Below are 72,089 nucleotides of genomic sequence, written 5' to 3'. Positions count from 1 at the left end.
TACTTTTGCGTGTGTAATATGTGACGTCATGTTCGCCGTATTGTCTAAGTTTTAAATAGGGGCATCCTACATTTTTACGATATCATGGGTGAAAGCTGACGTGTGCCACCGCAATTTTCGGTTTTCCTGAAGTTTTGTATAAACAAATAAAGATAAATATTTCCACTTTAACAGTGGTGCTGTAACTAAACATTTCTGACAACCTGTCTCATTTACTTCTAAATTAGTTGCAGAGCCTATGAGAGTCCCCAGCTCATTGAAGAAACAAAACAGACTGAGGTACCTTAACACTGATTTATATATCTCATCTGCAAAATCCCCGACTTATAACTGTTTTCCAGTTTCCTTTTCTCTCTTCTGTCAATGTTTTCCATACATTCCTTTTCCCGCCGATTCTCTGGAGAACCTCCACATTCCTTACCTTATCAGTCAACTTAATTTTTAACATTCTTCTGTAGCATCACATCTCAAGTGCTTCAATTTTCTTCTTTTCCTGTTTTCCCATAGTCCATGTTTCACTACCATAGAATTCTGTGCTCCAAACGCACTTTCTCAGAAATTTCTTCCTCAAATTAAGGCCTATGTTTGATGCTAGTAGACATCTCTTGGCCAACAATGCCTTTTTTGCCAGTGCTAGAGTGCTTTTTATGTCCTCCTTGTTCTTTCCGTCATGGGTTATTTTCCTGCATAGGTAGCAAAATTCCTTAAATTCATCTGTTCGTGATCAACAGTCCTCGCTGTTCTCATTTCTGCCACTTCTCATTACTTTCGTCTTTCTTAGATTTACTCTCAGTCCATATTCTGTGCTCAACACTCGGTTCATTCCATTCCTACATCTCTGTCTTACACCCTTTATAATCCGAGCAGTTCGTTCTTGGTGTTCCAGTCTTATTTACCCCTGTTGGCTTTTGTAAATATTGTATATCACCCGCCGTTTCCTATAGCTTACCCCCATCTTTCTCAGAATTTCGAATATCTTGCACCACTGGATATTGTCGAATGCTTTTTCCAGGTCGACAAATCCTATTAACGTGTATTGATTTTTGTTCAGTCTTGCTTTCAATATCAACGGCAACGTCACAACGGCCTTTCTATCGCCTTTCCTAAAGCCAAACTGATCATCTAACACAATCTCAATTTTCTTTTTCATTCTTCTGCATACTATTCTTTTCAGTAACTTGGATGGATGAGCTGCTAAGCTGAATGTGCGATAATGCTCGCACTTGTCAGCTCTTGCAATCTTCAGAATTGTGTGGACGATATTTTCCCGAAAGTCAAATGGTATATCGCTAGACTCGTACATTCTACATACTAAAGTGAATAGTCGTTTTGTTGCCACTTCCCCCAATAATTTTAGAAATTCTAGTGGAATCTTATCTATACCTTCTGCCCTATTAGATCTTAAGTCTTCCAAAACTCTGTTAAATTCTGTTTCTAATTATGGATCCTGTATAGACTTCAGTTTCTTCTTCTATCACGTCATCAGACAAGTAATTCCCCCCATGAAGGCCTTCATTGTACTCTTTCCGCCTATCCGCTCTCTCTGCATTCAACAGTAGAATTTCCATTGCACTCTTAATGTTGCCACCCTTGCTTTTAATTTCACTGAAGGTTGTTTTGACTTTTCTATATGCTGAATCAGTCCTTCCTACCATTATTTTTTTCGATTTTTTCACATTTTTCATGCAGCTTCCCTGTACATCCAATTTCTTTCATTCCTAAGTGACTTGTATTTCTGTATTTCTGAATTTCCCTGAATGTTTTTGTACTTCCTTCTTCCAACGCTCACACAAGTAATTCTTCTGTTACCCACGGTTTCTTCACAGATATCTTCTTTGTACCTATGTTTTTCTTTCCTACTTCTGTGACTGCCTTTTTTAGAGATGTCCATTCATCTCCAGCTGAATTGCATACTGAGCTATTCCTTGTCACAGATCTACAGCCTCAGAGAACTTCAAGCTTATCTCTTCATTCCTTAGTACTTCTGTGTCCCACTTCTTTGCGCACTGATTCTTCCTTACTTATCTTTCAAATTTCAGTGTACTCTTCACCAATACTAAATTGTGATCTAAGTTTGTATCTGCTCCTGGGTACATACTGGTAATTAAAAAATCATTACAGACTGTTAACTGTGAAGAGCTAAGAAAAGTAACGAAACCTATTCGATATGGTGCTGGAAATAGCTAGCATACGTTCACTCAGTACTGTCCTATGCCATAATCTTACATGGCAGTGTAGCAAAGAAGTAGGTCCAATTTGTTCTAAAGAAGAGTGCAATCACGCTATTGTGTTAGGCTGATTATGGAAGATCTTGGAACAGCATCTTCAGGGACATAGTTATCATTACACTCTTGTTTTACGTCTTAATATAATATGTGATTCATAACAGGAGTGATTTAAAAGTGGACTGTAGAATTCACTACCAGAATACAAGTAGTAAAACCTTCCAGATACTGGCAGGCCTATACTATAAATCCTTGTCTAGAGTTTAGTATTCTGGTGCAAATGTTGCTGGTGAACTTCAGGCACAAAATAGAAAATATCGAATCAGAAACAAACTATACTAAAGCTCACTGGCCACATGTATAATTTCTAAAAATATACTCTTTTCCAACACGTCTAAAACTGTAAAAAGGTTATCTGTGACTTGTTAGAATTTAGTTACAGTACTTCACTTGGCTTCATGAAATCATCCTTCAGTACAGCGTAAATAGCTTCGAAAGTGTTGGATATGATTTCACTCAATACTTATTTTGAAATTGCAATAGCAAATTCTATAGCTACAGCCTCCCTTGCCAGGAATCTTAATTTCACAGTAAGCTGTTAATATGGAGAAATTGCTCTCCTCATACATTACATAGCAGAGGATAAAATGTTTATTTATAAAATTCAATTTTTCAGGGGTTGAATCTCTTTAATTGGTGGGAAAAGCTCACATTAAGCAATTACATATCCTAATTACGTTAACCTTGATGTGCAGGGATTGACTGAACTAGTGTGCAGTGCCACCATCAGATGACATCCCACCCCTCCACCCCTTGCCCCCTCCCTCCCAGAAAAAAATGATGTGATAAAGACTCAGTCTGTGCTGGTGAGGAAGGATCTCATGACATGAAATTCAAATCAGTTTCAATAATATACTGATGCATATACTTTATTTAATCAGTTTGCGACAGATAGGGTATAGCTCATGTCTTCACCCCCACTTCCCATGACGTAATAACTGTAAGCACCGAGGAATGGAATGAAACGCAGTATAGTAGTCACCGTTTGGTGTCGCCCGCGCATGTGTCTTCATACAGGCAACGCAACAGAGGTCAAAAATCGCCAAATGTCTTAATTACAGATCATGATACTACATACCACCTACCACGGACCAGATGTTGGCCTCCTTTGATCTCACAGAACCGAACAAAGCATCAGGTGGTGGCTTTGTGTTGACCAAGATACGCCAGACTTGCTTCCTGTCTCTGTCTGTCTCAAGTGGCTACTTCCTGTTTGTGTGTGAACTGACATCTCCAAACACACAGACGGAGATTGCCATCTCTCCGCAGAACATTGTGTTCCTATTGGCTAATGCTGGGGACAAATGGAGGGCTGACGCAATTTCGATATCAAAATAGTGGGAAATAGTTCATTTGCACTACCCTATCAAATTAGTTGTTTAACAACTTGCAGGAGTCAAACAGATTGCTTAAAACACTCACCACCAACTTACGATGATTCTTCTTCATAATAAAACATATTTTCAACATTTAGAATCACGCGAAAACATTTTGCAAATCAAGTAATTAAATTTCACTACAAATAGACCGAAGCACTAAATATTACATTACATTACATTTATAGTTTTCCATGGATCCCTTGGAGAGGAGTCTCTGGGATGTGGAAAGAGTCAGTTTTTTTCTTTTTTTTTACTCAGATACACGGATATTGTACAATTCTAATGCAGACGGAGTTATGAGATATAATCCTTGTGAAGACATTCATCGATGGGGTAGAAGGAGTTGGCCAACAGGAAGTTCTTTAATTCACCCTGAAACCTATCTTTATCACTTACAAGACCTTTGATATGCTCTGGTAAGTTATTGAATATATGAGTACCCATGTATTTGACTCCTTTTTGTACTAATGTTAAGCTTTTATAGTCCTTATACAGATTGTTTTCGGTTCTGGTATTATAATCAAGTTTTTCACTATTTTGTGTAAAAAGAGACACATTGGAAATGACAAAGGACATCAACGAGTATATGTACTGAGAAGTAGTAGTTAAAATACCAAGTTTCTTAACGAAGTCTCTGCATGATGATCTAGGACTGACACCAGATATTATTCTAATGACTCGTTTCTGAATTTTGAAAATGTTTCCTTTGTGAGAGGAGTTTCCCCAAAAGATGATTCCATAACTCATTAGTGAATGTAAGTAGGGCGAATAAACTAACTTCTTCATTTTTAAATCACCTATTTTTGCTATCATGCATACTGCAAATGTAGCGGAACTAAGGTGTTTCATTAAGTCTAGAGTGTGAGTTTTCCAATTTGACACTGTCTACAGCTTTAATTTCATTGTTTGAACACATTATACTTATAGGGTTAGGTATTCTTTGTGAGGTACTAAACTGTATGTACTGGGTCTTCTCAAAATTCAGTGACAATCTATTTGCTGTGAACCACCCATTGATACTTAACAAATATTTCATTAGCTGATTGCTCAGTGAGATCACGAGTACTTTTTTTTATACTAATACTTCTATCATCTGCAAATAAGACAAACTTTTCATTTTGTGGCACTGCATATGGAAGATCATTTATATATAATAGGAACAACAAGGAACCTAAAATAGAGCCCTGGGGCACCCCCTGTCTGATGGTTTCATAGTTTGAATGACTATTGTTATGTGATAAGCCTGATACAGACACACAGTTTTCTATTAAAAAGATAGGATGACAACCATGAACCTGCTACTCCTGTTATCCCATAATATTTTAACTGTTGTATAAGGATATCATGCTTAACACAATCAAAAGCTTTAGCAAGATCACAGAATATTCCAAGTGATAATAAATTTTGATTTATTGATTCTAATATATCATCTGCAAAAGTGAATATAGCTTGATCAGTTGACAATCCTTTCTGAAATCCAAACTGATTGCGAATGAGAATATTTTTCTGTACTAAGTGTTTATAAAGTCTATTGTACATAACACTTTCAAACACTTTTGAAAATATTGCCAATAATGAAATGGGATGGAAGTTTTCCACTGATGATTTGTCCCCTTTTTTGTGTAATGGTTTGACAATAGCATATTTAAGCCTATCTGGAAAAGTACCACTGTGGAGGGATTCATTACATAAGTAACTCAGTATGTCACGATGTTGTGAGGAGCAACATTTAATTATGGTAGTGCTGATTTCATCATAACCACTGGAACATTTGTTTTTAAGAGAGCTAGTAATATTAGAAATCTCTTTTGGTGAGGTAGGATATAGTTGAATTTTGTCAAACTTCTGCAGAAATGCATTTTTTAAGTATTTTAAGCTGTCTTCTGAGCGACTATGCAAACCTAAGTTGTCTGCTACTGAAAGGAAAAAGTTGTGACCTATGAGTATATTAGAGTAACAGTTATATTCTTCATTTATCCAAGGTGAATTATATACATCTTTCCAGTCTGTATTCCTCAAACAGTTTTTTATACCTTCACTTCCTGTTTCATTTATTATTTGCATAGTTTCCCATTTCCTGTTATTAGTTGAATCAGACCCCACTATATTAAATGCAAGCAACTAGGCATCATAATCTGAAAGGCCATTAAATATTGGATTTATACTATGATTTGCTACTGTGGTAGTATCCATGAAAATGTTATCGATAGCAGTCCTGCTGGTACCCATATCCCCGGTTGGAATTTGTAGTAAAGGAATGAGATTATAAGAAGTGGTAAGAGACTCTAGTATGGATCTTGAATGACTAGCCTCCATAAAATTTAAATCAAAATCTCCACTTAGTATGAGTTGGTTCAAATGGCTCTGAGCACTATGGGACTCAACATCTTAGGTCATAAGTCCTCTAGAACTTAGAACTACTTAAACCTAACTAACCTAAGGACATCACACACACACCCATGCCCGAGGCAGGATTCGAACCTGCGACCGTAGCAGTCTCGCGGTTCCGGACTGCAGCGCCAGAACCGCACGGCCACCGCGGCCGGCTAGTATGAGTTCATTATTTTTAGAAGTTCAGAAATTTAATACTGCATCAAGCTGTTTAGTGAATAGCAGGAAATTACCAGTTGGAGCCCTGTATATTGTGACTACAATTATTGTTCTTTTGTGTGTTTCTACTTGTGTGGCACATGCTTCAAAATGCTGATCACTACAGTATTTAAGAATGTCAATGATTTTATAATTGTGACCCGTTCTAATGTAAGAGGCAACTCCTTTCTCCATCTCTTTTCTACAATACTTTGAAGCTAATGTATACCGTTCCATATTAAGCATTTCAATTTCACTACCTAACTGATGTTCATAAATACAAATAATATCAACAGGATTTGTAGACTGTAGCTCATCTAAACAGATCTGAAAGTCATTAATTTTGTTTTTTAAACCTCTGATATTTTGATATAGTAAATTTACTGTTACTTTTTTTTTCTTCACAAGTATCATGGTGTCTGAGGTATTGTGCAAACTGGCGTTTGACAGCATCAGTACGCTGCTCCACCACGACGACATGGCAGCATCATTGCCAAACAACCCCTCCATTTCTTTATGAGTACCCTATAATAGATTACGAATGTAGATAGATGACTGTACAGTACGTCCAATCCTTGTTAATTCCCAGACATATATGTAGCAATGTATGCCTCTCAGCGTCCTATACCAATGCAGTTAGGTTATCTACATATTTCTAGCACTTCGATCATAGAGTGTAATTTACCATTACGGTTGCCCATCTTTCCGTATATGCACGGGAGTTACAGAGCATTCTCACATTCTTAGGATAAAGTCAGATATTAAAAGATCTCATCGCATTATCTTTGGCCAACCCTCCCTGTGACACTGTCACTGATTTAATTTGCAGCTGACCGGAAGTAGACCACTACATTACATGTCTCGTGAAGGAGCAGAACAAGCCGAGTCTGTAACTGCAGTTCAGCAAAGACTGTTCCTCACCAATGTTACTCATAGCACCCATCCAAGTGCACAAAATCACTCCAGATGCTCGCATGTCAAGGAGGTTATCACTTCTTATCGGTGTAGAGTAGATATGAAAGTATTGTGATGATACAACAGATATTAAGAAGAAACGTGTTGTTTATGCGAGACGGAGCTCCAAATTTATCTGCCATATTATTTGTATACTTAAGATATGTATATGAAAATCACAGACTAGAATGGTATTAGAAATCTGTTTGTGTATGACAGACTCTGCACAAGGGGACCTGGCACTGGTGGCAGTAGTATCATGTTTCTCTCCAAACATGCTTCCCACTTGTATCCTGCTTCTTTTGTTATAGTGATCACTATAACAAAAATCTACTAATACCAGTATAGCTAGCTCCTGTTTTGATCACAAGTGAGGTAAATTCTTCCTACATGTTGGTGAGGTGCCTATTGGCGTAGTAAAATGCTGAGACTGATTGACAAATAAAATACGGTTTGAAGTTTGATTGCTGAAAGGTGTTTATTTGACGTCCTCAAAGTTCAAAAGAGTCACCACCAGATTCCAAAACAGGGATATCTTCCCACTGCCCTTCCTCTCTGGAATAATCACAAGCAGACATAATACTGCAACAATTGCAACAAAAAAGGTAATGTTGCAATGACTTCACGAGCACAAGCCAGCAGCAATACACTGCAACAAAAAGTGAAACTGCAAAGAATGCTAACAAGTGACAGTGGAAGGAACAAAAATGATTATAATCTGGATGCTGGTGCTAACTAGCAGCAGTGGAAGGAACTACAACATTTATAATCAGGCTGCTGGTGCAGGGATGCACAAAATTTGGAGGCCCTCGTTATGTCAGGATCATATTTATCAGCAAAACAGTTTAACCCGAGATATCTCGGGATAATCAGTTAGGAGGTTAACAAATAATACTGCACAAATCATCAAATATCAATTCTAATAATGCCAGGGAATCAAAGACAAATGAAACCTGTGGACCAAGTCCACAATAATGGAAATCAGGTGCAGCCAAAATGAACCCCTATAGGCAGAATACTAGCACCTGAACAAAGTTCTACAATGTTGTCTTTCTTGCGGAATACAGATATCAAGTTATCCTCGGCTGGTATTTCTTACAGGAACTATGGGCCATAATAAACTGTAGAAGGCATTATTAACACCACCATCAACACGAATTCTAATCAACAACATAGACACACAGTTATATATGCCCTGTTTGACACTGAAAATCTTGCACACAGTTTGAACAGAAATTTAAATGTAAGAATGATCATAACAGTCTCAAGTTAAGAGCACTGTGTCACCAACTACAAACCACAGCCACAACACAGCCCTACAGCTGGTGTGTTTGTTTATTGGTACCAAGGTGGACAACAACCTGGTCTAAATGCACTTGTGTTAACGTTTATTGACAACTACATCTGTATTGCTGCTACTGCTCTTGCCATGAATGACAACATAAAAACAGGTGGCTGTTGTGCTTTATATACAATCTATTTTGCAATATGATACATGGTTGGTGATCTGTATTATAGTTGTTCTGTTCCTCCAGATACATAGGCTACCTCTACTCCACACAACATGAGTCAATAAATTAACACACGGTGATGGAGATGATAACACTGTTCTTTGTTCCTGGGCTGCTTTGCAAAATTTTCTGCGCAGTCTGTGGTCTTTACCACAACACAATGCATCCAAATTCCTGGCACTTGAAGTGCTTTAACCCTTTGAGTGTTGCACCAGCGTGTGCAGCTGGCCGTGTCAAACCTGCTCTTGGGGCCGCCTAATCCGTGTGCCTGCGCTGGCAGCCACTTCCGCGGACTATTGTGTGTGCCTGAGCACTCCGCTCGGTTGTCCTCGCCCTGGCCCAAGTATTTCTGGAACAATGGGGGTCGTGACAGACTCGCAGTTAGCGTGATCGCAGACGTTACATATAAATGCAGGGTATCTGGATACTTATTCCATAGCTTTGAATCTGGAGATGAATTGCTCGACAGACCTAATGTACACTTACGATGCTAAAATGTAACTCCTCACGAAGGCTTTCTTCCATTGGCAATTAGTTCTTGAGAATCGTCATAAGGTCTCAGTACACATCTGTGTTTTATTTGGCATACTGATACTTCATTATCAGATTTCTGTATGCAACTTATGATGTAAACACTGTATAATCCGTAATGACCAAACGTTGACGTTCTTCTGTACTAGTGCAATAATTTGCCCCAAACAACCATTGAGGGAAGTGTCTGGATGCCAAGACACACTTTTGAAGCTAATCACTATATTTTGAGAGCCTTGACCAAATAAATTATCCCCAAGGAAACTTCAAAATCAAAAATTCAACATTTCTGAATTCTTTTTATATGGGATGCAATTGTTATTGTACAGTAGAAATAAACAATTATTTATAGCTTTTGTTTAAGAATTAGATAAGGAAATACTCAAGTTTCTAAACTACCTAATTAAATGTCGCCTTTAATTCCTAATGACCTTTAGTGCTTCAGAAATGGACGAGTATGTGCAACTGACCAACATGTGCCGAGATGCCCTTTCCAAGTGTAGGCCTAGAATTTTTTCACAAATCCAGTGTCCTGCAAAAATAGGACAGCAATCCGTTACTGAATATTAATAGAAAATTGTAGCCCGGGTTGCAGTAAAAGATATTTATTTAAGCGGTGACTAGTTTCGGGTGAAGCCCATTTTCAAACAACCATGTCAAAAAGGAATGTGACAAACACATTATAGCTGTTAATAAAACCATGGTTAATAAAACCATGGTTTTATTAACAGCTATAATGTCTTTGTTTTACATGGTGGTTTGAAAATGGGCGGCCCCCGAAACTAGCCGCTGCTTAAATAAATATCTTTTACCACAACCCAGACTACAGTTTTGTAGTAATAATAATGCTAGAATTTTGTGTTTAATTAATGATATTTGCACTAAGTTTAAGGTTTAACTTCTATGGAAGAATCCATAAATTTGTACTAAGTTTTTATTCATTCACCTTCTGTAAGAACACTTGAAGCATCCCGTCTGTGTTTGTCAGCACAGACTGGATGTTTCACATGTTCATACATAAGGTGTTTGTCAGCAAAGTAATTCATCTGGTGAGGCTAAAGAGCTCAGATAATTCGGTGTTTTTTTTTTCCTTCCCCACAGTTATTTTTCCCATCCTTCCTTGTCATCCGGGCTTTGAACTGGCAATGGTGAAGTTAAAATTCTTTTTTTTAAATTTTGTAATTATTTTTATTTTTTAATTTATAAGTAATTTTTTCAGAAGTAAGGGCTTCATTTCATCTTCCAGCTTTAGCAACTTGGCTAAAAGTTCTTCTTTGTGTGGTATGTTTCAAAACATGGGCCAATGCACAAAGGTACATTGCATGTCTTGCATTCATATTTCGTTTCTCGATGCACATTCTGTTTCGAGCAGGCTGCAGATCTAAGCCATAGTCCGCGTTTCTTGGACTGGTCACTTAGAATGACATGTGGAAAGTGCCTCCCAGTGAAGCAAAGAGGATTCTTGTCATCAGAGCGTCTTCCTTTCCTATCTCTTCTCCATTCTGTAGCAAATTTTTCCACAAGGTCTCGTACCAGACATAAATGAAAAGTTGATAATGATATTTTGCTCCTTTGCCATGGTGAAAGTGAAAAATCTTTTCGTTTCAAGAGCTATAAATTTCAACAGATCTTCTGACAGAAATAGCAGGAAAAAGAATAGAACACTTGCACCAAGCGTTAGTTGGCAATTATGTCCTGAAGATGAGTCATCAAATGCATGAAGTGCTGGACTGAAATCATGTTTTTGCCAATCAAATTTCTCATTCTCATTATGGCGTGGCCTTTTACAGATTGATTCATCTTCACTTTCAGAATCTGAAGAAGAACTGTCCTGGCAAGCTCTACTAGGTGAAGTACGTGGAGGTGCATTACTAAGACATTCTTTTGATGAATCTCCATCATCACTGTATTCATTGTAGATGCCACACTCACTGTCAGTGTCACTCCTTGTCAGTATCTCTTTGTCAGTGCAACGACGCCGATGTGCCATTTGTCTGTGGAGCTCAAAAGAGACAGCACTCTAAAAATCCTGATGAAACGGCAGATAGCTAAACGACACCACAGAAGCAGAATATCACATGAACCAGCTAGCACAAATGTCGAAAAGCAACTGCGAAATCCATAGCAGTGTGTTTCCCATGTAGCAGGGACAGCGGCACAGAACAATAAATAAGGTACATCCATCCCAGGGAGTGTATATGACAAAAGAACTTGCGATGGGCCGGCATGCAGCCCTATTGTTATTGACGTCCGCAGGCCAACAGGCAGAGAACCAGCTGCGGTATAAGCTGTCATTAGGACTCAAGTACCGGTCAGGCCGCGCAGCGAATGCCATCTGGAGGGCCCACGGAAAAACCCACTTCAGCGGCAAACAACGTCCGCAGGCCCTGCAGCAAGGTGCAGTGTCGCGGCATATCACATATGCAGTACTCAAAGGGTTAAAGGAATAGGTATGTAATGTCATACTTTCAAGCAAACTGATTCTGCTCTGACAGTCTCTAGAAGCTCAGGCATGTTGAATGCATGTACAGAAGCAGACCTTTTCACATCTCTCCATTAATTGCCTTTATGATATTGTTAATGTCTGTACATCCCCTTTCTTCAATAATATATCCGCCCAGCATAAGCTCTTTGCTGTAATTTAAAAGAGATGTATAGCTCAGTCACAATCACATACTCCCCAAGGTGATAAGTATTCAAAAGCAGCTGCATGGTGTGCGGTGGCAGTCAATTTCTGAGGATTTTCACCAATTTCAATATTACAGCAATACCAGACAAAACCCTTTTACAACACAAAGGTGAAAGTTTTACAAAATTTCCCTCTTGTCCTTTCAGAATTATAAAAAGAACTGTGTTCTAGTACTAGTCCATGATTTTTTCTGGGCACAGGGCACGTGTCTGCATTGAATGCAATAAACATTGTGATCATTACCACCACATTCTGCTCAGGAGTTTACCTCAGTAATGTTGTTCACTGTTTGTATTGGCCAATCAAGGTTGACGCAACAATAGTGTCACACACTGAGATATAAAATGTTTACTCCCCCAGTCCTGTACTAAGTCCCCACAGCCAAGCATTGTCTTAGCACAGGGAGGTATCAATACAAGCCAGCCACAACATGTAAACATCTTGACACAGTTAGTTGGTCACCAAGAGAGCAACACTGACAATTCTGTGTGAGAGAATAAGCTTAACAGAAAACTGTAAGACAAGAGTACACCAAACTGCCTTCGCTGCTCTTGTAAAATTAAGATGCACTAGATAGGATGCAACGACGCATATTGGGGACCTGACAGAGCTGTTACAGTCCTGCAACAACTCCATTAAGCAAATGTAGCAGAACTGGAGACCACTGACCACTCATAATAAGCTGGAGCGATTTGGTCATTACAAATACTGTTGCACAGCAAAGTGTCTCCTCAGTTCAAGAAATACCCCGGCAAGCTGGCCTAGGGGTAGTCAATCAGTATGATCAATCTCGTTCACACTTGATTTTCTATTTACTATATTGTAACATCTTGTTTAAGATTGTTCCAGTGTTGTCACACTGTGCCAGTCACACTCTTGCTACTTGGCATAATGATAGCAGTTCTGCAACACTGGATAACTGATGCTGGAGTCCAGGACTGAAGCTGCCACCAATAGGTAATCCATGGGTCCACCATCACTGTTCCAGTTCAGGTCATGAGATGCTCTGATACTTCGGCATCATATGGACCAGAGGGCCCACTGAACTGATTAAACAGGATCAGCATACATCAGACATCATGGGACCCAACACAATGGACCTTTGGGTTCTTTGGGGGGAAGAGACCAAACAGCAAATCGGTCTCATTGGATTAGGGAAGGATGGGGAAGGAAGTCGGCCGTGCCCTTTCAAAGGAACCATCCCAGCATTTTCCTGGAGCGATTTAAGGAAATCACGGAAAACCTAAATCAGGATGGGCGGACGCGGGATTGAACCGTCGTCCTCCCGAATGCGAGTCCAGTGTGCTAACCACTGCGCCACCTTGCTCGGTCCAACACAATGGACCATCTGACAGGACAACACGAGCAGTGACGAGAGGGGGACAGAGCACTCTCAGGGCGGCGTGTAAATCAATCACACAAGCACCACAGTCATCCCTCCTTCTCAGCAGATCTCCTGCAAGGGAAGCACGTATGGATCAGCGTGCAGCCACAATATACCAGACTGTAAGTTGCCAGCCTAAGCTATGGGTTGACACAGTGACCTCTAGGAAGCCTCCGCCACTGATGACAGCAGATTTCATTACAGCCTACGGAGAAATTGGTCATGGCTGAGGCCACAGCTATGAGATGCATATTAGACTATACAATGATTAATAACTAATTTTGTTTTATTTGCATCAAATGCGCCCCCCCCCCCCCCCCCCCCCCCCCGTCCATAGGTCGTCAGGCCAAATATCCTGACAAAAAAACAGTGGTAGTTTCCAGCCCAGGAGTGGGCAACACCTACATTAGTAAAGCATAGCACGAATAAAAACAAACAATTTATGTAGAAGGGTATCCAATTCCAGAAACCTATTTTCAGTTTCTGATAACTTTCTAGGTTCAAAGTTTGTGTACTGCACAAATACAGAGTCCCGACTGACTGTCACTAATTCACTACAGAACCAAAAACCATCAACCAGAGCCACTTTCTGACATAAATGGTCGAAGGAGCTTAAACTGGTTTGTGTATGATAATACAGTCATAACAGATTGCAACCACAGTGAATTGTTGCATGCCACTTCAAAAATAGGACTGCATTTAAAGATCATGCTTTCCACATATTGGGACTAATAAAGCTTTTCATCCCAATAGTGTTCAACAGGATGAATGAAGCAAACACACACTGCTGTAGTTTGAGGAAGTACAGTAAAACAGAAACAAAGACTGGCAAATCTTGAATCATTTCATCACAGTAACACTGGATCTCATATGACAATGAAAACGTGGAAGAAATGCTCAAACTTGATAATCTGATTTTTGTAAGTAATTTTAATTTTATTTCTGTTAATGGTAACAATATCAAATAAAATACTGAAGGAAGTTTGGCTTTCAGCCATTTGAGAGGCCTGCACTGTTACAAATCTTCAACACACTTTTCCTTTCTTTCTTTCTTCCTTTTTTTCTTCTTTTTCTTTTTCTCTTCTAATGTGCCACAGTCATTTTCTGTACATTTTTCAACAGTTTTTGTGGAATACTTGTCTGCACATTGATTTTCACTACTTTTAGAGGTTTCACAATCAGATGATAATTTTATCTTCTTCAAGTTCTGACTTCCTGATAATTGTTTAAGCAATTTCTTGTCTTGATCTTCAATTCGAGCAAGTTTGCCACTGAGTCCCAAGCCATGTCGAGCACCTCTGTTTAAAATAAATAAATGGAGAAAGGTTAGTATATTTTCAGATGTAAGAAAAATAGGTTACAAATATTAATTTATTGCGATAGTAAAACAATACAAAGCAAAATAGCACAGACTAGGTAACAAGGTATAATAACAAAACATAAATAATTACTGCATACTGCCCACAACTCAGAACCAGGATTAAAATGGTGGTTAAATATGGGAGCAAATATAGATGAGAAAATCAGTAAGTCAATAAAATGGGAAAACAGATATTGTACTGGGAATATTCAGGTTAGAAACAGGTAGGAGCAATATCACCAGGACCATGCCGACAAACTTTGACAAATGACGGGTCACACATAGAGGGCAAATTTTTGTATAAATTATATTATTTTCAACTCATTGCTTATTAGTTGCATATGAAATGACTCTAATGCTCTGATAATGAATAGTTACAACTTCCTTTCTTTTGTGTGGTAGATCATGCCATAATGCAAAATGAAACAACTTTTCAATACTACTGCAAGTGGTCTTCATAATGGTGTATAATACTACACAACCAGTCCCAAATGGTTCAAGTTACACAGATCTAGGAGTATTAAATATCCTGATGAAAGCCACTTGCAACAGAGGCAGATTTTTTTTTTTATCAATATGACAATTTACAATTCAAAATAATTTTATGAAAAATTGATGCCAACTACAAAAGACTACACATATACAATAACAATTTTACACACATTACATTGACTGAAGACATTTTTGAATAAATTTGCTCTGTGCCTGATACATGCTGCTGCCTTAACAGCAATGACCATTGTATTGTGTTAAGCATGGCAGGATTCTGTTTTATATCACAAAACTCATCACTTTTGTGGTAAAACAGCTCAATTTGGATGGCAATTTCAGTATTGTACACTACGCTTTCGACATTTATCCAAATAAACGGAAAATTAAAGTGGCATTACCTCAAGCAAATGTGTTGGTTACACAATTTCTGTTCAATCTATCCAAAATTTCCCAAAGCCTAAAGCCAGCAGTGATTGAACATTAACACTGAAATGTGCTCAGAGTTCTGTAAGGCTGGTATGCAGAAATTAATCATCAGATGCTTCTGTTAAGGAGCCATTCCAGCCCAAACATTAATGGTCACTGTTTGCTGGTGTGTGTGTGTGTGTGTGTGTGTGTGTGTGTGTGTGTGTGTGTGTGATTTTGATGAAATAAGTCACCTGGTCCTAGAAGTTAGACAACATACCAACTGTACTGCTGCTGTATCCTCCAGATGGTTACATAAACTATACCTATAGTACCTGCCACACCAGGTATTCTGGTTGAAAATGCATAACCAAATCTCTCCATCTTGCTGTCATCAAAATTCAGTGTGTTTATGCCATGCTTCCCATCACAAACATGTTTCCTGAAGAGGTTATGAAGGGCAGCGAAAGAACTGTGATGTTTATATCTCCTGTTAAGAAACAAACGCTCAAAGATATAACAAGTGATCGGTTCCTGCCTCCCATAAAACAACCCTGTAACAATTTTTAGTCCATGCTCGATCTAGAGCATTACATGAGGGAGAGGGAGGGGGGGGGGGAGGGGGGAGGGAGGGAGGGAGGGAGGGAGGGAGGGAGGGAGGGAGAGGGAGAGGGAGAGGGAGAGGGAGAGGGAGAGGGAGAGGGAGAGGGAGAGGGAGAGAGAGAGAGAGAGAGAGAGAGAGAGAGAGCACATGGAGGTATTGGGGGGGGGGGGCAGGAAGAGGGATAGAGGGGGTAACAGAGTTGGCTTCAGCACTACATACAATAACCAATGTGCCTCCCAAGTCTGAAACTTAAAAATGACTTGTTAAAATCAATTTACCTCTCAAATAATCTGTGTGTTTCCTATTGTCACTTACAGCTTGTTATTTATGGCTTGGAATACCCAGGAGAAATCTGTTTTCACCAGTGTTTTAATAATCCATCAATTGTGTTATGACACAGCACGAACATTTTGTCAAGTGTGGGAGGCAGTCTACTACTGCTATGCTCACACGAGACTCCATGCACTCTTCCTGAGTGATTTACAAAATGTAAAAGTGATGTTTTGGCATATAAAGCACCAGGCTTATATGACTGCTGGGAGATTAGATTTTAACATTTAATATGCTTATACGAATTGAGAATCAAAGGACAGGAGGTGGAATTTGGGATGGTATCTTTCTGATAATGAGGCTCAAGCAAAGTGCATTGCTAGTTATTTTCCAAAGGGCTACTGCAGGGTGACTGGTGCCTACAAATACTAGATAGTTTGTCCTGTAGTTGAGACGAGGAGGAACAGTCCCAACAGCTGTTATAAATCTTTCAGAGATAGTATCACCTTCAATGCCCAGAATTAAAGCTCCAATGTCTGCCCTGGTATCTTTTGCGCATTATTGGATATACTGACAGCGAACTCTCATCTTCCTAAATTGGGCAGTAATTCTTTAGTTGTCTGTAGTCTAAGATCACGAGGAAAAATCATCCCTGTCACAGTTACACCTCATAAAGGCCACACTGTGGTGCATGGCATAAAACCAAATTTGTTACTTTGCGATCACTACCCACCTGACCATGATAAACAGGAGATAATTTGTTGATTGATCTACTTCTCATATCATCTAGTGAGGCAACTTCACCACATGTCTCATTTCTTCTCGTAAGAAAAGTGGTTGTATATTCAGGAAAGATTCGTCATCTGATGCAGATCCTGTACTGTGGTGCATATTATTCTTCATGTTTCTTAATATTTTTTCCTCCCATGGTGTAACTACAGAAATATCTTGGGACTGTACCTTTCTACATTATATAAATCTGATGAATCAATCGAGACTGCTGTGGTTGTATGGCCACCAGCTTGAAAAGTTTGAGTCTCCTTCTTCTGTGTTGTTACCTCGGTGGCCCAGAAGGTGGGAAAAGGGGGCTGGAAGACTGCAACAGGGGTAAGAAGCAGTGCCCAAACGGTTCGAGGTCCCATGCTTGTCATACACATGCTCATGAAAGAAACAAAACCTCCTGGAAGGGGTGGTGGGAGGGGCAGTGGGGACGAGGTTGGGAAAAATAGTACCTTGGCAGTACTTCAGCATTAGTTTAAAAAAATTACAAGGCAAATCTCGAGATGTGTGAACTGCAGAGACAAAATAATCAACATGGGAATTTCCAAGAAGCAACATATGAAACATTTCACATTGATGTTTAATGTTTAGGATGAAATTACTTGAGACTCAAAATAAAACAATGCTGTTTATTTAAACTCCAAGCTGAATATTTAGGACATAGCTTAGACAAATACATTATACAGGGTGCAGCAGAACTGACTAAGCAGTTTCTATCCATTACCGCTAGGACTGCGGTGGGAGCAGGCAGTTGCACATTGTCTGCCTTTGTTCAGTCGTTGAACCCATTTCAGTAGCCAACGTGGTCTAGACCGGTGCACATCGTGGTTTTGCCGTTCGTACTTATTATGAAAACAATAGATATGTGAGTGCTACACAACAAGCTTTTCGGCGACAGTCCAACATTCCACGCAACAATGGCGTTCCTAATGCAAACAAAATTCGGTCCTGGGTTCGGCAGTTGGAGCAAACTGGTAGCACACTAAGAATAGATACACATGGACAATGCAGATCCATCAGAATGTCAGAAAATGTGCAGCGGTGAGTACAGCAGTTCAACAATCGCCGCAACGTTCTGCTTGATGACATGCTGTTGCATTGGGGATTTCAGACTGCAGTTTGATGAAGGATTCTGCAATGTGATTTGAAGTTCCATCCTTTCAAAATAATGATTGCTCAAGAATTACGCCCTGCTCAGATCCCTCCTAATGCAGCTTTCTTCAGTAGTGACGAGGCATATTTTCATCTCGGTAGGTGCGTGAATAAGCAAATTTTCACTGCTGCGCTGAAACTAGCCCCTGAATTACTCATGAAAGACCACAACATTCTCCTAAAGTGACAGTGTGGTGTGCCATATCACAATCTGGCGTGGTAGGCCCTTACTTTTTTGAGAAGGAAGGAGTGACCATGACAGTGAATTCCACACATTATGTTTCAATGTTGAAAATTTTCTGCAACCCAGAATGGACGAGATTGTTGAAAAACATGGACTGGGGGACTTGTGGTTCCAACACGATGGAGATACTGCACACACAGCTCGAATTTCACTTGATGTTTTGAGAGAAATGTTTCCAGGATGCCTCTTCTCTCTGAGGGGTGATGTTGAGTGGCCTGCACGGTCACCATATTTGAGCATTTGTGCCTACTTTCTTTGGGTATATCTGAAGGAAAAGGTTTTCAAATGCCGCCCTCACACCCCGAGTGGATTATTGACAAAGTGAATGCCATACCCTGGCAATACGTGTGCAAGAGTTGCTCGAAACTTCAAGGATCGTCCACAACAATGTATTGATGCTAATGACCGCCATCTTGAGTACATTATTTTCAAAACTAAATAAATGTAAAATGGTATATTGTACTAATTTAGAAAATAGAAACATTTTTTCTCTATACATCCAGATTTACTTTTTAGTGCTCCTCAAAACTGCTTAGTCGGTTCTGCTGCACCCTGTACAACATACAGATATATAGACAGATGATAAAAATTCTTACAAATCCTTGTGAGCTGAAATAATTGAAATCTTTTCTTGGTACAAGGAACTACTATTTCAAGTTCATAAAGAATGTAGCAATGATAGTCACACCTCCACATCGGTTCTGTTGAAAATGGGTGCTGTTTATATGGTGCTGGAACATGAAACATACAAGGAAGTAGAACAACAAATACTGCAACTGCAACGCCTCTACCATTAGGAAACCTCTACCTTTAGGAAACCCGCAATTATCACTGTGAATGCATTACAGGAAAAGATTTTTTATTTTTATTTATTTTTTGTGGTAGGCATTACTCTTTGACTTCAAAGCATACAGTTTGGTGTTTCTAAAGCTTTGTTCAATTATTTACAGACTACCAAAACTTCTTCACAAATTTTGTGCAAAGAATAGGATTAAGCCTTTTTTTATAGCTGCTTTCCACACTGAATCTAAGGCAAGACAGAAAGAATGGTCAGAACATTAAAGCAACAGTTGCAAACAGCTATAAGCAATCAAAACAAGGAAGCTTGTACCACACTTCCAAGGTGAATGAGAAAGACTCGGCAAAACTGCTTCATAGTAAACAGCCTTTCATACAGCTGAAGTTAATGCTACCATCAGATTCAAACCACTATCACCCAGGTATAACTAGATTCAGAGTGAATGGGATCGTATTCTTCAGGCCACCCAGGAAACACTACCTGTGGAATCCACAGACAATTGGAAAGTGTTCGGAATTAACAGCATCACAAGATATCAAAACCAAGCACATCCCAAGTGTAACACATCCACCTCCACACCATTAAAGCACCTTTCCTAGTGCCACTAGTTGACATATGAAAGTTCCAATCAGGCTTCAAAGGCTGCATGCTAACAAGTAGCACCAAGCAACGTCCTCACATGATAGGAAGTGCAATATCACAGACCTCTCTGGATAAGGATGCTGACAGGGAAGAAGAACCAAAGATCTTGTCACCAATTGTTCCTTCATTCTGGCCCCTATAAAAGATGGAAGTTTCAATCAAACAGTAATTTATTTTTAAGTTACAGACTTCCAAGAGCGACACTACAGTTATGGAAAGAACACTTTTTCCATTAGCACACATCCACAAGTTGTTGTTGACCTCATCTGTGCTGTCCTCAGACACCTCAGTGTTTACTTCATCATCTAAGCAACCTTGCTTATCTATGTATTTGTTGACAACTAGTCAGCACTCTGACCAGTACAATCTTACTGGACCTGGAGTTGATGTCATTGACATCACCTGGATGGTGCTTCACTCTACTAATTACAAGCACAGCCCTCACACTCTCTCTCGTCATTCCTATCTGCTACTTCAGGCCAGTTTAATAGTTACTGTCTCTTCCATCTTCCACATGCCAACCGGGAAGCTTATAGCTCCTTTCTAAGTTGACCACACTTCTTTTTTTTTATTCCTGTGGGTGAAGATCTGTTCTTTTTGGGTTTCATCATGTCCCTTTCGTGATCCACATACTTTTTACTTCATCTGTAACTTTATATATGTGTGGGGTTCAATATACTTGTTGATTGCTGAAGACTTTGAGATAACAGTCACAAATGTAATGTACACAATAATATTAATTTATTTGAGTGTGGAAGTACAAGAAACACCAATCTGGTGAATAACACAATTAATGACCACATTAATTCTGTGGTTCTATCAATTATAATTAGTAAAAGTTAACTTCACGAAGTGCAATGAGTGTGTGTATAGCTACTGAACAACGTTGGAAATATATTTTATATGCCATAATTCAGAAAAAGTAATGAGCTTAAAAACTTCCATTCTGGTTAGTGGGTGATACGGTCTGGCAATGTAAGCTATACTTCTGACAAAGCACATGACATCTGAAGACCTATTCTGATTTTCCAGTGCAAAAAAATTAAGAGTAAAAGTAATTTCCATAACCATGGGAGTGGAGATGAAACTGAAATGAAATATATTGGTTCAGTTAATCATATAATCCTTGGAGCTTCATGAAAAAGTACTGACTTGGGAAGGACCAAATGGATAAATATTAGATGAAATAAAGGCTTTGTGAATTGTTTGTCAGTCTTCAACCTGCACAGAATCCTAGGGAGCACAGGTTAGTGATATGCAGAATAAAACTAAAGACTAAGTTAGAAGAATCTTTACTAATTGGGCACATAACTGTTACATGTTTCAGATAACTTCAGTGTGTGTGTGTGTGTGTGTGTGTGTGTGTGGGGGGGGGGGGGGGGTGTTTGTATGGCTCAGAAACAGACAGACAAGTTTGTTTGCAAGGATGCTATGGGGGAGGTTGTGCTGAGAAATAATTATTAAGAAATTAATTCCCAGTTATTTAGCACTGAAGTTAGTCAATCAGGTCACTGTACGTACAAATTCAAACACTTGTATGCACAAAAAAGTGGTAATGCATAGGGATCTGTGGTTCTGCAAGTTACTACTTGTTGAAATGCCCATTACCGGTTAAAAAGATAGTTAAGCAAAAGCTATGTTAGTTCAGTTTGAGGAAACCAAATGAAGAACACATTTGGTGACATAGCCCCTGACAGGCTGCTTGAACTTGAATGCACGACAACCTGATTGGCTAACTTCAATGGTAGATAACTTGAATATGGTGCAATGTGCTAAACTTTTTCCTTAACAACAATTTCTGAGCACCACCACCCCTGCAACATCCTTACAAGCTTTTCAGGCTGTTTATGACCAATATATGAGATAAGACAATATAACCAACATTCTTTTGGAAGTCACTTATCATAGGTACCACAAACATCAAATTAAATGATATTTTAGATGAATATAACAGTCTAAAAGGATAATGTGTTAAAAAGTACACATTAGCAAAAGTGCAATATTACCGGAAGTGTGCTGCATGCAGTGTGGTGTAGCAGTTAGCACTGCTCACTGGTGTGCTGTGGGTGGCCGGTTCAAACCCAACCATCAGCAATTATATGTTATTTAGTATTTATAATTTCTGGGAAGTTCTTATGTTTGTAAATTCTGGAATACCCAAAGTTTGTATAAATAGCAGCCCTTCCCACCAGTTCTCCTCTGCTCTGGCTGTGCACTGTTGTCAGTAATAAATGTGCTTTCAGTACTAAGTGTTGTACTTCACTGATGACACTACTTTCAGGTTTGGACTTGTTTCTGGTTATGATGTGACACTACTGTGAAGACAGCAGGTACTTCAAAACATTACAACATTATGATTCCAATCACACAATTTAAAAGCCGTCATATACATGGACAGGAACTGCAATACAAGCAATATATCATTCCCAAGGTCTGCATATTCAAGAGTCCAATAGATTCCAAATCAACAGTGTCAGCTGCACATCAGACCTCTCAAACAGTGTTTTCTAGAGATGCTGGTCAGAACCTAAGGAAATGGCTGGAAGCATTCAATAGTTGCCAAACATAACAAATAGGATAATACAATGTGTTTAGCAAGTGTTGTACTTTTACTTGGGGGGGCACGGCCAGCATTGGTTCGAGAACAACAAAGAGAAGCCCAACAGTTGGGACGAATTACAGGCCGAACTGAAGAAAATGTTTGGTGACAATCAGTGACAAGTCCACTTAGCAGAGGAACAATTGAAGAACAGAGCCCAACATCCAGGGAAACAATGCAGTTTTACATACACAATATTTTGGCCCTATGCCATGCTGCGAATCTGAATATGACAGAAGCTGGCAGAATATCCCACTTGATGGAAGGTGTCACAGAACACACAAACTAAGCTCTTTTTGTAAAGGATGTTATTATGACACCACAAGAACTCATCAGATTATGCCAGCAATTGTAGAAATGGAACGAAAAGATTTGGAAGAAAGAGGTATGAGCAACTTTTCAATTTAGTTCTTATGGCAGTTATGGAAGACCATCATGATCTCGCCTCTCTCACATGCCAGTCAATAAAAGAAGAGATATAGAATTTTATGGCAGCCAGAAATGTTGGACTGAATAAACAAGAGATAATGGCCATTAATGTAGAACCCCCTATGTCACGTGTTAATAGACAATGTTGGAGAAGAGGTGTATCGACCTGCAAGTACCAATCTCCACCACCAATTGAATGTGCCAGGAAGAACGGACTTGGCGAACTTGCACTTATGCCACAACTGTCAAATGACAACCCTGCACCCGAACAAAGAAGGTACAACCAACGTGGAGTTGGTGTAAATATAATACTCCACAGAAAAACACATTTGGAGGATACAAGGTAACATGTTGGTAAGTAACCACTATGAATACCCTGAACGAGTTGTATGGTACTGCAGAGAAAGAAGGTGAGTACACTGATGACAACTACACTGCCAGATGTCAAACATCGCAATAGTTCTATTCACACCAGTCAACTGCAGGCAATTACAGTCGACCTGTGGGACAAAGTCCAACGTCATATCCCGTATGAAGTTGTTCCCCAACATGCTGTAGTCATTCCCTGTCACAGTACAGAGGTACCTGCTGCTCATCTAGCAGTCAGATCCATGAAAACTAAGCAAGGCAACTATCTATGGGGGTGAGGCCACCCCAAATGGAATTCCTTCATGGACAATAGTCACCAAATGCCAGAAATCTCATTGTTATCTGTTATAACGTCAAGTTGAATACATATATTTCAAAACGACACAACACATATATTTCACTGAGCAAGCTGACAAAGCAAGACATGTGAACACTGTGACATTCAAATGAGCACTGAGTACAAGTCTAGCGGCCGCTGGCTGGCCGCTTAGGTGGCGCAGCTGCTGCATGGCTGGCAGACAGCGCTGCATGTAGAGGACGTGCGTAATTGCGCGGCGGCACTTTGAATGATCGGCGAGTCACAACACTTTTCTCCCCTTTCAAATGTTTTCACTGGTCTTGATGGAGGTGGCCTGTAGATTGCTGATGTCCATAGGTGTTGTGTGACTGGCCGTAAAGTCTCGAGGAGGAGGCTTCCCGTACGGACGGAAGTGTCCCCGATGATAACGAGTCGAGATGACAGGAGACGTAGGAGTCGAATCTGCTAGGGCCCCGTGCGCCAATCTGCCCGTTGCGGCAAGTCCAGTTGATATAACAGGAGACATGGGCGATGTGTCGGCGTCCGTAGGAGAAGGAGGTAAGTAGATTGGCTCCAATAGATGATGATCATCCGGTTCCTGCATGGGGATGTCTCCTGGTGGCGTCCGTTCTTGTACTGGCACCGAGATGACGGTGAAAGGGCTGCGTTGTGAGTAACGAGAGACGCCAAGATCCCGAGCACTCGGTAGAGCTGAAGGTGGTGTAGCGGCATTCGGAACAGGCATTGCCAGCACACGAGGCCGAAGCTGGTCCAAATGATGCACTGCAACACCCGTGTCTGTCTGGATTTCATACAGGCGTCGGCCACGGTGTCGTAAGATGCGGACCGGACTCCATTTTGGCCGCCTGCCATATCCCCGTACCCAGACAAGGTCGTCGGCGGTGAACCGGCCAAGCAAAGACACCCACGGCCGTGAGGTGGAAGGCCGCAGAAGATGAAGTAGCGTGCGGGGCTGTCGGCCATGTAAGAACTCAACCGGGCTTTGGTCGCCCATGGGGGTGAAACGGTAAGAAGCCAGAAACTGGGGAACCACATCATCAGCAGCAGAAGAAGTCAGGAGTTTCCGCCACAGTGACAAAGATGACTTCGGGGCGGCGGCCTGTGACGCACAAGGGCCACAGGCAGCGATCACGTGTGCTATTTCAGAGTCGATGCCAGGCCAGTACACATGACGGCACGCCAGAGATTCTGTGCGACACACACCCCAGTGCCCTTCGTGAAAGAGGCGCAAAACCGAAACACACAAATACGCAGGTACCAAAACACACAGCGAAGCATTGTCGGTAGAAAGGAGGATAACACCATCCCTAGCCGTGAGGCGGTAGCGCAAAGCGTAGTAGTTCCGCAATGGGTCAGAAGTCTTAGCGGACGGACGATCTGGTCAACCCTTCTGAATACAGCGTAAAACCTGGGAGAGGGTAGGATCAGAACCCGTAGCCGCCACCAGCCGGTCCCCTGTGATGGGGAATCCGTCCACAACCCGCTGCTCGGCAACATCCAGATGGAAACACGAAAGTTCGTCCTTATCGAATGCCAGATGAGGACCCATGGGAAGGTGAGACAGTGCATCAGCATTCGCATGTTGAGCCATCGGCCGGAAATGAATCTCATAATTGAAACAAGACAAGTAAAGAGCCCAACGCTGGAGGTGATGTGCAGCCTTGTCGGGAAGTGACGTTGATGGATGAAACAAGGAAACAAGTGGTTTGTGATCTGTAACAAGATGAAATTTGGATCCATAGAGAAAAACACCAAACTTATGAAGAGCATAAATAATGGCCAAAGCTTCTTTTTCAATTTGAGAATACTTTTGTTGGGTGTCCGTGAGCGTTTTGGAGGCATAAGCAATGGGTTGTTCAGAGCCGACTGAAAAATGGTGCACAAGGACTGCGCCGACCCCGTATTGAGCAAGAACAAGATGTTGGCCAGGTGGATAAGTAGCCAGGCACGGGGCCTGTTTCAGCATGGTCTTCAATTTCTGGAAAGCCGCATCACATGATGCGGATCAGTGAAAAGGCACGTTTTTATGCAACAGGCGATGCAACGGCTGAGCCACCGAAGCAGCAGACAGTAAGAACTTGTGATAGTACGCTATTTTCCCCAGGAAGGCCTGCAGTTCCTTAACAGATGTAGGGCGAGGAAGGGCATCGATCGCAGCGACAGTTTGCTGAAGCGGACGAATACCACCCCGAGAGAGTTGAAACCCCAAGTACGTGATAGATGCCTGAAAAAATTGTGATTTCTGAAGATTACACTTAATACCGGCAGTCTGTAAGACATGAAAAAGTGTGCGGAGGTTCTGAAGATGTTCTTTAGTGGTGGAGCCAGTGACAACAATGTCGTCCATGTAATTTATACACCCAGGGACAGGGAGCAATAATTGTTCTAAGAATCGCTGAAAGAGAGCAGGGGCGCTGGCAACCCCGAATGGCAATCGTTGGTATTGATAGAGGCCGAAAGGCGTGTTAAGGACCAGAAACTGCCGGGAAGCAGCGTCGAGAGGAAGTTGATGATAAGCTTCTGACAGGTCAATTTTAGAAAAATACTGGCCTCCCGCAAGTTTAGTGAACAATTCTTCAGGTTGGGGCATAGGGTAAGCGTAGATGAGGCATTGCGCATTTACAGTGACTTTAAAATCGCGACAGAGACGAATGTCACCATTGGGCTTAGCAACAACAGGAGAGGACCACTCACTGGAAGTGACAGGAAGCAAGACCTCTGAAGTAGTGAGACGATCCAGCTCCCGTTTTACCCTATCATGAAGGGCCACAGGAATGGGCCGAGCCCGAAAAAACTTAGGCCGAGCAGTGGGTTTGAGCGTGATATGAGCTTCAAAGTCGTTTGCATGGCCTAACCCAGGAGAAAAAAGGGACAAAAATGTTGTCGACAAGGAATCCGGTTGAGCATAAGGAATAGCATCAGAGACGATATTGACAGAGTCATCTATGGAGAACCCAAACACGCGAAAGGCATCAAAACCAAAAAGATTCTCTGCGTTACTCTGGTCGACCACAGATATGGGAACAGTGCGAACGACGGATTTGTAAGATACCTCAGCAGTAAATTGTTCCAAGAGAGAAATCTTCTGTTTATTGTACGTCCGTAATTGCCGAGTGACAGGTGACAGGAGGGGAGAACCCAACTGAAGATACGTCAGAAAATTAATTATAGTGGCAGCAGAACCGGTATCCACCTGCATGCGAACATCCCGACCAAGGATTTGGACAGTGAGGAATAACTTCCCTGAAAGGGAAGAAGTGCAATTGACAGACAACACAGAATCGGGATCAGCGTCATGTTCATGAACATCATGTATGCGGTCGGATTTGCAAACGGAAGACACATGACCTTTCCTTTTGCAATTGTGACACACAGCCCAACGTTGGGGACAATCCTCACGTGAATGTTTCGTAAAACACCGCGCACATGAAGGAAGTTGCCAGAGGTTTTGCTGCAGTTTCTTAGAGGTTTGTTTACGGTTAGGCTGAGGCTGCGCGTGGGAGCGTACTGCGGCCACGTCGGGCGGCAGGGACGCACCGCACGCGTCGACAACAGCGCACAGAGGTTGTATTTCCCCGACGTCACCCCACGCCTCTATTTGCGCCCCAGCGGCGCAAAAAATTTCAAAAGACTGCGCAATGGATAGGACTTCATCTAGAGTCAGATTTGCCAACTGAAGGACACGTTGCCGAACTTCTTTGTCGGGCACAGACTGGATAATAGCATCACGTACCATGGAATCCGTGTAGGATTCTTCGTGAACATCAGTAACAAATTGACACTTTCGACTGAGGCCATGGAGCTCAGCAGCCCAAGTGCGATAGGATTGATGCGGTTGTTTTTGACAACAATAGAAGGCAACACAAGAGGCTACCACATGCGTTTGCTTTTGAAAATAGACAGAAGGAAGTGAGCACGTTTCAGCAAAGGACAAAGACGCAGGATCTTTCAAAGGAGCCAATTGCGGCAACAACCGATACATTTGAGGTGAAATCCAGGAAAGGAACAGAGACTTACATGTTTGTTTGTCCGTGACATGAAATGCCCAAGAAGTGCTGTCGAAGACTTTTTCATAATCAGACCAGTCTTCCGCCGTCTCGTCGTAAGGAGGAAAAGGAGTTATAGACAATGACGAGAAACGCCCCGCAGTTGACGCCGCGACGAAATCGCGAATCGCTGATGTTAGAAGCGTCTGCTGTTCAATGAGACCTTGCAATAGTTGCTCGACAGTAGCCATGGAAACCTGTGGGTCAATGATGAAAAGGAAAAATCAACTACCTCGTCGCCAATGGTTATAACGTCAAGTTGAACACACATATTTCAAAACAACACAACACATATATTTCACTGAACAAGCTGACAAAGCAAGACATGTGAACACTGTAACATCCCAATGAGCACTGAGTCCAAGTCTAGCGTCCGCTGGCTGGCTGGCCGCTTAGGTGGCGCTGCTGCTGCATGGCTGGCAGACAGCGCCGCACGTAGAGGATGCGTGTAATTGTGCGGTGGCACTTTGAATGATCGGCGAGTCACAACATTATCGACAGCCCACTGTCTGTGTTCTAGTTAACTCAGGGGTTTGTTTTTCTGCACTGTCAAATGCTTATTGTCAGCAGCTAAAGAGGACTGTGTTTCGATTGGTGTTGGTGTGAAGTTCTCTCTCAGTATTCTCATGATACAGTGGTGGGACTGGAGAAATTCCAGGAAAATTTGGCATCTCACTGCAGTAGTTGCCACAAGGGATGTGCCTTAGGGCAGAAGTCCTTTATAAACTGCTGTAGTATGAGCACATACTGAGAAAACTTCTAATGCCATGGATGTGTTGAAGCGTCAGAAAACCTGTGACTGTTTGTCATTTTCTCTGTATCAGGATGGACTCTTTCAATGTTCACTACATGCCTGGGATTTTTATTTCTTGTGTGACAAAGAGGCAATTTTTCAGATTCAGGCATAGGTCTGCAATCTGAAAACAGTTTAACACAATTGTTTGGTGATTTAGATGTCAGATGTCTTCAAAAAATGACATTGTCCATTTAAGACATTGAAGCAGGTTGTCCACTGTAAGTTTGAGGGTGACTAGAGTGTCACATAGTCCAAACAGAAAAATTTTGAACTCATAGAGGCCATCAGAAGTTACAAAGGCAGCCTTTTCCTAGTCATCCTCATCAATGTTGATTTATCAATAGACTTTCTGCATGTCCATAGTTCTGAAATGCTTTGTTCCTCTCAAGCTGTCTAGGGGCTCAGTAATGTGCAACAATGAATAGATATCTTTCTTTGTGAGTCTGTTCAGTTGTTGGCTGTTGACACAGAAACATCGTGTGGCATCCTCCTCCTTCCTAAGGACAACAGGAGAGGGCCAAGGACTCTCTGAGCATCTAGATTGACGACCGAGACTTGTCATTGAAACAGTAGGATAATGTCTTCAACAGCAAACAACTGCCCAGAACAATCTTTGTTTAGTGTACTTGCTGAAATAGCTTCATCAGTCTGGAGCTCTGATCTTTGACGGTCTATGACAGCTTGTGATGCTTTCAAGATGTCCCATCCAAGAATAACATTACGGCTACAGTCTGCGAAAATGAGAAATTTGAAGGACTGTGCTCTATCATGCAATTCTAGTTCCTGTCAGCTGGATGTATTTCTCATTTGCAACCTGTCCGCAGCTTGTGGTCTAGCGGCTAGCATTGCTGCCTCTGGATCACGGGATCCTGGGTTCGATTCCCAGCCGGGTTGGGGATTTTCTCTACCTGGGGACTGGTTGTTTGTGTTGCCATCATCATCATCATCATCATCATCATCCATGACAGTGGCTAGGTTGGACTGAGTAAAAATTGGGACTTTGTGCAGTCACTGATGACCACGCAGTTAAGTGCCCCACAAACCAATCTTCATCATTTGCAACCTTCAACACAATTGAAACACAACAGTTCTACAACAAATTCAGGAAGGTGTTGATAAAGTTATAGATTATGCTTCCAGAGTACTCTCAAATTCCGATAGGAAGCACTCTCCAAGCAAGAAAGAGTACCTTGCAATTACCTGAGCCATCAAGTTCTGATTGAACTTATTTGGCAAACCATTCACTGTTGCGGTGTACCACCATTTTTTATGCTGGCTGACTTAGTCTGTAGGATCCATCAAGCAGTGGTGAGCTGGACACAAGTTTCAGGAATATGACATCACAGTGGTACACAAAAATGGACACAATCTCAAGGACAGTGCCTTTTAAGGACTCCTGTGGCAGAAAACAGCAGCCTGGACTAAATCTCAGTCATTGTTACTTTAAATGGAAATGATGCTGAAAAGAGGGTGCTGCATTGCTGGAAACCATACAAACCTTGAAGAATGTGAAACTGATGAAAGGAGAATTCAAATTAATAAATGAAGCATTATATAAGAGGAATTATGATCTGACAGGTTGGAAACGGTTGCTCATCTTCCAAGCTCGCCTATGGCCTACTATCCTGAAGTTTTTCCACAACGCTTGCACATCTGGTCACTAGGGATTTCTGAAAATTCTAGACAGAACCAGATGTAGGGTTCTCTGTCCAGTTCTATACCAATCTCTTACACACTATATGAGCCATTCTAAGGAATGCCAGCAGCGGAACCTCATTCTGCACTTACCGCCGGTGTGTCCGATACCAATTCCACTTGCAGCAGGGCCAGTTCACTATACTGGAATTGACCTATCGGGGAGGTTTCAGTAGTCAGTTAATAGGAATCAATTGATAATAGTCTGTACAGACAACTTCACCTGCTACACTGTCACCAAAGCTGTGCTGACTGCTGAAGCTACAAAAATTTCAACATTGCTTGCAGAAGACATAATTCTGAAGCACTGAGCACCCTGTGTGATGATCTCTGATCGTTTAAAAGTTTTCAGTCAAGACTAACATCAAAGGTAATGTCATTCAGTGACATCACCCACATGAAGACAACTGCCTACCCCCACAGACGAGTAGTATCACAGTTTGCTTTAAAAAGACATTGATGTGCTCTTGAAGTATGCTGATGCAGATCAGAGAGACTGGGATACAATACTACCCACTGCAACATTCACATACAACACAGTGAAGCAAGACACTACATGTTTCACACCTGTCTTTCTGATCCACAGTTTGAGGCCAAAACAACAACGGATATACTGTTCCCATTTCGACTGGACGATACTCAGGATGACTATGTGAAATTATTCATTACCAGGACCAAAGAAGCAAGACAGCTTGTTTGCATATGATCCTTGGACACCCAGGAGAAAGACCAAGATCGGTATAATGCCAAGCACTGGCCAGTGAGATACAGCTCAGGAAATATGATATGGATTTTTACTCTTGTTCAGAAAGTGAGACTATCAGAAAAGTTACTACAGCAATACTTCGGGCTGTATTGTGTTCTTCACTGCTTGGTGGACATCACATATGAAGTGAAGGATTATGACCCTTCATCAACAAGAGACAAGTGCAGAGACGTCACCCATGTCCTCTGTAGGAATCCCTACTACAGTTCTGGGGCACAGATCAATGATGAGTGTTTCTCATTTAAGGAAATTGGCGAACCATTTGCCAATTGCGAAACTTCAATGAGAGGGGGCTACCTACAATGCTCGACATAGTGAAGATGATGTGACAACAGAACCAAAACACGAAAATTCATCAGTGCTGCCACATAAAGGAACACTGACAAGCGGTAGAACGAGGGTGCTGTAGTTGTCTCCAATGCAAACTTCTGAATTGCAGGAGAGAAATAAATGGCACAAGCTTTAGTGCATCCAGTGTGGTGTAGAAGTTAGAGTTGGTGGTTGGTGTGCTGCATGTCTCAGTTCAAACCCAACCACTAACAATTACTTGTTATTTAGTATTTATCATTTCTGGAAGGTATTCAAAAGTTTTTTACATTTGTAATGTTTGTATATTCTAGAATATTTGAGGTTTGTATAAATATCAGCCCTTTCTGTCCTGAAGTTCAGTTCTGTTCTGCTCTGGCTGCATGCTGGCATTCATGACAAATCTATTTTCAGTACTAAGTCTTCTAATTAATGACCCTACTTTTGAATATCGACTTGATTCTGGTTACAACATGGGAATAGGATTTTCTGAACTAAAACCTTCAAGAACCTGTGTGACAAAGTATGAAAAAGGGGGGGAGGGGGAGGGGGAGGGGGGGAGGGGGAGGAGGAGGAGGAGGAGGAGGCAGGGAGAACAAATACTTTGGGTTAGCACCAATCCCTATCAGGTAGGATGTCTGACGACATTGTTGACATACAATGGAACGAAAATTGAGCAATAGAAATGACCATGAGAGGTGGATAAAGCTACAGGTCGTGAGTGGGGAGGGGAGGGTTACACTTGGGAACAGTATGATAAAAGTTTAAACAGAAACAAGGGATTAGGGAGAGGGGGTGGGCTAATACATATTAAGCATGCACAATATTCACAGGAACACCTGCATTAGATAATTCAAGTACGTGAGAATGCTAATAACAGCCATGCGGGGATAATACTTGAATTTGAAATATCCCACGATATGCTATAATCGGAGCATTTGTCTGTAGAAAAGTAGTAGCATGTCATTTAAAAATGTAAACTCTTGAGGGGTATCACCTGAAGAGTGCTGTGAATTTACTGATCAAACACTGATGCTGCAGTAAAACCCCATTTTGTGTTGTAGTATTAACTTCTGCCTCTGATTTCATTATATATTCTTCACATGAGCATTAAGATTAGGTACTTATGAGTTATATCATTAGTCGCAATTGACAGTGAAAGAATACTGAGAGATCTCTTTTATTTACAGTGAATTAAATGACTTTAACAAATTTTAGCTTAAACACAGCTGCTTTGGGCAAGATATGATACACTTTTTTAATGGGCTTTATACTCTTACTAGGGTTCATTTTGAAAAACCAACCAATCAACTAATCTTCCTCTGTCCCTCAGAGAGAGAGAGAGAGAGAGAGAGAGAGAGAGAGAGAGAGAGAGACATAGATAGTGTTTTAGAAAATGTACAGTCTGAGATCAAATTTTAGTAGTAGTGAATTGACTAACACAATATTATTCTTTATATGTGAATACAAAGACTATATCTAATATCTTACTTGTGTGCAGTGCGGCCTCCACATATCCTGAATAGCTCTTCATCTGTCAAAGAGGTGTTAGGCATCTGGATGACATCAGTTTCCTCAGTTATGCTTGGGGTCTCATTTACAGAGCCATCTGCAAGTAATGTTGATGTCTGGAAGAAAGATAAAAAATTGACTAGGTATTGATGTAGATGATACCTAGTATGTTACTGATTTTTCTGATGACACTTTTAAATGTTTCAGACATAGGAAATCATGTTTATTATCTATAAAGAGCTTATGATTGAACAACAAAGGGTAATTGTAATAGTATAGTGTTTAATGAGGTTTTCACCACAACTAACTCTTAAGATACATATTATTATGAGTGTTAAGGAAACCCCCACAGCTATTATTTTAGGTGCATTTATTAAGCCATGACCAGTTCCACCCTATTTGAACATCCTCATGTGACAAACTGGTACGTTTCACCACTGAGGATGTTCGTGCAGAATGAACCAGTTGTGATTTAATAAATACACCTACAATAACAGCTGTTGTAACACACCATGATCAGGAAGCACACTCTATAACCTCTGATGCTCAACTTCAAGTCATAAAAGTCATTCTTTCTTACTGCATATGTATGCAGCAATGTTGGCTCATACAATCTACATCTACATGGATACTCTGCAAATCGTGCCTGGCAGAGGGTTCACTGAACCACCTTCACAATAATTCTCTATTATTCCACTCTCTAACAGCATGCACAAAAAATGAACACCTATATCTTTCCGTGCAAGCTCTGATTTTCCTCATTTTATTGATGATGACCGTTTTCCCTATGAAGTCGACACCAAAAATATTTTCATATTTGGAGGAGAAAGTTGGCGATCAAAATTTCACGAGAAGATTCCACCACAACGATAAATGTCTTTGTTTCAATGGTGTCCATCTCACATCCTGTATTATGCCCGTGACACTCTTGGCCCTATTTCGCGACACTACAAAACAAGCTGCTCTTCGTTGAACTTTCTCAATGTACTCTGTTAATCCTAACTGGTAAGAATCCCAGATCGTGCATCCTCCAAATGAGGATGGGCAGGTGTAGTGTAGGCAGTCTCTTTAGTTGCATCTTCTAAGTATTTTGCCGATATAACACAGTCTTTGGTTTGCCTTCCCCACAACATTTTCTATGTGTTCTTTCGAATTTAAATTGTTCATAATTATAATTCCTAAGTATTTAGTTAAGTTCATGGCCTTTACATTAGACTAATCGACCATGTAACTGAAGTTTAACCGATTACTTTAGCACTCATGTGGATGGCCTCACACGTTTTATTATTTAGGGTCAACTGCCAATTCTCGCACCATTCAGATATCTTTTTTAAATTGTTTTGCAATTTGTTTTGATCTTCTGTTGAGTTTACTGGATGGTAAACAACAGCATCATCTACAAACAGCCTAAGGTGGCTACTCAGAATGTCTCGTAAATTGTTTATAGAGACGTGGAACAGCAGAGGGCCTATAAAATTACCTTGGGGAATGCCAGAAATCACTTCTGTTTTACTTGATGAGTTTCCATCAATTACTACGAACTGTGACACCATGAATCCAGTCGCATAACTGAGATGATATTCCATAAGCACGTAATTTCACTCCAAGCGACTTGTGTGGTACAGTGTCAAAAACCTTTTGGATATCTAGAAATACGGAATCAATTTGAACTGCCTTGTCAATAGCACTCAAAACTTCATGTGTGGAAAGAGCTATTTGTGTTTCACAGGAATGATGTTTTCTAAATCTGTAATACTGTAACTGTGTAGAATAATTATGAAATGGCTTCATCATTTTTATCATATTTTTCTTACAAGAAAGAATGATTGCTATAATACATGATATGCTATTAGTAGTTGTAAGGTGATTCAAAATGGACTTTATTTACTACTTTTAATATTTCACAAATTATGCACAAATGTGAATCGTGTAACTTGCATTTGATTATACAGATAAAAAAAGTTTTAAAAATGTCCAATCCCCCCAGCCTTTAATTGTCTTGGGCTGCAAAGGTGACATCCAGAAGATAAGAGAATTCATACCACATCTGATGATAGTTTTGTCCCAAGAGTTCACTGCAGCTGTAATATGGTTTTACAGTCTGTCCAGTATTGGTAGAAGTGGAACATAACATCTTTTATAGACCTCCTGCCCGGTCATAGGGCATCTAACTTCTGTGTACTAGGCCCAATCTTGAGGTTGAAACCTTACAAGTGTTCTAACAGTGTCAAATGAATACTTTATTAAACGCTACACTACGACAATTGCCCTTTGTTGTACAATCATAATCACTTTATAGATAATAAACATAATGTCCTATGTGTGAAACCTTTAAAAGTGTCAGCTGACTGTTTCTACGAGTCCTGGCAACAACTGAAGGCACTGTCTTTGGCTGATACGTCATATGAGCCAAGATGAGTCTTATCATTTCATTCTGAAAACAAGTCTCGACATGTTGGGATTGGACCAATTTTCTTGGTAGATATGTGTAAGACAAACACATTCACAGGAAGTATATGTTAGGTAGTTAATGCATCCTTTCTCGGAAATGAAGTACGGGCAGAGAAGACCATTGTCATTTAGTAACAAAATCTGGATGATGAGGAAACAGACTGTTACACTTTTTGTTCAAAAAAAATTCGTAAACAACAATCAGCAAAAATTAGTACAAATTTCTTCGTCTATAAAAAGATCGATGCGCGAAGCAAACTACCACCATCATACTTTAGTACGACATCTTGCCAAGAATATTCTGGTCTTACATGAAATCACTAAGCAGGTTGAAGGCTTCTATCCATTCATCCATTCACTTAGTGACCAGTCTGGTGTGCCAATAGAGGACACCAAAAGGAAAGATGAAGTTTTTAAATTTCATATTTAATAAATCATTTACAAGAGAGAATTGTACAAGCATACCATCATTTAAGAATCGCACAGACTCTCGCACGGAGGATGTAGTAATAGGCATCCCTGACATAAAGAAACAGCTGAAGGAGTTGAAAAAAATTAAGTCACCAGGTCTGGATGGAACCCCAATTCGGTTCCATTTATTGCGAATGTCTCACCCAGCACAAAGTTACAAGCAACTGGAAAAAAAGTGCAGGTGATTCCCGTATATAAGAAGGGTAAAAGAATAGATTTCAAAAATTACAGACCAATATCCTTAACATTAGTTTGCTGCAGAATTCTTGAACATATTATAAGTTCAAATATAATAAAAATCTTTGAGATGAAAAAGCTTCTACCCACAATTCAACAAGGATTTCAAACGCATCGCTCGTGTTAAACTCAGCTTGCCCTTTTCTCACATGATATCCAGCAAACCACGGATGAAGGGTAAGAGGCAGATTCCATAATCCTAGATTTCTGGAAAGCATTTGACACGGTGACCCACTGCAGATGACTAACAAAGTTACTAGCGTACGGACTATGATCCCAGATATGTGAGTGGCTCAAAGACTTCTTAAGTAATAGAAACCAGTACGTTGTCTTCGTAGGCGAATGTTCATCAAGAGAAGGGTAATGTCAGGAGTGCCCCAGGTAAGTGTGACAGGACCACTCTTATTCTCTACATCACAAATTATCTGATGGACAGGCTGAGTAAAAAATGGCAGCAGTTTGCTGACAATGCTGTGATGTACAGTATCATGTTGTCATTGAGTGACTGCAGGAGGATAAAAGTTTACACACAACATTTATGATTTGTGTGATGAATCACAGCTCACCCTTAATATGCAAAAACGTAAGCTGAAGCACACTACCAATGTGCTTACTGACACAATCACATTGGTGAAATATATAGGTGTAACATTACACAGCAGTATGAAATGGAATGAGCATGTTAGGATGGCAGAGGAAGACAAATGGTCGGCTTCAGTTTATTTGTAGAATTTTAGGAAAGTGTGTTTAGTCTGTAAAGGAGACCGCTTATAGAACACTAGTGCAACTTATTCTCGAGTACTGCTCAAGTTGGCTGGTTTGAGAGTAAATGGACTAAACTGCTGGGTTATCAGTCATGAGCACTGCTCAAGTATTTGGGACCCCTGCCATGTTGGATTGAAGGACGCCATTGAAGTAATTCAGAAGCATGCTTGTAGATTTGTTACTAGTTGATACAATTACTGAGCGAATGTTATACAGATGCTTCGTAAACTCAAATGGGAATCTCTGGAGGGAAGATGGTTTTCTTTTCACAGGACATTATTGAGAAAATTTAGAGAACTGGCATTTTAAGTTGACTGCAGAATGATTGTACCACCGTCGACATACATTCTTCGTAAGGGCCACAAAGATAAGAGAAATTACAGCTCATACAGAGGAAAAAAAAGACAGCTGTTTTTCCTCTCTTTATTTGCAAGTGGAACACGAAAGGAAATGGTATGGTACAAGGTGTCTTCTGCCATGCACCATAAGGTTGCTTGCAGAGTCCATATGTAGATGGCAGTCTGTTTAGGCAGAAAATCAAGTGCATATTCTTTATGGGTACTGATGGGAAGGATAGGTGGTTCACAATTAAAACAGTGATTAGAGACTAGAAGCAGCTATCAAATAGACAGGGTAGATGGCTGCAGGTTACGTCTCACATCAGCACTGATGTTATCTGTAATTTTTTAATTATTTGACAAATTATATTCAGGCAAAATATTTCTAGCATAACATTTAAAACATTTTATTATAGTTATCATTAATGTTGAGTATGTATCACCACACTAGAACTGGCAATGCGCAATGACTGTTTCCTCTTTCACATTTTTGGAAGAGGCGGCAACAAAAAAACTGAAACTGAAAAGGAATCAATGACCTGGCTCTGATAGCATCCCCACTGACGTTCTACAAGCCCTTCATTTGAAAATAACTTAATATTTATGCCAACTCTACAATGTATTGTTTATTGCTTATTGCAAGAAAGCAAATGTCATAATCTTGAAAAAGAGTGAGGACAAGGATCCCCTAGCTCCAAAGTCCTACAGACCAATTTGCCATCTCAGTACCTTAGGGAAGGTCCTGGATAATGTGCTATGTGGTAGACCACAGGAGAAAAGATTTCTTCATGGAATGAATTCGAAACAGTATGGTTTCAGAAATGGAAAGTCAGCAGAAGATGCTGTAAATGATATGATACGACTTGTGAGAAACGATCCACATAAATATGTTGTAGCCATAATGATGGAAATAGCTATGGCATTCGATCATTTATAGACGCCAGAAATTTTTGAGCACCTGATAAACTTGGACTGCCCACAAGCGTTATACAACTGCTTTACGAATTATAGTGAAAACAGAGAAGCAACACTGTTGCACCCAGGAGAGACCCTAATAAAAGAAATTTCACAAGGCTACCCACAAGGATCCACAAGTAGCCCTGTTTTCTGGAATCTAGTGCTCGACCCGTATTAGGAAGGCAACAAGACAATGAAGAGGTTGTAGGAGTAGTGGCACATGTCAATGACATATAACCCTTGTGAATGGAAGCTCCAGGAACAACCTGGAAGATGGATGTAACACAGTCCTTTTGGTGCCAAAGAGTCAAATTGTCTGTCACGCCTGAGAAGACCACGTACATGCTGTTAAATGGGAATATTTTAGGAGACCTGATCATGAAATTAAGCAAAAGGTCCATGAAAAGAAATTTGTCACTAGATACTTAGGTATCTTTTTGGACAAACAACAAAATTATGGTGCACATATCGAAAAAACGAGAGAGAGAGAGAGAGAGAGAGAGAGAGAGCAAGGAACATGATGAACAAAATTATTAGTCTCGCCAGTTACAATTGAAAGCTGCAATGCAAACCATAAGAATGTATCATCATGCTACCTCAACTGGGATCATCGGATACTGTTTCAGTGCTTCGGCCCAAATGCTTTTGCTCATGACACCAGCACAAATAATTAACAGAGTGCAATGTGGAATACTTCTTTGGTTGGCGGGAGCTATGGCACTGTGTCAGTTGAGATACCGCAAGTAATACTTGGAATGTGTCCACTCAATTTCCAGTTATGGAAAAAGCAGCAACCTATCGGCTGAAGGAAGAAGCGCTGAATTTAATAGGAATACAGGCCACAAACAAGCAGCAAATTCAAAATCAGATTTTCCATCTACGGCAGAAATGATAGAAAGATGCCCAAATAGTGAGGTGCATCTATTGTTCTCAGCCAAATAAAAAACTGAGACTGGGACTGAAGCATCTAAATCCCCAAAGAGGCCTGACACACTTCTTGACTGGCCACAGCCCCTAAGCTGCTTACTGGCACTGAACTGTTAGAAGACAGGTCTCTGAGTGTGCCTATGGTGATGAAGGTATGCCAGAACATACTATCTGGAGATATCTACTGTACGCTGATACTGATCGGCAGCAACTGAATTGGAACCAAAGACTCAATGTCAAGGAGATATCGTGTTGCGAAAGAGAATAGCAGATCTTGTACACCACTGCTGACATTACTTCAGGAAATGCTTGGGTAGCACATTAGCACATCAACCAACCACCGTCTACTACACTACGAGAGGTTGTGACAGGAGATCAAGAAACAATGCAGCCAAGACAGCTGAAGTCAACAGCGGTGGCAAAAGAACTGGGAACACGATATGTACAGACATCGTAACAACATAAGAGAGAAACGCAGCTGTGAGCTGTGTCTCACAACCCATGAAATCAGAATCCGGGTTACAGGCTAGTGTGTGGCTATGCCTGTTACAGGCAACAACAATGCTTTCTTGGTAGAGGGGAATCCTCGTGCCTCACCACCCAAGCAACCAGAACCTGGGTGACATGGGCTAGCGCATGGCTACACTTGTTACAGGCAACAACGATGCTCTCTTGGAACTGGGCAATCACTCCCTGCGACAAGGGAGCCAGCAAACAATGGAAGAGGTTGATTTTTGCGTAAGATTTATTCTGTAAATTGCATAAAAACAAGTAGTATGCATGTTACTGCATCATTTGAGGTCAAGATGCGATGTCGTATGATCTAACTCAAACAGAATGTTTGTCTCAGATACAACCACAACACCCTCCAAAAGTACAGGAACCCAGTAGGGCACACCCATTGAATTTTGAACAATGGAGTGTATCATGGAATCATGTATATTGCACAATTTGTATAAGAAACAATACAGCCTGTGTTTAAATTACAGGTAACAGGCTACAATGGAATGGAATACATAAATAAAATAAATAAATGAAAGTCTCTTTCACACTCTGATGGAGACAATTCATGGAACAGCTTTCTACTAAATTTGGATTTCTTTGGGAGAGACAATAAATCATTTCAACTACGTAGTTTCCAAGCTTTTCTGATTCTTATTTTATAATAATATGCATCTAGCACCTAAAAGCTGAATCTAAAAAACGTCTGCTAATGTCAACACATTCTTAAGAATGTAGTTTTCTTGCTCAGTAACAGTAAAAAATACTCAAAGATAGAATAATGTTTCAAGACACACTTAATTTTAATAGACGTTGGTGAACTCAGCCGTGAGCTAAGTAAGGATGGCCACTAACCTCAGGAGCAGACGGGTAAGGCCGTGTCCTACGTGTGCGACAGGAGCGAGCGGCAGCGCCTGACAGCTTCAGGCGACAAAACACAACAGCAGGTGTAATTACAGAAGTGTGCTACGTAAGCGACATCTGTGTCGCTGCCTGTCTCTCGCTGCAACTGGCGATGTTTGAATTCAAACATGTTTGAATCTTGTCGCTGCAGCACGTGTGACAGCCACGTGTTTTCTCGGCAAAGCAGTGGAGTGGACGTGACGGCAGCTATGAATTACTTAACATCTGATTTTAAGAAAACTATTCGGTGAAAACATTTGATTCTAGCGCAACATATAGCTTGATATCTTTAAACGATACAGGTGTGAATTTATTTTCTTATTCATCATAGCTACTGTGCTGCACGAAATTGAGTACATGGCTGCACAAAATTTTTAAGAATTTGCAGAGGTAAAATCGCATTGTGTAGACTTTCTGTATAGTTCATCTCTTTTCATTATTGAGGTATTGGTTGTTATATCCACGGACGGGTCATTCATGGCCCATCCGAACCTTTCCTACACTTCGAGAATCAAGTGGTCGTAAAAATCGCCGTACCTCATAAAAGACTCAATATATCGAAACAACGAATTTTGGACATGACAGTATGCAGAAAGGACTATTTTATCATATGATTAACACTCGATACGTTTTTGTAAACGCATGAGCAGAGCAAAAACAAGACTCCCTATAACTTAAACCATGAGGTCTAGTTTGGCATGAAAATATTTAACTGCTTGAAAGTAATCAGGGTAATTAACGTAAACTTAATTAATAAGCTGGGGAAAATTTGAAATATTTAACAAAAAGCTGCTGTAAGTAAAGTGTCAAAAATTTCATCGCTTCAAGACCTAGCTATTTTGCACATAAAAAGATACATTCGTGCAGTATTTAAATGTCAAAAAGGCTTCCTTCGAATCAAGTACGTTAGGAAGGCAGTACGATCGTGCTTTCTGAATAAAACTAGAAATTAAAAAAATGAAAGAAGTCAGTCACATATTTTATGAAATGATTTGTGTAAAAGAAATAAGCAGATCAGAGAAACATTCTACATGCCTTTTAATGATGCTCAAAATCATGGACAGGAAATGAGGTGCACCAAATTTTACCCTAATATTTTTTGTTTCATACTTTTAGACAAATCATTACACAAAACGTTTGACTTTCTTTTCAAAAATTTTGTAAGCTTTACATTTACAGAAAATTTAGAGTACTTGAAACGCTTGGCCTTAACACTGAATGCTGATGAATTACGTTCAGAACATTGAATATCTGTAAAATTTCATGGTTCATTGTAATTTATTAGGAAGTAAATGTGTGTGATATACTGGGATAGGTGTGACGATCAAGTTCTTTGGCAAGACCTTAAAAATATACTTAGCGATGAAGTGTAAACTGTATGCATAAAACTTAGTATACAGAATTGTAACCGAGTCAGTAAAAATATAAGAACTGCTCATTATCGAACCCAGAACCTTTAACAAACACGTAATCACGAACTGTATACGCTACCTCTAAACCACAGCTAGCTTTTGATCAGTGGTATCCATCTGTGTACCTATGTTTGTATTTAGCGTAGTTAATCATGTAGTAGTCATTCCTCTGCATTTATTGGTTGTTAAAAGTTCTTGATCATGCAAAAAAACATTCGTATTTAATTTATTGATGAGATAGTTGAATGCTCCTCTGCTCATTCACGTGTATTCGAAGAATTTGTCTGGTGATCTTCGTAATTGATGATATTTATGAAATTCTCCATGGAGATTCCTCATTTTGTAAATTTCATGCACAGCATTCCTTTTTGCTTTATTTTCTAGAATAAACCTAATGCTGTAACCTGCTCTCCAGCTACAGTATTCTACAGGTTAGTGACACCGTTTTACAGAAACAGTTGGTTGGCTCTAAGCAGCCATCTTGTAGCGCGACATGGTCGCTCCCACGCAGGACACCCAAGCTTTTCGCCCGATGCTGCTGCTTGTTGCTGGAATGTCGCATGTCCAGAAGTCACTCGCTGTCGCTCGCTTCTGTCGCTCACGTAGGACACGGCCTAAGTAGCATGGTTACTGCAGTGTTGAAGGATGTGAGGGGAGTGTTTTATTGTTTGTCTTCCAGTGCTGACAACACAGTGGCCTGCGCAATTCATATTGATCAGCTAATATGGTATAAGCTATGACATGGATGTACCATGGAGTTGGGAAGAATGAACATTACAGAGACACTCATCAAATGCAGCACTTATTTGTAGAAAGGAACATTAAATTAATTCAGGCTGTCATAATACAATGAAGTGCATAGAATAAAAATGACATTCAAAACATTTAGTAAGCATTTGTGATCCTGTAGTATATTGCACAACACATTTAAATAAAAATACAGTTACTGTTATTAGTCAATTAATCATCTGATCATACAGGCGACAGAATAGCACTTTCTCAGTTAATTACACTGTCACAACTTTGGGGTCACTGAGGCTGACAGCAATCTGGAACGAGAACAGTCAACATGAAATGTTCCAACTGGTGTTGGCTTAAAAATCAATACATCAGGGCCAGCGGCTATTGCAGGCTTACTACAGTTAGTCTATGGGGGGATCATTATGTACTTATTTATGTATGTTAGCAATCTATATTAGGATCGGTAAATATTGTGTGGGCCAAGGTGCTTCCCCACAATGTAAATATTGGCTCTTGAGCAAAAAAGTTTGATGATCACTGCTCTATACTACTGCCAACACAACTACCAGCTGTTGTCGTACAGGAGCCCATCCCTACTGCATGTACACTCAATAAGAATTTTATTCGAGTGTCCTCCACCATTAAACAAGTGAAAAATTTAAAAGCTGATGGCTTCTAGTACGGTATATCACTAAATGTTCTGTACAAATTAAGTTGGTTGGTTGATTTGGGGGGGGGGGGGGGGGGGGAGGGGGCCAAACAGTGAGGTCATTGGTCCAATCTAGTTAGGGAAGGATGGGGAAGGAAGTTGGCCGTGCCCTTTCAAAGGAACCACCCTGGCATTTGCCTGAAGAGATTTACTCCCGAATGCAAATCCAGTGTGCTAACCACTGTGCCATCTCAATTGGTAAAAATTGTTCCTGCACTTAATTAACGCCTCTGACACACAGAGAGCGTGTGAGGAAGATTGTTAGTGTCACAAGAACTCTATGCAGAAAAGCATTCCACACATAAGATGTGATATAAATAGCATCATGTGACAAGTTAAAGGTATCTGAATTTTTCCACGGCACCTACCAAAGTGAGGAAGATTACATGGCATAATAATTTTTACATTTAGTACATCAAGCAGAAACATTGTGGAGATCATAAACATTTCGTGTTGTTCAATTGTTTGTTCATACATGTCATGCAGAACATTCCGTGTTATTGGATTTCTATTATCTCCTTTCTGTTTTCCTGCTTGTCAAAATTCGTATAATGTGAACTGTACAGACAAAGAAACACTTTGCACTTTCGCAATATACCAATTTTTCCAGGTCACATATGTTTTATATCTAAAATGTTTTTTTCCCCTCTGCAATTATCTTCATCTCATCCTTCCACCATGTTTCATTATAATAATTTAACTACTTCAATTGTGGTAGGAACCTCTCTTTCCAAAGTTTTTGAGCTCTCCTTATCTCAAAATAATACTTTCATTGTTCTTTATGCAGAACACGCTTTTCTGGTACTTATTGTAAATATGAGATTCACATCATTCTCACTATATATGACCATGCTTCAAGAAGTGTAATTAAACTCTACACTGCTTTCACATCCTGAAAAATTACTATTTATTGGTCTTTCAAAGCTTCAGCTGATGCTCTTTGTCCAAATTCTGTTGGAGAGTATCAAAGCCTTTCATAAATTTGTCAGCTGGCATACAGAAAATAAAATAAAGCAATTGTGGGCCTTTTGCTACAGACTTTTTTCTACAAATATTATTATATCTTCCCTTAATTCTCTTTCCTGGGGGCTACCATACTGGGAGTCCCATACTTAAAAAACAACTGTGAAAATGGTTGTCCTATAACACATGAATGCAGTACAAAATGTAAGTATATTAATAAACTTTTTTCTGATTGTGGTCATGATAATATTCAGCATATGAAGATGACATCTTTTGGCAATTAAGGTTACTAAACAGCACACACAACAATAGTGAATAATACCTAATCTTCCAAAGTACAATTGAAGACTGTGACAAACACATCCATATCAGTAACTGTAAGAGGTGGCATCTGCAACAAACCTTATAAAATCTTCCATGTACAAGTTCTGACTTCTTTTTCTTCCTGTTAGTGATTTTCTTGTTTGTGAGTTCAAGGTCCTCATCACAAACTTTTACAGAAACCCCACTCTGAAAGGAGAAATGTTATATCCAATTATAACAGAATATGTATTTTGTAAATTGTGAATATTAATACAAGCCCATGTGTGTGCGCGCGCGTCCACACACACACACACACACACACACATACACACACACACACACACACACACACACACACACACATTTCTTTCACACATGGAACACACAGAAACAAAACATGATACACACACTTATCCTTTTTACAGGAGTGAAAGCAATTTTTTTTTTTATTTTTACCTCCACAGCATGAATACTACTGGATCCACATGCTTTCATTCCCATACTTTAGAAAACACATCACAGTGCTATTCAGGAAAATGCCAGTGCTGTTCTCATGTATAAAATTTCTGGTCTGATTAAAGATAATATTTCCTAGCTCTTGCATTTTCAATTACAAATCTATTTATACCTCAAATGAATGAATTTACTGTGTCTTTGCCTCTAAATGTTACTAATTTTCTTTGAAAGCAAGAAAGTATGGGGATCATTCATGAAAATGGACTTTGCAACCACGAATATGTATTGTATCAACTAACTATATGAATACTGAAAATCTGAAAACTAGATAATCCATCACAGCATTTGTAAATCTTCTAAGACCTGCATTCCGTTGACAATACTAGAGATGGTATCACAAGTGAGACTAGAAGAACTGGAAGAAAAGGAAACAAATAATCAATTTAGTGTGGAGGATTATGAGTAGAGCACTCAACAAGGGGACACACAAGTGTCCTATATGCGGTCTCCTTTACAGACGAATCACACTTTCCTAAAATTTTACCAATAAACCGAAGTTGACCATTCACCTTCCCTACTAAAATCCTCCTATGCTCACTCCATTTCACATCACTTTGCAACGTCATGCATAAATATTTAATCAATGTGACTGTATCGAGCAGCACACTACTAATGATGTACTCCATCATTACGAGTTCATTTTTCCCACTCATTTGCTATTAACTTACATTTTCTATGTTTAAAGTTACCTTCCATTAATCACACAAACTACAAATTTTGTCCAAGTCATCTTGTATCCTCCTACAGTAACTCAATGATGGCAACTTCCTACACACAACAGCATTATCAGCACGCAGATCTGACTGCTGCTTACCCTGTCTACAATATCATTTATGCGTATACAAAATAACAGCCATTCTATCACACTTCCCTGGGGCACTCCTGATGATACCATTGTCTGCGATAAACACTTGCTGTCAAGAACAACATACTGGGTGCTGTTACTTGAGAAGTCTTCGAGCCACTCACATACCTGAGAACCTGTTCAATATACTTGTACCTTCATTGACAGACTGCAGTGTGGTACGGCGTCATATGCTTTACAGCACTGTCTCCTTGCCACATTGTAATGAAGAAGACCACTACAGAGTGCCGTAACTGCTCATTGAGTCTATATTCCAGCATCAGTGTCATAAAGGAGTGTGACTACAATATAAGTATTTATTTGACACTACCATAGTGAAGCCATAGCCACAGTCCATAAAATTTTTCTTTTAAAAAAGGGGTTAAATTACCGGTTTCAACGAACTAAATTGTCATTTTCAAACGTAAAACATCAGTTGGAGAATATATAATGGAACTGTGAACACAATTACTACAACAGTTACGAAAAATAATGAGACCAGGCAACCGAGGCAATGGTGGCACAATCAAGTCACCACAAGACAACTGTTGGACAAGTAGAGGCATAGCTCTTAGTTACTTGATTGTGCCACCGTTGCTGCAGTTGCCTGGTCTCATTATTTTACATAATAGCTGTCAGATGTATGGTCACAATTCCCATTATATATTCTCCAACTGATGTTTTACATTTGAAAATGATGATGTAGTTCATTGAAACTGGTAAAGCTCACTGATAGCTACACCCTGTCTTTTCCCAGTCTTTAAACTACCTTATACTGTGTGGCCAGCCCCATCTGGCTCTATAGTCATGATGACCACAGACCATGTAATGTACAGCTTTTTGTGCATGACTGGAAGACCTTTGGCAACATGCTCCACACGTTCATTCATTTCCACCAAATAGGTAATATGATACGTTACTATCACACCCTAGGGCAGAAAAGGGGAAGAAATTAAAACTTTCTTACATTCACACTAGCACAGCCACAGGTAACACAGGTGCAGAGGTGGTGACATAGCTATGCAGCAACTGGTAATTCGGTTGCTTATGTGAGCACACATTGCTCCAGCTTGTATTTAGGTTTTGCAGAGTAGTGTATAGTGGCACTGAAAGGAAAATGACCAGTAAGAACAAAAATAGTTAGTTATGAGAAAATTATAAAGTAAGTAATTTTTTTATTATTTAAAACGCCAGTATCATATGATATATAGGACTTCAGAAATATTTATAACTAACATCTGAACAAACACTGCCTGACATAAGTAGTGAAGCACCCAGAAGACATGGTCAAATGCCTATTTAACTTGGTATATGTATGGATCATTGACAGGTATGTATGTGATTTGAGTTGCAATTCTGTCACAGGTATAATGATCACCAGATGAATCAATGTTGTTCATGTTTAGTGTTGTTACTTGTCCTGGTAATAAAAATAAGGGGGCAAGAACTGTGTCAAATGATGAGTGATCACTGCAAAGGACAAGGAGATGCCATGTATTCAGATCAAACAGTGTTATCAGCACCTGGCAGTTTGAAACAGGCTTCAACGAAGGTCTTCATTTGGCCAGCTGGTTGAATCATGCACTATCTATATTCATCAGGGATTCAGTTGTGACCATAGCTCAATGTAGGACTGTACGGGAACATGACGGCAGGCATACTTCGCATCAAAGGAGGATCATATACTGTGCGAGAAGCACACCATAACCCCATCACAGCTGCACTTGCTGTCCAAGAAGAAATAATGGATTCCCTACAACATTCTGTGTCATCGCACATCACTGGACAGAGATTAGTGGCAACCAGGCTAGGGAATTACTGCCCTGTGTGTGTGCTGCTGTTAAGACAAGAACACAAATTGCCAAATTTGGAGTAATGCTGTGACTGGAGAACATGTATTGCTGATGAATGGCATCACATTGAGTTCAGTGAAGAATTGCATTTCTGCGCTACCCCAGATGAGCATTGTTGGCAAGTATGGTGGCAACCTGGAGAGAGGTCTCATTTTTCCAATGTTTTGGTGTTATTTAGCATTAAGGTGCAGAGAGCAATTACGTATGGCTTCAACGCACAGATAGCATTGATTGAGGGAACCCTGATGGCACAACAGTATGTCACAGACATTCTGTGTACTCATCTACATCTACATGGATACTCTGCAAACCACACTTAAGTGCCTGGCAAAGGGTTCATCCAACCACATTAATAATTCTCTATTATTCCAATCTCTAACAGCGCATGGAAAAAACAAAACACCAATATCTTTCCCTGCGAGCTGTGATTTCCCTTATTTTATTATGATGATCACTTCTCCATATGTAGGTTGACGCCAACAAAGTATTTTCACATTCGGAGGAGGAAGTTGGTGATTGAAATTTCTTAAGAAGATTCTGGGGCAACGAAAAACACCTTTGTTTTAATTATGTCCACCCCGAATCTGGTACCATGTCCGTGACACTCTCTCCCATATTTTGGGATAATACAAAATGTGCTGCTCTTCTTTGAATTTTCTCAATGTACTCCATTAATCCTATCTGGTAAGGATCCCAGACCATGCAGCAGTACTCCAAAAGGGGAAGGACAAGCATAATGTAGGCAGTCTCTTTAGTAGATTTGTTACATTTTATAAGTGTTCTTTCAATAAAACGCAGTCTTTGGTTTGCCTTCCCCACAACATTTTCTGTGTGTTCTTTCCAATTTAAGTTGTTCATAATTGTAAGTCCCAGGTATTTAGTTGAATTAATTGTGGTACCTCTCATGCGACAACATCGTGGTTCCATTTTTCAACAGGATAAAGCTTATCCACATATGGCATGTGTGTCTGTGAACTGACGGCATAATACTGAGCTACTCTTGCGGCTAGCAAGATCCCTAGATCTGTCGTTCATAGCACATGTGGGACCAGCTCAGATGTTAACTCCATACTAGTGCCACTAAGCACATCATCAAGCACCAGTTACAACAGTTGTGGGCTGACTTAGGAGAGGATACAACAGCTTTATGACACACTTTCCCACAGAATCACTGCATGCGTGTAGGCCAGAAGGGGTGAGATGTGGGCTCATACTGACAAGTTCTTTGTTCATTTGACTCAATACTGCAATCACTGAAATAACAACATACACTTTCAACCTGTGAAGTTTCATTTAGTTTCCTCCTTCCCTTCCAAGTGCCTAAATTTTATTTGTCGTGCAGTGTATGTTCTAGAACGTCTCGATAGTTAACTGTAAGCATTGCACAAAATGTAGCATCACATATCCTTACTGAAACATACTATGGCGGTACATTTATGGTGGTTGCACTTTACCACACTACATACAGTACAAAACAAATGGATCTTGGTACATAATGCATAGATTTCACTCACGATTGCTCATTTTATGAGCCTGTGATGGGCAACAGGGACACCACATTTCCATAAGGAAGAAGCCGATAAGGAAAATGTAAATTGTTATTAAATACAAGGTGAAATGATGTTCTCACTTCCTCATGAAAATTATAATGCATGCGAAGTAATAGGCTACTATTCTATACAGACCACAACGATTGTACAAAATACTGGCTGCAGTGTGTTGTCACATACTTCAAACAGATTCAAATCTGCCTGTAAGCATGGATGGTGGTCCACCTCAACCTCACTGTATAACATGTCATGGTGAGTGTACATGCAATACAACATGCAGACAATAATCCAGATAAAAGGATGCAAAAAGTGGGAAGTGAAACAGATGCAAGTGATATGTCTGTGATACATTTTATTTGCTTGTGCACAACATGAACAACTTTCAAAGTGGTACAGCAACCAAGCAAGGCTGATTTCCACTCACAGACAGAAATTTGCACATAGTTCCTTCACAGATCATTATCGTAGCCCCCCCCCCCCCCCACACACACACAAAAAACATTTGTTACAAATGTAGACACAAATGGAATTCTAAACTAATTTACAAGTATTCACAGACACTTATAAAATAAAAGCATAAAAACAGGTGAACCTAGTTTTTCACAAAAACTGAAGCTGTGGGTGAATTAAAAAATAAGGAAAAGTGGGGCAGGATGAAACTTGCATTGATGTGGCAGAAATTAAATTTTTGAGAAGCACACATGGATATACTTTGTTCAATACATGGAAAACTATTGATGTTAGCAAAGAAAACAATATAGTACCACCACTTTATGAAATAAAAAATTCAGCACGAATGCTGACAGTATTTGCTAAGGCTGATTTGATATGGATTAATAGCAGTAATTCCTCAAATCAAATGATTATACTCAAAATGAGTATGAAATAGGCACCAGAACAAGCTGCCATAGTCTCATTTTCCAGGAAAATAAAAATGTAGGACTTGTGGAAAAGGGGGGGAGAGGGGGGACAGGGTAGGGTGGAGAACAGAAAAAGTTGTATCAGATACGAGACTGGGAACTGAAATCTAATACCTCCAACTTGGGAACAGAAAAATAAAAATCTAGTTTTTGACCTGTCAGGATAGCCCTACACATTAGCACCCCGCTTTCTGGATTAAGGGGAGCGTGCCAGCCACAGACTGAATTCGCCCATCAGATTAACGAAGAGGGCTGGTGTGCTAGCTAACCTAAATGTGGTTTTTACACAGTTTTCCACATCTGACTAGGTGAATACCAGGTCGGTACTCATGGACCACCTCCGTTACATGATTTGCAAACATTTAGAAAATGTTTGTACACTTTCACATTGATAAACGTTATCACACACAGATGGGGCACACGAATTCTGTCCCATGGGGGAAGAGGTAGTTACAGGAAGAGCACCTGAGCACCCGACCACCCCCTACTTCTAACATTGCCAAATCCTAAATAACAAGCTAAACCTATGAAGAGACAGTGTATGACCAGGGAATAGAAGAAGAAAAATACGAAGATTATTTGTTAAGTCTGGTCAATTTCCATCAGAGAACATCTTTGCTGAGCCTTCATACTTGGTAAGCTTGATTTTTCCAAGAATTTTATAAAGAATTTCAACATTGTGCAGCATACAGTTCACTGTTGACAGTTGTCTGAATGGGTCACACAGTCAACTGTGATTGAAAAATGGAGAGAATCAAATTTCATGTTGCTATTAAACATTTTCATTTGAAGGGTTGACATATGGTATCCCGGCTAAGACACAAGTTGAAATATGGTCACTACATTTTTTATTTACTTAAATTTGACATATTTCGTGACAGTACCTTTTCCGTTAAATGTTTACAAGGCGATATTGGTCTTGGCTTCAGTTGTCTAATGGAAGTATGATTCCACAATGCATCTTTGTCGGCTGCAGAAATGACCTGGTTCAATGTGTTTGGCTCATTTTTGGTGCTTCAAATACCATTTCTTCGAATGTAGTTTCTTCTTATAGTTTATATATAAAAATAGTAACATAATTCAAAATTATTTATGACGGTGACCTGCACATTCTTCTTCCGTCAACACACACCAAGAGTTAACTGCCGACTGACTATAGTCAAAGACGATTCCAGTGTCAAAGACATTTTACACAACACACAAGCTTCCACTTGTAATTAGTCTCTTTGCTATTCTTCGACACATTTACTAATAGTAATCAATATGCTTTCACTCTCAAAAAATATAAGTAAATTAACATATAATAAGGCAAATTATAATAAAAAATTCTGACAAAAAATATAAGAAAACATTTACAATTTGGTATCGACAAATCCGGTAAAAAAAAAAAAAAAACACATCATCCAGATCCTTTACAGGGTTCAATTGCCACATAAATCAAAACAGAATTTAATGACATTCATGCGGACTCTGCACCATCATCAACCACTTACTATTGGATTAACCAATTTAAATGTGATCGGACAAGCACCAAAGACGAAGCGGGCACTGGCCGTTCAACTGAGGACACCGCAAAGGAAACCATTGAAAAAAATCCACGATACAGTAATGCAAGATGGCTAAATAAAAATTCCTGAGATTGCGGAGACTGTAGGCATCTCAGCTGAGTGAGTATAATATCCTGCATGGAGAATTGGCTATGAAGAAGCTGTGTGTAAGGTAGGTGCCACGATTGCCGACAGTTGACCAAAAATGCACCCGACACAATGTTTCAACACAATGTCTGGCGATGTTTAATTCGCAATCTGCTAGACTTTTTGGCTGATTTGTAATTGTTGATGAAACCTGGATCCATCATTACACACCAAAGTCAAAATGGCAATCAAAACAATGGACAAAGGCTGGTCAAAGAGCACCGAAGAAGGAAAAGACCATTTTATCAGCCACTAAGGAGATGGACACCGGTTTTTTGGGATTCCCAAGGAATAATCCATAAACATTACTTAGAAAAAGACAGAACTGTAACTGGACCCTATTATGCTTCACTGGTAGACCATTTGAAACTTGAATTGGCTGTAAAAAGACCAAGGCTGACATACAAAAAGTGCTCTTTCTCCAGGATAATGCAACATCCCATACATCAGCAATAACAATGGCGAAAGTTCATGAATTGGCCTTTGAATTGGTTCCTCATCCAATGTATTCACCAGACTTAGACACAGGTGATTTCTTCCTGTTCCCCAACTTGAAACTTTGGCTTGCTCGGAAGACTGCAACCATGCCTGCCTCATCAAATGAGGCAGTGATGGTTGCAGTCAATGAGTATTTTGCAGGGTTTGACACAACCTATTTTACTGATGGGATTAAAAAGCTGGAGGATTATTGGACCAAGTGCACATCCCTCAAAGGAGACTATGCTGACAAGTAAGGTGAGTTGTTTACAAAACGAACATTTTTCCTTGCTTTTCCTAACATACGAGGGTTGGAACTTGTGGCAACTATTTATTTACAACCGATACAAAAGAGTTACATGTTTGCACCTGTTACTGTCCTTCAAAGTAGTCACCAGCGTTGTGTAGAATCCGTTGCCAGTGATGTGGAAGGCGAGTACACCGTTCGCAGAGCCTGTTATGTTGATGATGCGAATGGAGCGGTCTACCACCTGTCGAATCTCTGAAACAGTTCCAAAGCAATTGCCATAAAGTGGTTCCTTCATCTTTGGAATCAAATCAAAGTCACAAGGATTTAAGTCCGGGGAGTATGGTGGATGGTACAGTACTTCCTAGCCCCATCGACCGAACAGAGCAGCCACAGCTTGCGCTGTATGCGCCCACAGATGTTGTGGAAAACGATGGGTGGGTTGCATAGGAAGTGTCGCTGCTTTTTTCACAGAGCTGGTCGCAAGTGATACTCAAAAAACGAACAGTAATACTGTGCACTGTCGGTCTGCTGTGGGGGAACGTAATGTGTTGGGATAACATCATATACAGTCGTACATGAGAATCATCATAACTTTAGACTGCTCCATTTGCACCATCAACAGAACAGGCTCTGCTAATGGTATACTACGCCTTCCGCATAGCTGGCAATGGGTTCTACACAACGCTGGTGACCACTTTGAAGGACAGTAACAGGTGCAAACACGTAACTCTTTTGTGTCAGTCGTAAATAAATAGTTGCCACTATTTAAGTTCCAACCCTCGTATTTATCAAACCACCCTTGTATAGCATTTCTTCGAAGTTGGTGCCAAATGAAGGTTATAAGAAAAACTGAAAGAGAAAGATGTCTGGTGGGGGTCTCCATAGAGGTGTTACTACATTTCTGACTATAATGATTTTAAAGATTTTTTTTGTTAAGTGTAAAGCAACTTGGTTTGTTCCTATTAAACAATAAAAATAAAATGGAACAACGGAAACAAAGAGGCTAACATGCTCCTCCTCCTCCTCCCCCTCACACACACACACACACACACACACACACACACACACAAAATAAGTTAAGAGGACCATTTGGTAATTTCACGTTGCAAAATAGTTCAATTACATGATCCTTTTGTAACTTCTATCATAGTGATTATGGTTACCACAGTTCATAAACCAGTCAAGAAGGCTAGGAGAGAGTTTCTGATAGAAAGGGCAGACAAGCAGTTGCTAGCATCTCACTCAGATAATGAACTGACAGCACTTAGTTCCAGTATGATGTACATAGAGGAATTATGGCCAAAGTTTAGAGAGACGATAACTCCCGCTCTGGAGAAATATGTGGATTACGGAAGGAATAGACCCACTGTGGCTTAAACAATGAAATTCAGGAAATGCTAAGGAAGTAAAGGCTGTTGCACCCTCATAAGAGAACATTCAAATAACAACAGGCAAAGGTTAGTAGTGATTCTGTGTATGTGAAATATAGAACCATCACAATCATACATTAGCGAAAGATCTGGCTGAGAATCCAAGAAAATTCTAGTCCCATGTAAAATTGCCAAACAGGGCTAAAGCTTCCATTCAGTGACTTGTTGACCAGTGTCATGTGGCAGCAGAAGATAGCAAAAGGAAAGCCAAAGCTTTAAATTTCATGTTTAACGAATCACTCACGAAGATGAATCTTAAAAACATACTGTCATCTGATCACCGTACAGACTCCTGTATGGATGACATAGTAACGCATCTTTGACATAGAGAAACAACTGAAAAAGTTGAAAACAAAAAAGTTGCCAGGTCCGGATGGAATCCCAATTCGGTTTTATGAAGAGTACTCTGGAATTGGTCCCTTACTCGGCTTGCATTTATTGGGAATCTCTTTCCTGATGCAAAGTCCCAAATGAGTGGAAAAAAGTGCAGATGACTCCTGTATATAAGAAGGTTAACAGAGCAAATCCACAAAATTACAAACAAATATCCTTAACATCAGTTTGCTGCAGAATTCTTTAACATATTCTGAGTTCAAACATAATAAATTTACTTAAGACCGAAGCGGCACACTTTTAGAAAGCATCACTCATGCAAAACTCAAGTTTGCCCTTTTCTCACATGATATACTGTGAACTATGGATGAAGGGCACTAGGCAGATCCCATATTTCTACATTTCCCAAAATTATTTGACACAGTGCCCCACTGCAGACTGTTCATGAAGGTACAAGTACATGGAATAGATTAACATACATCAGAGTGGCTCGAAGAGTTCTAACTAGTAGAACACAATACGTTGCCCTTGATGGCAACTGTTCATTAGAGACAACTGTATTGTCAGGAATGCCCCAGGGAAGTGTGACAGGTCTGCTATTATTTTTCATATACATCAATAACCGGGCAGATGTTTACTGATGGTGCTGTGGTGTATGTGAAGGTGTCTTCACTGAGTGACTGTAGGAGGATACAAGATGACTTTTCGTTGGTGTGATGAATGGCATCTAGCTCAAATTGCAGAAAAAATTGAATTAATGCAGATGAGTAGGAAAAACAAACCAATAACATTCAAATAAAGTTAATAGTGTCCTGCTTGACACGGTCACATTGTTTAAATATCTGAGAGTAACGTTGTGAAGTGATATGAAATGGAACTAGGATGTGAGGTTTGTGGTAGGGGAGGTGAATGGTAGGGAGATTTATTGGGGATTTATTGGGAGAATTTTTAAGGAGTGTGATCAATCTGTAAAGGACACCACATAGAGAATGCTAGTGTGACTTATTCTTGTGTACTGCTCAAGCATTTGGGATCTGAACCAGGTCAAATTAAAGGAAGACATCATCGATAAGGATCTTCAAGGTGGCGAAGGAGAAGACCGTTTGCCTTTGGTGGACTTCTTCGACCTTTTCTGGTTAGAGGAAGACTCAGGTGGTGTTTGGCTGGATGGACAGAGGAAGTCTTCAGGGAGTACTCCTCCTGTCCTTTCTGGCCTACCGGTTATGTATCTGGTGGCTTCGCCCCTTGAGGCAAGAGTTCGACGGCTTGATGCACAGCTGGACGGATTTGGCGGGGGGGGGGGGGGGGGTTGGTTGGTTTTGGGGAAGGAGACCAGACAGCGTGGTCATCGGTCTCATCGGATTAGGGAAGGATATGGGGAAGGAAGTCGGCCGTGCCCTTTCAGAGGAACCATCCCGGCATTTGCCTGGAGTGATTTAGGGAAATCACGGAAAACCTAAATCAGGATGGCCGGACGCGGGATTGAACCGTCGTCCTCCCGAATGCGAGTCCAGTGTCGAACCACTGCGCCACCTCGCTCGGTGTGTGTGTGTGTGGGGGGGGGGGGGGGGGGTTATGCTACCTTGGCAATGAGCAATTTCACAACCTCAGAGATGAACTGGATGTCACATGTCTGTGTGACCATGTCCTTCGTGGAGTGAGGGGTAACAAGAACAGAACTATAGGTACCAGACGGGAGGACGCAGGGTTTGCGACTAGCCAGTAACTTGCGAGCGACTGGATAAGGCACCTTTTCCTTTACCCAGATCTCTTGAACAGTCCGCTCATCGAGATGAACTAGATGATCCCGAGAGGAGGTGCAGTCGATACATAGGGGAGAAGGAGGTGGACAACCACCCTTGTGCACATCCCTATCACAGGTGACACATTGGGCTGCGTGTCAACAAGACGTTCTAGTGTGTTTGAAACGGTGACACTGGTAGCAGCGCATCGGGTTCGAAATGTACGGCCAGATGGTGATAATTTCATAGTCTGCTTTCAACTTGGACAGAAGCACCACTCTATCAAAGGTAAGAAAGAGAGTGCGGGTGGGCACTAAGGAGGAACAGACCTTTTTCATTACACAATGGATGGCAATGACACCCTGATCAGAGAGGTAAGATTGGATTTCGGCCTTGGTTAGACCATCAAGCAGCCTGGTGTAAATTACACAATGGGAAGAATTCAAAGTTGTATGGGCCTCAACACGAACAAGGTAACGGTGGAGAAGTGAGGCAGCAATCAGTTGTTGTGGGTGAGAATCAGAAGTGGTCTCCAAAAGCAAAGCGCCACTCTGTAAACGAGGGCAGGATGTCACAGGGCCAGCAATTGCATCTACACCTTTCTGAATAATAAACAGATTTACTGTGGTGAAGGACTGACTGTCTTCAGTACGTGAGACCACGAGGAACCGTGGTGCAGTGGGAAGGGTCCTTGAATCACTAGTCTCATTACGTTTACGTTTTGTACACGTTGAGTGGGAAGATTATTGACTCATCGCGAGGAAATCTCCACGACTGCCAGTGTCTCTGATGGCCCGCTCCTTCCAATTGGGGGACCCCTTCACAAGGGGGCACACCTACATTTGGCAATTGTTCACACCTCCCAAACACCTGACAGAGGGACCAATCAGCAATTTGGGAAGGTTACAGCTCAGGCAATCACCCCTCCCTGGGCCTGGCCTGTACCAAGGGGCACGAGCGAACCCTACCTGTCAACCTGGGGCTGGGAATTAAGCATTATCCAGTCACCTGTTACACGTCAGATGCATGGGTCGGCCTTCAGGAGCACACAGGGAGGAAGAAGGGAAACAAAGGAGGGAAAAGGGAGTGAAAAACAAAGGTGAAACTGTGCGCATGTCAGCGACAGAATGCAGAACATTCCCAATAATATCCCAGACATGTTCCCCAAGGGAGGGGAAAAAGAATAGCTAGAGGATAGACATGCAGCACAGGAGGGAAAAAATGCTCCAAAGGCTTGGGCCCTGTGGTAGCCAAGTACGAACCCGCCAAAGAGTGGCAAGCTGCCTGGGGGTGGGGGTGGGGTGTTGACAACATATAATGGGTGAGGTTCTGCCATACCGGATGCACACTGCAATATGGGAATGCCAGAGAGACATTCCAATTATCTTATTGGTTGCTGCTGGAGATGAGTGAAAACGAAGCAGAAATGTAATGGAATTGTCTGAATTTTGTTCCGCATATTATGATTTACATTCATTTTAAACACATTTTAGTCTTTTGTTGAAGCTTGAGAAGATTAAAATTAAATTCGACATAGAAAATGCTACTGGAATCAGTTAACATCTAAACTTCAGGAAAAATGAAGTTGCCTGTCTTTGATAATTAGCTCCTCTCTTTAACACAGCACCAAATAAGTATGTTAAAAATAAAACATTACTGGTGTCATCACTCTACAACTTCATCTAATTCCAGTCAGTGGATATTGTTTAACATGCCACAACATTCGTCTGTTATCATTAACTGCCACCTTCTTCAGGGGAAATAAGGACCCCCCCACTCCAAACATACACAAATGAAAATCAAATGTGAGAACAACAGATGGAATGCCTCCTTTAACAAATACCATATTTTATGGACTATGAGATGCAACAGACTGTAAGAAATACCTTAATTTTAGGCAGTTTTTTTAAATAACATTTTTACCATTTTTGTTGTTAGATTGCAAAGCCAGACTAAAAAAATCTTAGTTTTTTAAAACCGAACTGACCTTCAAAATCCCTGAAAATCATCATATGATTTTTCTTCTTTATATTCTTCCTCTTTGTCTATAAGATTGTCTTTGCTGCCATTGAGAGCATTACTTATACCGCACTTCTTGAAAGATAATAATGTCTTCTCTCAATCTATACCACAACTGTTTTATTCACTGACACATTTGTTTGATTGTAGGTCATTTTAAAGCTCCCTTCTGCATGAATTCATGTTGGGTTTCATCCAGCATCCATTTGTTCCATTTAGAGGTGTACATGTTCCGCTTTTAACCCGCCCATGCTTGCCCGGTGGCCAGGCGGGCAGGCTGCTCCACTCCCAGCCAAGCCAAGCAGAACCCAACCCGGGCAGGCTGCGGGAAACTTGCTTTCCTACCCATATTACTGCTGAGCTGCGCTACGCAGCCGTTTAGTCTGCGCGCGTCATTGTCGTACTATGAATGTTAATTAAAAGTTTTTATTTTACCTGAGCACCAGAAGACTAATATATATATATAATGTTAGGGTTTATTTCAGGTCAAAAAATATTGGGTTTTATTTGTACATTCTTCCTTTACGCGTATATTTTGGGCTTATTATCTATATAAATAAAAATGAATTGCCAAATGCGTTGACAAGCGTAAAACTCGAGAACGGCTGGACCAATTCGGCATTTTTTTTTTTTTTTTTTGCGGTGTTCGTAATTCTCAGGACAAGGTTTTTATGAAATAAAAATTTTCGAAAATCGACCGAAAAATTGGAAAATTTGAGAAAAACTGAAAGTGTATTTTCATTGTGTCCGTGTGTTTGTATTGCATACAATCTTGATGAAATTTTGCACACTATACCTTGAAACCGAGAGGAAGGTCACAGTCTACTTAAAATTTCGTAGGGTGCATGGCAGAGGTTACTTTACCTAACGGAATTCGACAAATTGTACCTTTTTATTCCAATCTTGATGAGATTTGGCATACTTGATATTCAAAGCAGGATGAAGGGCACTGTCTGCTTAAAATTCTGAATGGTGCATGGCGGAGGGTATTTTACTTACACACTTCTACACCAACCTACAGTTTTATTCCGATCTTGAAGAAATTTTGCACACTTGACCATCAAGATTAACATTACTGTCTTACATAATATTTCGGACAGTGCATGGAATAGAGTACCTTATAAAAGATTTTGACATCGTTTGCGGGTTACCATGAAATCCTTCTCCCTCTATACTGCTAAATGGTCTCAGGTCCTTAGCACACATTTCAACGCCCTTTTCGGCCACTAATCTTTGTCCTCTTTCAAGATATTTACGGAGTGAGGGAACTGCTTGTCAAATTTGCACACATGTCGTAACATACTCGAGGTTCCTGAATAAGTACTTAAGAGCTTCTTACATAGTTTGCATTGAGACACACCTACCGATTTATTTGAAGCGGCCTCATAAACACACGAAAACGTTTCCTATGGGGCACTTGTGCTCTGTTTCGTTACCAGCATGTATTCGCCAGTTGTCAATTTTTTTTCAATCTCACGAAAGTCCGACCTATTCATTATGCTGCCCCCACCGTTGCGATAAATGAACTGCGGGCTAACTATGTGGCTACTCTAGTCACGGTAGCTTGACAGCGCAACCTGTTGTCAGGCGCAGCAAAGTGAGCGGGTCCCATGAAGCTTGGCAGGCCTGCGGGAACCCAGGTAGCCCGAGCTTGCGGGAGCCCAAGTCGGTCGCATTACCCACTATGCCTCAGTAGATGCGTACTCTTGTGTTTACGTCACGGCAGGCTGACCTGCATGAATGGTTGCAGAGGAGCTAGGGGCAAGCAGGCTGCAAGGGGAATTTGTACACCTCTAGTTCCATTCCTCTCAAATATGCACTTTAAATGGTTTATTTATCAAGACATCAAGAGGTTGCACTTGTGAAGTAAGTCCTCCTGGAATAACAGCAAGCTCTGTATTTACCTGTCTCAGTTTCTCTTTCACAGATTTTTTCAAATGACTACTAAACTGATCTAGCACAAGAAGATAACTCTTCTTCAATAAAGCACCTTTCCTTCTTCCTTTTCTCCCACACTTAGTTAATCCATAATTTCATACCAGCCTCATCCATCCAACCCTTGTCATGTACGTGAACACCACCATCTGGCAGTATTTCAGAAGGTTTTGGCATGTTTTGCACTTGAAAATGATAATTGGATTAAGTATCGTACCATCAACACAACATGAAAGGACAATAGTGTAGTGTATGTTTTCATGTCCACTTGTTTTTATAGCTATAGCTTTAGCACTTTTCATGGCAACAGTTCTGTTACTCGGCACATCATATATCAGAGGAGTATTGTCCATATTTGCTATTTGGCTTAGTCCAACAATGGTTTTCTTTTGATGCTGAATAATAAAGCTATGGAATGATAATATTTCCTCTTCATAATCTTCTGGCATTTTCTGAGATATTTTGGTTTTGGTTCGCAAGCTAAGTCCATGAAGCTTCATAAACCTGTAGCACCAGCCAAGTCCACCCTTAGAGTCTCTAAGTTCCACTGTAGCACTAGCTTATGAACATGTATTTAAATCATTTTTGTATTAATTGCCATTACATTTTGACAGTGTCCTTGAATCCATTTCAATGTGTCATCATCTAGTTTTGGCCATTTTGCTTTCTGTCCTCTATTTGCACATTTAGTCCTCCTCATCTTTTTCAAATCTTCTACTAAACTAGCTACTAACAAACATATTGCACTGTTACCAATAAAACAAACTATTTTCCATTCCAGTTCACTGGCACCGTAGACTGCAATGACACGTCATAGGCTAGACAGTGTTCTGCGTTTGTTACGGCAGGGCAGGGGGAAGACAGTGTAAGCAAGCTTGTGACTCCCTGCTACTCATGGTCGTTGCATTGGTCTACTGCTGCTGCCAATTGAATCCGATGTTGCCAGAGATAGGTTTCCCATGGCATTGAACAGTTGGCTATTTTTAAGACTGGTGGGAATTTTAAATCAAGCACTGGACATTTTTATATTAATTTCAAGCATAAGATGCACCTGAATTTTGGGGGCAATTTTTGAAGAAAAAAGTGTGTCTTATAGCCTGTAAAATACTGTATGATTGTACAGTAATCTGTGACATAACCCATTGAAGCAGTAGGCCATGGGCAAAATTTGAGTTCAATAAGGTGCGTACTCGATCAAAAAGTTTACCTTTGATTACATTTCTACTAACTAGGACAATATTTCATACCGAGGTCAGTGGCAGTCTATAGTTACACATTCACAAACTGCTTCCTTACTGGCCCATGTTTACTGGAATGTTTTGCTTCTATTAGTGTATAGTTCCAGCCACATCAGTTTTTGCTATTACTTATAATACACCATACCATGAATTCAGCTATACTGGGTCTCTCTCCTATAGGTCATTAGGCACATTTTCTATGATGTTTCGGCAGATATTTGCAATTTTCTTTTTGCAATGTGTAGCTGCACTCAGCCCAAGCAAATACTGCTCATCACATCTTTAGCACGACACCCTATGTTTACACAACATGTCAATTTGTTTCCCCGTTACAAACAAAATGATTTTTCAAGCAGAATTTTACATGCCCATTCGACAGAGCTGTTCCATATTAGTCTAGTGTGCACTTGTTTTATCTACATGTATGAACAGAGTCACTAAAATGCGAAGAATATTTGGTGCCCCAGCAACAACTAAGTGGAGTTTCTCTACGGCAGCAGCAGCCAGTGCAGGTCAGGGTAGCACTTGAGTCGCTGCTGGAGTACTGGTTATTCTTCATGTTTTACTGCTCCTGCTAATAGATATCAATAAAACAAGTCTCACCCTAGACTAATTTGGGACTGCTCTATCGAACAGGCACGCAAGTTTTGCTTTAAAAATCATTTTGTTAGTAAAAGGAAACAAACCGATACTTTCCACAGACACCAGAAAGATGTGATATGTAGTATTTGTTTGGATTCACTCCAACTACACACTGCAAAAACAGAAGTGTTAATATCAGCCAAAACACCAGATAATATGCACGTGATGATCTTAAGAGAGACACCCTGTATATGGCATATGTAATATTCTTGAATAAAACAATCTTGGTTGCTAAAACATTGCTTTAACGATATGTTTCGCCTTTCTTCCTTTTGTAGACAATCTGATGGTGCCCTATAAAGGTGAAACGCATAATTAAAGCATTATTTTTGCAACCAAGACGGTTTTATTAAAGAATAATCTTTATACGGTTTCTGTACAGTTGTCCAGATGGAGTGGCAGATACTTGTTTGTAAGAGTTATAAATTTGAATGTTGCTTACCTCATTTGACTTAACAGCTACATTTTTCAAGGCACTATCATAAGCAACTTCCCACCAGTTGTAGGTGAATTCTTCTGAATAATCGTGGCCAATACCTGCAGTGTCAAACTTCAGTTTTGGAGTTATGGCCTTGGTCATACCTGTTTCATTTCGACCAAGCCCTTTCCCTGTGAAATGTGGTAAAACAAAAACTTGTAATTTATTGAACTGTCTGGTTCCACATGACTAAAATGACACACAAATCAGATTATTTCACAGAGTACCTCAACATTTGACGGTTCTGAGAGAGAGAGAGAGAGCATAATAGAAACTGCAATGGCAAAATTGTGATACAATGAACAGCAACGGGGAACAATATACACCTTAACTGACTACAGTAATTTCTTGCAATATCTATTATATGTACACTGATGGAGAGAAATTGCAATGACAAAAAGGAGCTGTGAGACATAAATGAAAGTTGGCAGGTGTGTATCCACAATTGAAAGATGTTGTCTATTGATTTTGTGCCAGTCGCATAAGAGTGGCACTAGATGCAAATAAGGTTTGCTTTAAATATACACTTTAATGGTCATGACCTTTAGTTACCTCTGAAACTGTACATAATGAGTTTATATTAGTCAAGAATGCTTTTATGGCGAGAAAGATGGTATTACCAACACCTCAGTTTCACAGAGGTAGTGTAACAGGGCCACAAGAAGCTGGATGTTCCCTCTGTGAAAGTGCAGAAAGACTTGGCAGAAATGTAACCACTGTATATGATTGCTGACAGAGGTGATCACGAGAATGTAAGGTGCCAAGAAAACAGGACTCCATGTGGCAACATGACAACATGTTCAGCATATGGCTCTACTGCATCATACTGCATCTGCAGCAACAATTTGAGCTGATGTTAGTACCACAGTGACAAAATGAACTGTTAAAAATTGGTTACTTCAAGGACAGCTCCGAGCCCAATGCCCTGTAGTGTGCATTCCACTGACCCAAAACAACCACCATTTGTGACTTCAGCAGTTGTCAAGTGAGTTCAATGGAGGGCAGGGTGGAGGTCTGTTGTGTTTTCTAATGAAAGCTGGTTCTGCCTCAATGCCAGTGATCATCACGTGTTGGTTAGGAGGCGGCCAGTTGAGGGCCTGCAACCAATCTGTCTGCGTGCTACACACATTTGGACCTACATCTGGAGTTATGGTGTGGGGTGCGAATTAGTAAGACAGCATTAGCACTCTCATGGTTATCCCATGCACCCTGACAACAAATTTGTTGTCAGTCTGGTGATTCAACCTGTTCAAGAACAACATTCCAAGGGACGTTTTCAAATATGATCCAGCATCATCCACAAATGACATTAACAATCCCTGTACTGACCGACCAAGTGCAACAGGCATGGAACTCCATCCCACAAACTGACATCCGGCACCTGTACAACACACTGCATACACGTTTGCATGCATCCGTTCAACATTCTGGCAGTTACACCTGTCATTAATGTACTGGCATTTCACACTTGCAATTTCTTATCTCGTGCTTACATTGAACTGTGATCTATCAATGTTAATCACTTAAATATGTTACCTACACAAATGTGTATTACTCTATATTTACAATTTTTTGGTGTTGTGATTTTTTTCCACCGGTGTAGAAGTGAGTACTCTGTGGAAAAAAATGTTTCCATTAAATTAAATATAAAACTTTTTCCCAAATGTTTTTATGTGTTTACCACAAAAGGTTAACATCAAATGCAAATGTTGCTGATTTTTTATCATGTGACACACAGGATGAACTGGCCACACTGCAATATCAAAATGACAACTAGTTTAGAGACAATCTGTCAACAAACAATTGTTCATAGCACAAACTACACTCATTCTATCAGTACCTTCATTCGTGAGCATGTCTTCATTTAAACAAAGGGTCTCACTTCTGCCAATGAATAAAACTCAATCACAATGTTTATTAACAGAAAACAGTATATTCAAGAATTGAATACAGGTGCACCTTTGCACTGGAACGTGAAGCCGTGCATTAATGACATGCAGGCAATGCGTAAATATTAACTTCAACTTTATACCCCCTTTGCAATTCAACAGAGGGAGCCTATTGTCTTGTTGCGAGTTTCACATGTCAAGGCTTATTTTCACTAACAGGCATATTATTCTTTGGCTTAATAGCATAACTGCAACACGGGGATAGTACACTGCAAGACTGCAACAAAATAGCAGGACATTCATGGAATTCCCAGAGGTGGAGTCGATGTAAATAAATTATATCAACTCTCAGTAGTGTCACATTAATTCTCTAAAAAGAGGCATTAATCTACGGTGCTTATGAGATAAGCACTGCCTGAGGTAAAATGATACGTTTTTGAACACACAAGGGAAGGAACTCAACACATTTGGTAAGAGTGACATAGTATCAATTACTTAAAGTTGTGTGATCATTACTGGGTTCCGGATAGCACAGCTCAGAGGGCTAGGACACTGTCCTGATTATCCATCCACCCACCCATTGCCCCCCCCCCCCCCTCACCCCCATTACTGGTAAAGTGATAAACGACTGAAACACAAGCATTAGTTGGTTGGTTGGTTGGTTGTGTTGGGGAAGGAGACCAGACAGCGAGGCCATCGGTCTCATCGGATTAGGGAAGGAAGTCGGCCGTGCCCTTTGAAAGGAACCATCCCGGCATTTGCCTGGAGCGATTTAGGGAAATCACGGAAAACCTAAATCAGGATGGCCGGACGCGGGATTGAACCGTCGTCCTCCCGAATGCGAGTCCAGTGTCTAACCACTGCGCCACCTCGCTCGGTACAAGCATTAGTGTGCATTGCAGTTGTAGATGGTCAACACAGGTCTGGACAAGATGAGCAAGGCTTTGATGCTCGAGTGGGCACACCACTTTTATAACACGAGCAGATGCGCAGCGCACTTTGTACACATGTAAAGAATAGCTGTCTTTATGTTACTAAGGTAAACATGTATGAGCAAAATCACAGCTTAATCTTAGTTTAATTGAACAATAATAAAATGAACTTACATTATATCTCTCTGATGCCACATACAAGTGTTATCCCGGAGTAATGACTAACTCGAAGGATTAAATAGCACAGTTGCATCAGATCAGAGCAAATCGCTTATTCGATTGTTAATTATCTCACTGTGGGATTGTGCCGCTAGCTAGTAATCTAGGTCAGCTTCTCGCACATATTGTACATTTTTTCTCACCTAGCTAGCTGTTTGTTTTATATTACTGCTGTTCACTTGGCCCTTTGACAGCACAAGTTAGTAGTGTGATAGCTGAAGCTCACAATTTTGAAGCAACCATGGAGCGGTACAAGACAATATTATTTGTGGTTGGCACACTTTACGCATAGGCACACACACTCGAGGGTTAATCATGATGCTGTTTTACCAAAACAACAGCAACAGTGCTGTAGCTCTTTATGAATACCAATGCATTAAAGGAATATGGAAAGGTCATCTTTCTGCACTGGGGTTGAAGAATTTGATTCGGAAGTTTGAATTACCTGGTGATTCAGGAATTGTTCCTGCGATCTCTTCTGGCAAAAGTTTAATTATAACCACTCTGTAAATTTTGTCAAGTTTGCTACAGATTCTAGCTCCGACATGGATAAAAGGCAATACCATGGTTATGTTAGTGAACCAAGTCCAATCTCTCCTCCTCCGTGGCATTCTAATCGTGTTGGAATGTGGGATATTTTGTCACATTAGAAGTTCTGCTGTATGAAATTCTACCACGGTTTGTGAAATGAAGTACGGTAATAAAGTATGAAAAGCCTTTTGGAGAGTATGTGCATTTGATAAGACCATGACCACCATGACAAAATTTCCATTTCCACATAAGAAACTACACATTGTCATCACTTTCTTCCTTGTAACTTCCTGGTAAATTAAAATGTCACATGTGCAAAGTATTTTTTGTGTGAAATATTGTATTTGTAATCATTCATTAATTTTATCTGAATTTCTTTGGTTAATGTAGTTTCATACAATGAATCATCCTTGCAGATACTATGTATCTCACTGAATTCATCTGGAGATCACTTTTTATCCAGTCATACATTTTCTTCCATTCTCATGCACTGAGTGTTTAGACAATTTGATCGAGGCTCGAGGTTCACTACTAAGAAAGCACCTATTCATAACCATGGGCTGAAAACTAAACTAAAAGGTATTTAGTGCCACTCAACGAAAAGTATATATCGGCATGTCAATAACAGTGACAACAGGCAGTAACAGAGTGCAGTCAACAATAATTTTTAACAATGAGAGAACAACCACTCAGAACAGAACGCACTATGCATCAGGAGGAATGTTTGATATGGGCTGTTGGCTTCTGTTACATCACCTTTTGGTGCATATATTCACAATTCTGTTGTTAACTGGTGAAGCCAACGAATGTGGGGGAAAAAACTGGTTGTAATGGCAGATTGATCTGTAGCTTAGCCTGAGGTATAGATTGAGTCGGATGGTAACAGCCTGATTATATATATATATATATATATATATATATATATATATATATATATATATATATATATATATATATATATATATATATATATATATATATATATATATATATATATATATATATATATATATATATATATTATTATTCACGTTTGGGCCCTACTGGACCACACGAAGTACAATCACGGGGCATTCAGTTATTTTCTTTTAGACTTTCTCTCTGCCCAAATTGTTTTCATTCTCTCGGAATGAGCTCTTTTCCTTTCATCAGACCATGTGGTTCCAGTTTTCTTTGGTTTTTCAGCTTGACCAACTACCCAGTCATGAATTTTTTGCCTAAATAATTTTCTGTCTTGAATTTCATCTTGTTTTATATCTGCCTCTTTCATGTCCTCTTTTATAGCAGCAATCCGTTTTATTGTCTCAAATTTAGCTTTACTTCGATTTTCGTAGAATTCCACTACTTGTTTAGTTAGTCTGGTAGCATCCATTCTTTTAATATGCCCATAAAATTTTAATCTGCGTTTTTTCATATCCGAATATATGCTGGTGTATTGTTGAATTTCACTATTTGCTCTTAGCCTGTATGTTCCTTCTTCAGTATATTTTGGACCTAGAATTTTTCTGACTACTTTTCTTTCTCTTTTTTGGATTTCTTGAATGTCCTTTTTTCTGTTTAAAATTAGCGTTTCAACCCCATAAAGGCACTCTGGTTTTATGACCGTGTTGTAATGTCTCAATTTAGAGTACCTCGAGAGACATTTTTTGTTGTAGATGTCTTTTGTAAGTCTAAAAGCTGTCTCCATCTTTTGACAACGAATTTCATTTCCAATTTTTTCTAGACCAGTCTCTGAGATTGTTTCACCTAAATATTTGAATTGTGAAACTCTTTTGATTTTTCCATACTTAGTTTCCAAAAGTTTGGGTGCCAGTTTGTTGCTAGTCATATACTGTGTTTTTTCAAATGAGATTTGGAGACCTACTCTTTCTGCTGTTTCTTTAAGAATTTCTATTTGTTTCTGAGCAATTTGGATGTCCTGCGTTAGAATAACCAAGTCGTCTGCAAAGGCCAAACAGTCTATTCGAATATTTGTTCGTCCTAATTTCACTGGTTGGTCAATTTTGAACTCCAATTTTTGTTCGCGCCACTCTTGTATTACTTTTTCTAGAACGCAGTTAAATAGCAACGGAGAGAGTCCATCACCTTGCCTCACGCCTGTTTTTATTTCAAAGGATTCTGAAATTTCTCCTCTGAACTTTACTTTTGATTTTGTACCAGTTAACGTGTCTCTGATAATTGCCGTGGTTTTAGGATCCAGGTCTTGTTCTTTCACAATTTGGAAAAGAGATTCACGATCCACTGAGTCATAAGCCTTTCTAAAATCTACAAAGGTACAAACTAGTTTTTTATTGTAAATTTTTTGATGTCTGAGAATTAGTTTGAGGACTAAAATCTGTTCTGGGCAAGATCTATTTGGCCTGAAACCTGCTTGATATTCGCCAATTTTCCATTCAAGTTGTTGTTGTGCTCGGTTCAGAAAATATATATATATATATATATATAAAAGACTGTTTTATTCGGTTGTTCGCTTCATTAGTGATCATGCCTGGTCCCAGTGCCCCCCACAATGGACAGGCACTACTACTCGGCATGGGCCAGGCATTGATACTGCCATCATTGTATGAGTACCTCACAATATCCACATGGACTGGCTCCGTTGGATGACCTTCACGACATGGCCCACACAAAATGTAAAATTTTTTGAAAAGGTGGAGGTCAAACCCAGATATGGGAACCGAACATCAGTTAACCATAACAAGTGGTGTAAAATTATGAAACATAGTGAGAGAAGCCAGAATTGACTTCCTAAAAGTGAGCTAGGTTTCAGAAAGGATTCTATCCAACAGTGTAGGTCAACGAAAAGATGTAGTCAGAAAGAAAAATTGTAGCACTGGAAATGAGGAAGTACTGCAATGACTTGCAGCCAAATGTTCACCATGCACATAGTTTCAAAATCTTTGAGCATCCCCTTGTGAATCAGACATATAGGTTCACATTTACATGTGCGATTCAGACCACAGTGCAACTACTTTTTCACATAAATAAACGATTAGCAAATTAAAGTAATTAACTGCCTGGACAAAATCTTCAAAGAGATATCCCAGTCTTAGTTTTGTAAGGTTCGGTTACTCTTTGTCCCCACTCCCTGCTCAAGAGCTGTTAAGTATTCTAAAAGCAACGTAATTATAACCACGACAGCTGCTACTGGAGTTTTTATTTATTTCTAATTATGCTCTTAGATCATCATTAGGTAGTACATCAATAAATTTGGTAATCATCAATAAATTAGTAATGACATCTTACCACATAGTAGGCAGTTGTAAGACATTTTGTCAAAACCTGAAATGTGTGAAGGGTAAAACACCATACAGCTTCATTATAATACCTATAACTTGGGCACATGAGAACCATGTGCAAAGTCGGGCTGTCTACCTTAGAGTCAACATTTAGAGAAAGCTACAGCAGACAAACTGTGCATTTGTTTGTCACATGAGTTACTCACAAATGTAGCTATATGAATGTTTTCCCTTCCGGCTTACCAGGGTTTGGCAGATCACCTTTTAACGATAAAATTACGGCCTGCTACATGATGCAACCTGATGGATTATAGTATTTAATTCAACAATGTGTACCTGTACCATCTAACAATGATACACAACTGGAATTAATTATGGAAAGAAAGAACTAATTTAAGCTGCACCTGTGATGATTGTAATTAGCTAGTTGATTCTTCCACTGCCCTAATTCGACAATCATTCAGAGCAGAAAAATAATACTATTCCCAATATTAATCATGCTGATAGTGGTACATATGAATAAGACTGCAATATCAAACAAAATAAATAAATAATACATCATGAGAAGCAAGAGAAACCCAATTCACGAGTTCATCACCAAGACAATCCCAAAGACGACAAACAAACAATATTAGCTGTGTACCAACCAAGTTAAAAACGAATAAGCCTAAATCTTTCCGAAACTGTGACAGAGAAAACTGATATCTGCAAAACAGTGGCACATTAGAGCAATTGCAGTACGATACCAGAGTTTATAGTCTACTGAGAATCAGTAAACACAAACAGGAAATTATTCTGGCATAAAATTGTTGGGGTCAGAGTAAAATAAATTCTAATGGCATCCTTAAGACGTCACAACATTTGTCACATAACATGTGAAACGATCGCTTCCATACACAGGTAGAGTTTACATGTCACTGTGTAGATGCAGTTGAAATTATTAAAACTGTGATTCCATGTTATGATCTAGTGATCGGAACTTAAATGTGTGTTACCTTTAAACACTGTGTGAAAGGAACTACTTAGTGTCCAGGACAAATTGGTTAGGCCCTCAGTGATTTTCCATTACATGATTGACATTGTGTACAAAGCATGACATGAAAATATGCTACAATTTTGGAAAAACTCATTTTACATAGCGCCCTCGCCTTGCATTTTTTCATAGTGTAGTTATAATATGTGTAAATAACACACATCACAGTAAATGTGGCTTCACTTGTAACGGCGGTGACATAGTTTCTGGTTTATCAGCTTACAGAATTAGTGAAAATGTGTGACGTAGTACATTGGTGTTTGCTACATTTACAGAAAGCGACAAAGATAACCAAATCCAACCACTCACATATAATAGCATATCACAAAAGCATTTGATTTTTCGTGTTCTATAACAAGGATTTGAACGTTACGTACCTTCCTTCCATCCATATTTCTCCATTTCACGTTTGGCGAACTCCATTGTTAATAACGAAAGTATTCTGGTCTCCTGTGTGTTGATTTTTACATGCCGACACAACACTCCAAATTTGAAATTAAAATGTACAAAACACTCTGTAACTGCATTAATTTAATAGGAAATGGGTATCAAGGACATCCTCTTTTCACTGATGTACACAGGTAACGTAGACCAACTTCCAAACCACATACAGCTGTTTCCTAAACACACAACACTGAACACAACACACATTCAAAACCCATGCGCGTCCCACTAGAATTTCAAAGGTTACAATTATGTGAGCAACCAAAGTTACTTTACTCTCTCTCAGGAGCGCTCCATGCACAGTGTACCTAAATTTTCCTTTTTATCTCTACACATATTTATTAAAATAGGTGATAAATGCACTCTACTATTATGTGCATTGCGAAAATACTAGTTGGAATGTTGGGTACTGTTTACAACAGAGCCAAAGATATGGGAAACACCAACGTGTTAAATTTAACTCGCTGGAAAATACAGATGACGGTGGAAAAACTTTGATCACAGAACACAAGTTCTGAATCCTGCAGTATGATGGTATCCGTGCTGCCATCTCGTATTTCTGTTGAGAAACAATATGACGACCGAACAGGGTAGGCGATTTTACGCCAAAATTTGTGTTATATCGGTTTATTTCATATTTATTAATATTGAAAAGCCAAGTAAATTGCTAAATTCAAGGTATGCAGGGTTGATGGAGAGATAAAAATACTAAATTTTATTGGATTGGTTTCACACTCGTTAACTGTCAGTAGTCTTGCAGCATATAAACTTCACACCTCCGGCGACGAAGTTGCCAGAGAAATTGAACATTTGAGAAGACTCTTTAGAGCTTTTAGTAGTTTAAACTTTGTTAAATGCGAACTTGTGGTGAAAAACTCTTTAACTCCGCCTTCAGCTGCTGTGAGAGTGAATTCAGTAGCTCCGCAGTTGCTGTTGCCGGTCCCAAGCCCGGAGAAAGGAGGAGGGTTGGCAACTCACAGAAGCCGTAAAAGAACTGACAAACAGTAGTTTGAACTTTGAGCCGTTGAGGCATCCTCACCCTGTGAAAGTTAATATCGAAGGTGTACCAATAGTAATAACTTCCATGTTTTCAATTTATTTGTTCGATGCAAAATAGTGTTCCAAGCAGTAGGATGTTGGAGCTTCCCGAAACGCAAACGCTTTTGGGCGTAGCTGTTTCTCTTGAAATAGCATTTTCGTGGTTAACACTATTATTATAACAGTAAAACAGTTCCTGCTATTATATATCAGTGTAACAGCATAAAGGGACTTACGTGTCAGGACGGAAGGATAGCG

General features: G+C 40.1%; 1 protein-coding gene across 2 annotated transcripts; it reads right to left on the bottom strand.

Moving 5' to 3' along the window:
- Positions 1 to 14,234: 14,234 nt before the first annotated feature.
- Positions 14,235 to 71,214, bottom strand: LOC126471121 (G patch domain-containing protein 4). 2 transcript variants are annotated; one of them, XR_007586293.1, is made up of 6 exons: positions 70,727 to 71,214; positions 62,471 to 62,637; positions 44,685 to 44,792; positions 32,887 to 33,023; positions 27,804 to 28,029; positions 14,503 to 14,620 (listed from the first exon to the last, which is right to left on the bottom strand). XR_007586293.1 is itself a non-coding variant. In XM_050099203.1 (5 exons), the coding sequence occupies exons 1-5, from the start codon at positions 70,770 to 70,772 to the stop codon at positions 14,338 to 14,340; spliced, it is 741 nt and encodes a 246-aa protein (XP_049955160.1). In that variant the 5' UTR covers positions 70,773 to 71,214; the 3' UTR covers positions 14,235 to 14,337. The 2 variants fall into 2 exon arrangements, 1 of the variants encoding a protein (XP_049955160.1); XM_050099203.1 differs by lacking the exon at positions 27,804 to 28,029 and having other exon boundaries at positions 14,235 to 14,620.
- Between the last annotated feature and the right edge of the window lie 875 nt (positions 71,215 to 72,089).

The sequence above is a fragment of the Schistocerca serialis genome, chromosome 3 (assembly GCF_023864345.2).
Source record: "Schistocerca serialis cubense isolate TAMUIC-IGC-003099 chromosome 3, iqSchSeri2.2, whole genome shotgun sequence".
Classification (NCBI taxonomy): domain Eukaryota; kingdom Metazoa; phylum Arthropoda; class Insecta; order Orthoptera; family Acrididae; genus Schistocerca; species Schistocerca serialis.
Note: the sequence above shows the minus strand (reverse complement) of the source record. Positions and strands in the feature narration are given on the sequence as shown.

What these genes read in the sequence shown, in the direction of transcription:
- LOC126471121 (XM_050099203.1), bottom strand. Translation starts at nt 70,772, where the DNA reads ATGGAGTTCGCCAAACGTGAAATGGAGAAATATGGATGGAAGGAAG. An exon ending in TAGCTGTTAAGTCAAATGAG is followed by an intron (nt 44,793 to 62,470) that starts GTAAGCAACATT and finishes TTCTCCTTTCAG; the next exon opens with AGTGGGGTTTCTGTAAAAGT. An exon ending in GGAGGCCGCACTGCACACAA is followed by an intron (nt 14,621 to 32,886) that starts GTAAGATATTAG and finishes TATTTTAAACAG; the next exon opens with AGGTGCTCGACATGGCTTGG.